Source organism: Phoca vitulina, unplaced genomic scaffold (assembly GCF_004348235.1).
Source record: "Phoca vitulina isolate PV1807 unplaced genomic scaffold, GSC_HSeal_1.0 scaffold17, whole genome shotgun sequence".
In the NCBI taxonomy this organism is placed as follows: Eukaryota; Metazoa; Chordata; class Mammalia; order Carnivora; family Phocidae; genus Phoca; species Phoca vitulina.
In genome coordinates, this window is record NW_022589720.1 from 13,893,465 (window position 1) to 13,965,553 (window position 72,089).

The 72,089-nt window shown below is 38.9% G+C and overlaps 1 protein-coding gene across 1 annotated transcript; it reads left to right on the forward strand.

The window, feature by feature from the left end:
* The first annotated feature begins 24,032 nt into the window (after positions 1-24,032).
* On the forward strand, positions 24,033-25,094 carry LOC116639053 (E3 ubiquitin-protein ligase RNF167-like). Its single transcript, XM_032415181.1, has one exon. The coding sequence runs from the start codon at positions 24,033-24,035 to the stop codon at positions 25,092-25,094; it is 1,062 nt and encodes a 353-aa protein (XP_032271072.1).
* The last annotated feature ends 46,995 nt before the right edge of the window (positions 25,095-72,089 follow it).

Here is a 72,089-nt window from a genome sequence, read left to right on the forward strand (position 1 = left end):
CAATCTAATAACTGTTCACACGAATAGCATTTTTCAAAACACTTGAAAATCACATCTTATTTTTCTTTCATAAAAGCCTTGTATGTTATCTTAGTTGTGGCTTATATTATTTCCATCTCACAGGTGAAGGAACTAAGTTACAACTGAAGTCACATAGCTAATTCATCCAAGTGTAGCTTTAGAGCTTGAGTCTCCACAGTGGCAAAGCTCCTGTCTGAGAGTCCGTGATGGCCAATGGGTGTGTATGGGTGGGGACTGCTTGAGTTCAGATCTTGGTTTTACCAATTCCTAGCATGGTAAATTGGGCCAGTCATTTAATCTTATTATTTTTCAGTTTTCTTATGTGTAAAATAAGGATTATACATGATAAGATTAGAAGGGACTTTATAAGGTATACAAGATTGTGAAGAATAAATCATCAGCACTTATACATAGTAAGTGCATAATAAATATCAGGTATTAATAATAATGATTATATTATTATTATTATTGAGAATGAATAATATAAAGACAGGTTGCCTAGATTTGGAGCCAAGCTCCATCCTTATGAGCCATGTGACCCTACACCACTGATTTATCCTTTCTCTGTCTTCATTTTCTTACCCACAGAAGATGATAATGAGGGAACTGCCTCATCTCAAAGGGCTTCTGTGAGGCTTTAATGCACATAGTGAAGGGTTACTATGTACAAACTACAACAATAATAATAAACTATAATAATAAAATGAAATGAAATAATAAATAATTACTACTAAAATTATTATTATTTGCTAAATACACTGACATTTTTCCAAACTCAGCTCAATTTAAGCTTAGCTTGCATAGTCTTATGTGGTACCACCTTTATCAGTCAAGACTTTTGTTTGTGAGCCAGAGAAAGCAACACTTGCCATCTTAGGAATTTTTTGGATGAAGATTGCTAGAGAGTCAGAGCAAGGCTGCAAGGCCAGATCTCGGAATGGCCAGGAACCAAGAGAAAGTACAATTCTGGGATCAGAAGTTGCACCTGGAGTCACTTAGCAGAAGCAGCCTGGACACTATCACCGTGGCCAATAGTGTCCATCCATCCTCAAATCCTGTGCTTCTCCCTGGAGAGTCAAGGGTCCAGGAGAGGGGTCTGCCCAGTTTCGGCTGGTTGCAGGGCTGGGGACGGACGATCTGGCCTGTGTGGTGGATGGCACAGCCTCTCCCCAGACACACAACACACGAGAGGGCGGGAGTTCCTAACCAGCCCTGGGTGGTATATGAAAGGGTTGTGGATGTCTCAGGCTTTCCTACCAATGTACAATGTATTTACCGGGGGAAGGGATTTAGGAGGTGGGGGAGAGAGAAAGAACACTCTGATTTCCCCTCTAACGGTTAATCACTATGATACTGTAAGTAGTATTTTAATCTTTTAATGATAAATTACTTCGATGAAATACATCAGTTTTTTTTTTTCCATTTTATAGCTAAGTATTTGCTTTGAGTAGGGTTGTAATCAGTATCTCACTAGTGGGAATGATAATGAGGAATGACTGTCTATTGAAAGAAATATTTAAAATTGTAAAAGAGAAAAAAGTTAAATCACTTCACTTACTTTTTACTGTGTACTTACTATGCACCTGACACTGGGCTGGTGTTGAGAACAAAAGATGCAAAGAATATGGGTCCTCCTCTGAAAAGCGAATCATCCAACTGAGGATACAGACAAATTAAAAATGCAACACAGCAAGAAGTAGCTGTAGTATCATGTGACAAGTGTTTCCATAAAGACACATGCAATATGCTTTGATATAACAGAGAAAAGACATCGTTATGGCAGTGATGTAAGCTCTGACTTGAAGTAGCACTTGGCTGGGAGGGAAAGAGAAGAGGATATTCAAAGGGGAGATAAAAACTATAAAGAGAAAAGACACAAACCCCATGCCTGTTCTATATGTTTCATCACATCTAGTTTGTTTTGTTGCCATTTTTTATCCCTTGTTTTTTTTTTTTTTTTTTTAAGGAGATTGAGTTGCTGTGTGACAGTCCGCTGTCCCATTAGATCATGTGCAATGTGAGGAGCCATGTTTCTGGCATAATTTCACGCTAGTAGTATTTCTGAAAGTGCCCTCAGTCTAGGACTGCCTAGCTCTTGAGTGGATACTGTTTTGGAAAGGGGAGACATGCCAGTGTTTAGAGGGGAACAAAGTATCTCCTCTGCCAATCTAATTCCATTTGAACATGTCCTTAAGCTCATTTTGATAAGATCATTTGATAAGATCAGCAGGTCTGGCTCAGGTATCAGGATGTATCAGATAAAGGGATGCAGAGGGTGGTACAATTGTGGGATCAATTAGCATCTTAATTACCCACTAAAATTAATTAAGGTAAAGGCAGGCATTAGAACAAATGACCCATGTGGGCAATTAGAATAGTTCTAGATACGTAAGATAAATCTGCCTTTCTTTTCTTACCTAATCACAGTAAAGCCGTTCAGAATTTATCTCCTTTGAAAAATTGTTAAAAGACTCAAATAGACTTTAAAAAGGCAAGTGTAGCCTGACTTAAAATGAGAGGTGAAAAATCATGATGTCAGATTTTAGCCTGTTTAGATTGGGAGTCAGCATGCTTTTTCAGTAAGAAGCCACGAAGAAATATTTTAGGCTTGGGGGCCATCAGTCTGTGTTACAACAGTTCCCCTCTGCCATGATAGTGTGAAAACATTCATAGACATCGTGTAAAGTAATGGGCATGGCTGTGCTCAAGACAACTTTATTAATGGACGCTGGTAAATTTGAATTTTATATACTTTTTACATATCATGACGTATTTTCTTTTCATTTTTTTCCCCAAACCATTAAAAAATGTGAAAACCATTCTTAGTTTGCAGGTCATATAAACACAGGTGGCAGAAGAGCATTGGCCTGCAGGCTGGTTTGTCAAATCCTGGCTTAAATCGCGAGGAACTGAGGAAGTGAGATGACAAAGCTCTGTGGTTCCAAAGTAAATAACACATACACTCGCCTAGCATCGCAGAGTAGAGAATGACATGGTAGAGCAAAACATATTTTTATTTTTTTTTAAAGATTTTATTTATTTATTTATTTGAGAGAGAGAGAGAGAGAGAAACAGCATGAGAGGGGAGAGGGTCAGAGGGAGAAGCAGGCTCCCCGCTGAGCCGGGAGCCCGATGTGGGACTCGATCCCAGGACTCCGGGATCATGACCTGAGCTGAAGGCAGTCGCTTAACCAACTGAGCCACCCAGGCGCCCACAAAACATATTTTTAAAATCTTTCATCAAGTTATGTGACCATTCTCCAAGATGTGACTCAATCACATGTTAATGAACCTCTTTCAGAAATTCACCAAAAAGTGCCACTTATCTATACAAGAATGTGACTTCCAATATCACTGGGAGCCAACAGGTTCAAATATCTTTTAATTGCACTTGAAATATCTTTTAAATCTGACCAATTTTTTTGATAAGAACTGATATTCACTGGAAAATGAGACACAGGTGATGGACATTGACTTTGGCCCATACGAATGCTTCCAGGAACTATGGCGTGATATTCTGATTGAAATATTCTTAGGTTAGTGTTAAATACCTCTGAGTAGAATGTCTAGGATAAGATATGTGTGCAGATTTTTGACCGAGCTGTTTTTTGTTGTTGTTTTGCTTGTTTCAATCATCTGCTGATACACTTTGACTAGGTGTGTGTCCCACATTAATCTGGTAGATTCCTGGTACTACTGATACCAGGTTGAGAGCAACCTATTTTTTTCTTGGGTTCCACTGACACAGAGGTTGAGTCTTCTCTCCCACCTACTTCCATCATCCCTCCCTTTGATACAATTGTTCACTAACCCTTTTTATACTGCTCCATTTCTGTTTTTATTTGCCAATTCAAAATCCTGTGGAACACTGGGAGTGTCATTCTTCTCGAATGTGACATATTCTCCCCTGAGAACTGCTCTCAAAAAAACCCACAACAATTAGGGCAGAATGCTTCTCCCAAATGTGTGTAAGTGTTCTGAAATATTGTGGTGGTGAGGGGTTTGCAAATGTCTTGAATTTTGATGGGAGAAGAGTTTCGGGTTGAAGTGTGCTGGGAAAACTTGTATTCTTGTATAGAACTCTTGTCCCAGGGGCATGGGCCCCCAAACCTTATCATCATACCTACTCATAGTCTCACATGTATATATATATATATATGCACATATATACTTATTGTATCTATAAAATCATAAATTATATGCATGCATTAATCTGTACATTCCAAACACACAGGTAACAGAATTTTAAAAAGGTCAAGATAAAAAATAAAAATTATTCTAGTGTTTTTCTCTTCCAGTCCCATAAATGGCTTTGTGCACTCTGGGATGCACCCCCCACTCTGGAGATCAAACATCCTATTGGCTCTGAGAGCTGAGATTAAAGGCCATCTGTTTTCTGCTTCACTAAGGTTTTATTGTTTAATGGCTTCACACTTACAGTGGTGCATGGAACACTGGATCATATTGTTGTCCATTTGGGCATGAGGATACAGAATTAAGCATATAGAATATTCTTTTCATTGGTGGCCTATGGTGAGCTTGATGAGTCTGGCGATTTCCATGAGGAAGCAGGTTATTCTGAGCACAGTCAAGCTGATGCAGCTTGTCCACGAGCAGGGGGCCTTGGGGTTGGGTATTATAGTGGCAAATGCTGTAAGACCATGTCCATTTACCTTGGTTCAATTTGAATGTTATATTCATTCTGAGGGCCGACTTTAGTCAAAACCAGTCAGTTTCGAAGGAGTTCACAATTTTTCAAATTGCTACCTGAAAGCAGCACCCAGCCCCTTTGTGATGGGTGCATTTTATTTTATAGCACAGTAATGGACCCTAGCACCATGTGTATATGGACACATATAATAATCTCTCTCCTATGAGTTTCAGACACTACGCTATTCCTTTCCAGCAGAGTGAAATGTGAGCTCTTATCTAAATGTTGAATAAAGGCCTTTTCCCTTATTATGTAATTACAAACATTAGTGATTAGAAAGTGACAGAAGTAGAAAGCTCCCTTCCCCCGCACTGAACTCTCCATGTTTGTTGACATACTTACCTATTCTTAGCTTCTAAATATTTTCTCAGTTATTTGAAACAAGACATAGGGCTACTAAACCAAATTTCATTTCTGAGAGAGTACTGTCACAAGAGGTGATGTTGCCAAGAAAACCAGAGTACTGTCTGATTTCTGTTTAGAAGTGCTGAGGATGCTACGGCCAGCAAAAGGGGAAGGGTAATATCAGAGAAGGATCAATGTCTCTCTTGCACTGATAGACAAAGGAAATTGTAATTTGCAGGAAAATTATCTGCCAAATTGCATTCTCTAATCCTGATCTTGAACTTCATATCTACATTCATTTTAATGATGAAATGGAGAAGTAAATAGCATTAATAAGGACATTTTGAAATGGTACCAAAGTAGAGAATATTTTAAAATCAAATTAATAACAGAATGAACAGAAATGGGCATAAGTAGGTGAGTAAAGCAGTAATGTTCATTACAAGTATGCGAATAATAATATAGTACACAGATGGGCTGATATTTAGTACTGGATTCATGGCCTGGAATAAGCAGAGTTTCTTTTTTGGTTTTTTTTGTGAGGTTTTTTTTGTTGTTGTTTTGTTTTGTTGTTTTTAAATTGGAAATGGCATTTCACTGGCAAGCAGAAAACATTATAATTGGTGACTGGGGACATTTCCTAATCGAGGGCTTAATAGACTCTGGGTGTTCTTGCATTTTTGAGGTTTGACTTGATTGTATGAAACTAATAACTTTCATTAAAAAAATTACATTAGTGATAGATTGAAATGTTTGAAGTAAAACTTAGTGCTGGTTTCTAAAACAGTAATGGAGCCTGCTAAGTAGATTGGAAATATCGACAACATATTAGTAGTTGTGAATGTGTATTTTGAGACGAACAAAATATGGGGATACAGGATTTGATTAAACAGCCAGGCTAGGAACCATATGCTTACATTTGGATTTCGGCTGTCAACAGTATATTTAACATGGCCAGAAAACTTCATCTGGACCAACAGAATCAGGGCAGGCACAAACGTTGATATTGAGCATGTTTTAATAGGGCATATGGCTCCAATACCACAGACCAAATTCAATTATCTACTCTACAGTAAATTTTTGCCCAATACATATTAATATTTATTATCCCCTTTGAGGCATTTTGGACGTTAATACTCAAGGCAGAGATGGACACTTTGCCAACTTCAAGGCCATTTTGAGATGGAAAGACCTGGTGCTAAGTTTAGACTGTAGGTCTGTGGTGTTTATAGATTTGGCATCACACTGCACCATGGGTTCTAACAATAAATATTCTTTAAAGAGCCTCACAAATCTTCTTAGGCATCAAATATCTCTTCACAAATAACATTTCAGCGAGTTGAATGTAAATAAGCCCAAACCACAAATAATAGATCGTTCTGGACTTATAAATGAAGGGAGAAAGAAAGCATGTGGTTAACTGTGACCAGAAATTGTAACTATAGCTTTTGTTAAATGTTTGAAGATGAAAACATTTGGTTCAAGAAACAGTTTATTGAGTGCCTCTTTTCTGCTGGACACTTTCCTTGGGTTGGGTCAACGCTCATTAGGTGGGACTTGACCTGGTCCCGAAGCTTTGTTTATTTTCTTGTGGCAAATTTGGTTTCTTTCCTCTTTCTGCGGGCCTCAGCTCCTTATTTCTCAAATTCTATATATTTTAAAATGACTATACACTCATATGTACATATTATATATATGTGTGTGTGTGTGTATGTACATATATATTTTTTGCAATATCTTCCATAGTTATGTTTTTCAGAGACTATACTCAAATGTTATTAGAAAAGTCCCCAGTGAGGCTGGAGGTCATCCTAGCTGCCTGTGAGGAAATCAAACCTCAGAAAGTTGACTTGTGTTGTGGTGAGAAATTTGCTTCTAGAGGCCATGTCTCCTGATACTCAGTTCTCTGCCTTGACCACTACTCCACACGACCTCTCCTTGGTCAGGCCACATTGCCTTCTAATGGGACATCTGCAAAAGACCTCTGGAATCTGATAGCCTCCCTTTTCAATTTCCTGTGCACAATTTATTGAGAAAATACCTGTTCTTTCATTTAACAGATCTGTAACTATGTACCAGCTGTTTTGCTAGGGGCTGGGCACCAGCCTGTCTCCGGCAGAAAGAGCTACATATTTGAGGGATCCAGTGTGAAATGAAAATGCAGGGCCCCAAGTTCAAAAATAATTAAGAATTTCAACCCGGCAAGAACAGGGCATTAGAGCATGTGTGGGGCTCTCTGAGCCCAGGGCCTGGGAGGCTGCCTGCACAGGGGGCATACCCATGATATACTGATGACAGACCCTGGAGTAATTTCCATAAAACACTTTTCTTCGTGTGACTCTGCTTATACATTTCTAAATGGTCCTTAGTAGTGTTTGAGTTCCAAGAACCCTCTACCTTTTGGCCAAAATCTGACTTTCCATCCTTGTTTTTCATGCTTCCACTAAGTGAATGCTCTTTCTGTCTAATCAATGGGGTTGGGGGGAGTCCATTTTCTTAGCATTGGAAAGCAGAATGACAGACTGTTTGAAGAAGAGGTGTTGGTGAGTCCCCCTAAAAGGGAGAAGTGATCCTTAGGAAGGCACTCAGATAGGGAGAGAAATAGGGAAGTTCTTCCACAGAACAAAGAAAAGATAAAGGAGGAGGTGCCACTGGGCAGAACCCCAGGGGTACAGTCTCAGGAAGAAAGACTCTTGGCTTTTCCAGCAGTAAAATTTCCCAGAGAAGAAACCATTTGAATGGAGGTCTATATTTGTGTAATGGTGATTGTATCGTGGGAACCATTACTCTCTACCCCCTATCTCCCCTGCAAAACCTCCTGCTAACTGTACCTTGCTCAGTAATGCGTTTGGGAAGAATGGAGTCTTTTCGGCAATGCATGGAAATTCTGAGTCTGTGATTTTTGCAAATGCACTGATTTGCAAAAATCAGTGAATTCATGGGGAGACGACCAACAAATGGATTCTGCCAGTTACTTTACCACATCCCATATGTGTCTGACATAGACCATTTCCCTGCCAACCCTCTTAACCTCCTTTTTGCCCCAGCTGGTCTTTCCTCTTTATCCTTTATTTATCTAAAACCTACACATCCTTTGAGGTGCAAATGACCTTGCTTTTTTCTAAGAAATCTTAAGGGCCATTATTCCTCAAAATGATCTCTTCCGTTACAGATGCATTTTATTTATTACTAATCCCTTGTCACTGACTTAGCTCCTCTTTCTAGATAGAATTGTTTTATATGCCTCTGCCTGATATCCCTATAGAGTGGAAGCCCGCTGAGGGCAACCTTTTACTTCTTACCATCGTACCTAGCCCAGTACTGTCTATAGAGCAGAAGGGATGCTAATCCCAAAGGGGAAACTTGATTGGGTTGGAGAAAACCTTAATCTCAAAGAGAATGAAAAGAGGAGCAGGAAATACTTGGGTTTTAGAGACAAAGCTAACACTGGGTGCTCATGTTTGAGAGAAGCAAAGCGTTTCGTTCAAGTTTGTTGGTAAACATTCCCTTCTAAAAAGTAGTGTTTTGATCAGGTACATTAGTAAGTCTAAGATTTTTTAATAAGCTTCCTGAAGCAAGTAGCAGGTAGTCCAATGCAGGAGTCACAGGACAAGTGTAATAAGGGACACACTGAAAACATCTAAGCTGTTCCAGAACACTTTTGTTATCTATAACAGGCTGAGAATAATCACCAGTCGTTTGGGAGGAACTTGAATCTGAAATACATACTCAGTGTACATTCCATCGCCATACTCATCGTGCTTAATGAACTCTTGATTGTTTTCATGGTAGTGTATGGGATCAACTTTTCCCATTTTATTGTCACGTTTATAATGTTCTATAGGTACTGTTTGTACAGACACCTGATGGGGTACAGACTATGGTTAGTCGAGTCAATATTTTCCACCTAGAATGGGCTACTCGTAGGTAGGCAGCACATCTAAGAGCATTTTGTCTTAAAACTACTTATTGCTGTATGGACACCCTAGGTACAGTTTTGCCAAAAGAAGAGGGTTGGGAATCAGGCAAAGAAACAAGAATTGACTCTGTTGCAGGCGACAACCTCAAGTAGGAATACATTTTTGTAATATCAATGAATATGGTAAGTTTATATTTGATTTCAGAAGATACTGGTGACCAAGAAGCCAAACATGGTGATAGTGGTAGTGATAGTGAGTAGATGTCTATACAGCAGAATATTCAAATGGCCCTTCCTGTATGAAGCCAGGGGAGTAGGTTGCAATATGGATCCAACAAATGAGCTGGTTGGAATTTAGAAATCTCAGTAGGAAATGACTCACTCCTTCAAAAACGTTTATGTCTGCACCCTTCTCCCCTAGATACCTGCCAGGGAGTTATTAAGCTATTTAGGCGTATAGACTTGGAAGCTTGGTTTTGTCAGGCAGTTGAGAGTCATCTATCTCTAAGGCTCAGGTTCATAGTAATTGACCTTGAGGCTGATATATGGACATAGAAAGTAAATTTATCCATTTGCCATGAAGGATGTAATTGTCATAGGAACCAGAGCACTTAAGATCTCAGCATTTTTTCCCTGTACGTCAGCATGTAAGGAAAGCTAAATTCTGATCAGGATACTTGCATCAGAACATAGAACATTGGTTTTATGTACTGCTGTGTTTCCTGTCAATAGGCTAAATTAGTCTTGTTTTCATCACTGTAAGAAAGATCTTGACCACGGACTATAGTATTCTGGTTCTACTGGCTAAGCCTGTTGCTTGTTCAAAATGCTTTGATGAGTAGTTTATATATACCTTTCTGTCTCTTCTTTGCAGCTTCCGTATTTCACCAAGCCCACCTTGGAGCATTATATTATTTCTTTGGATCTATGAATGAATTCCATCTGATCCTTATCCGATCCTTTAGGGTTAAGCCTTTAATGTGATTTTGAAAAATGTGATGACTTCTTAGAAATAGTCTTATTTTCTTCTTTTTCTACTTCATTGATGACTACTTAATTTTTGCTTGTGGACAATAAGGAGACAAATCTTGGTCATTGTTGGTGGGGCAGTGTATGGTGGCAATTACTGAGTACTTTGGTTGGAAGTGATAAGGTCTTCAAAAAAGAAATTGGAAATCAAGAGAAGTTTCTAGTCACAGGAAAAGCCAGCCCGAGCTTGGATTGGGAACACTTAGGGAGAAGATCAGAATTCAGCTGGGGTGGCTGTAGTATACTGAATTTTGGTATAAAGAATTTACCTTTATACACATTATGTGCAAATCTACGGCGGTGGGCAAATACAAATGCAGGTGACTGATAGTTCTGTTCTGGTGAGAACAAGATGGTGTGAGTTAGACCTGATATAAACTAAAGACACGGATGCCTGAGGCTTGGTGAAAAGGCCTGACACATGAGTGTGGTTAATTCTTTATGGAAAACCCAGTCCTGTCCTGGTTGATGGAACCAGCAGAGAAAGTGAAATTTTCACTTTGCTTCTTATTGTCTAGTCTACCCTTCTTTCTAATGGGAAGGGAGCAAATTGGAGCACAGAAACGTTTTTCTTATAAAGGTTTAATGACAATCTTAATTGACAGACATGCCCCTATTTTTCTTTTTCTGTCATATTCTACTGAATTAAAACAAAATTTTATTTTTAAAAGTACTACACCCCTCCCTGAAGAAAAATAAAAATGTAAATAGCTTTCAGAGTGGTTATATCACTGGTTTCAGGTAGATTTTGTTAACAAATCCAACTTTTGTCCTTAGAGTAATATTAAACCATTGCCTTATAAATTCAAACCAAGACATTATTACATTCTTAGTAAGACAAGAAATAGACCAGTCGTTTAATTGCCAGTTTTTTTCTCTCGTACCCAAGATAAAGAAGCAGAAAACCAAAACCAAAACCAAAACCCCCCCTAAAACATTACAGTGAAATAAGCTGCTTGAGGGCATAAGCCCTTGGATGGTGCTGTGTTGCATAAACTGTGACTTTAGGAACTAAATTCTGTAAATACAGGAGAATGGGCTGTTTGCAAATGGCTCTGTTCTGGTCAGTAATCAAAAGTGAATCAAAGTGTTTAATTTCATTTTTGTGGCACTAAATCGATTTTAAGCCTTTGTTTTCACCAATCTACACATCTGCTCCTATCCTGATGTTTAGAGTACAAATTATTTCTCAAGGAGGTTCTTCAGAAAAGTAGAATTATCTGAATCATGAAAAACACAGTGACGTTTAGGGTTACATTTGAGTCCTGCTCTAATATGTGTCTGGGCTCAGGCTGTGGATCTAACTTACGTATGATCATTGTAGAACAAGATCTCTCAGTGAAATAAGTGAGTGGTCCCCGACCCGCTTCAAGAAGAGACGTTATGCTACCCAGCACCTTAGAGCACGTCGTTGGGTTGTTCGATGTTTTTTATTTTGATAAACTCTCCTTAAATATGAAAAGTACAAGTACAGTCAGTTCTGCTACAACATGACATACATGTTCCTGAAAGTCACCCTCCTATGCAAAGTCACACAAAATAAAAGGCAAAGAGTTTGTGGGGAAAATGAGGTTTAGGTGTATAACCCTCAAAATCTTCATCACTGACACATAAAAAGATAAAAAGTGGATAAAACAGGCAGTATGATCCCATACATAATAAAGAGTTCAGAATTACACAAATACATATACGAAGCATAAATACAATAAATATGGCACTTTAATCTTAAGTTTGCTTGTAGACTTGTTACAGCTTGTGTACCTGTGAAATGGTAGAAGGACAGTTATTCTGAAGTCATGGGAAGGTTAACTCCACACGTGGATGGGCCTGGCTCCGAACCCGTGCCTAGACTGAGGTAGCTGGTAGATACTCTTGTTTGTGACTTTTCTGTATTTCTACTCAGCTCAGTTCAGTTCAGATTTTCTGCTTTCACCTAGTGTTTCTTGCAGATGAAACTACAAACAACTGAGAAATTCAAGACCCTTGTTATGCTCAAATTTTGCCCTAACATATCAATTGTGGCAGAACAAAATTTGCATTTCAAAACAAGCATTCAAAAAAGGAATTGACTGTATCTTTTTCTAAGTTGCTGTCTTACCATCATTGTCATTGTTGTTGCTTTAACATTTTCATGAGTTGATTTTGTAATAACTTCTTGGGTAAAATTTTTCTTTTTCAGAGTAATGTTTTATTAAAACAGAATTTTTTAAAAGATTTTATTTATTTATTTGAGAGAGAGAGAGAGAGCACAAGACGGGGGAGGGTCAGAGGGAGAAGCAGACTCCCCGCTGAGGGGGGAGCCTGATGCAGGACTCATTCCTGGGGCTGTGAGATCATGACCTGAGCCGAAGGCAGACCTTTAACGGACTGAGCCACCCAGGCACCCTATTAAACAGAATTTAATGGCAAATCTGGGAAACAATTTTTGTCTTTCAGAAGAATTTTAAAATGTATTCTATTAGAGAGAGAATCTACACAATGATCTTTTGGTCCCTAGGAAGGCTTTGTTTTTAGCTTGCAGAGTCTCCTCAAAGTGGGGCTCCTTTTGCTCTCTCCACACAGATGCTTAACACATGTGTGAGTTTGATTTGACTCAGACTAAGTGGTGAGTACTAGCCAAGTAAGGTTGATTGGCCAGAGCTCTTACCCATTAGTATTTTCAGAAAAATAGCTGAAGGTGAGGTGATGGGTGTGCTAATGAGATGGGAGAAATCCTTTCACAATATATAAATGTGTCAAATCACCACGATGTACACTTGAAATATTTTACAATTTTGTCAGTCATACCTCAGTCTCGCTGAAACTTAAAACAAGAAAAACAAAATGAAAACACTGAAAGTTACTGTTTTTGATAACCTTTTAAAAATTGTTCATAAAAAAATTGTTGCATTATTTCAGTGACTTCCTATGAAGTGTGTGTATGTTCCTTCCCATAAGGATGATGGCGCCGCATTCAGGGATGAGGGAGGTAGATAGAATTTGAGGAGAAAACACATGGAAGTGTTACAAAAAGATGCATGTGCTTGAATCTATCTGTTTGGCCTGCAGGTTTCTTTTTTCTTCAGCAGTAGAACCACCCCACTGTCTGAGGCAAGGAGCACTGAGGAGATGCCCACCCCGTTTATGGTCTCCACGTGCTCTTTGGCCCTTTGGGAGTCTGGTAGATATTTAGTTTCTCATATGATTTGAGAGTATTCAACTCTCAAAGCATAATTTATTGAGGTGTCTGTGACACTGATTGGATTACTCTCCTATAAATATATATAACATGAATGAATCGTTTAGAACCTTGATACCAAAAAAGCTTGGATATTTTAGTCTATTTTCTTTCCTTCCTTCTCTAAGTTCTTACTTCAGAAAAGCTAGTAGAGAAACTAATAAAGTGATTTCCCCTAAGAATAGTAAAAGATCTGCATTATTTTTCCCTAGAAATTAAAATTCCAGGGGTGGGCATATAGTGATTGGTAGGCTTCTTGATGGTTTTCTGCAAAGTTAGATCACTGAGAAGTGAGTAGGAAGTTTGGGGTGGTGGAGGCCATGAAGAGTAAGCTTGAGGGGTGTATTTGTTAACTTAAATCACATGAGTATAACTCTTCCTGATGGGGTTTTGGAATGTAGGTGAGGTTCAGTGGGGTAGAGTGGGGAGCTGACAACCAAGAAAGAATTCTTGAGGTGTCTTTGGTGCAAAATGGTGGTGTATTAAAGCCCAGGCACAGTACCCATGGGCAGAAAGAGCTGCTGCACCAGGGTTGTAAAGGGTGGCTGATTATATACTATGGGGCTGGGGGAGGTAAGGGAAAAGGGAGGGTTCAAAAGAACTTTCATGTGCTAAAGAGGACCTATAAGATGGAGGCCTTGCCATTGTCAAGTTAAGGTTGTTTTTCCTTCTAGTAAGGCATTAACAGTAGGATAGTTGGGAGCTTCCTGGAGGAACATTACACTTTGCCCACTTCAAGTATCTGTCAATGGCCTGCAGATTGTAAGTATATTTAATTGTATCTACATTCCCTTCTAGAAGCTAGGCCATTGATAGAAATGCTTTGTTCTTGTAAATTGCTAAGACTTTTGTAGACTGAGGGAGACTCATATCTTGCAGGATAGTAATCTCTATAAATTAACTATTTGTTTTTCCTTTAGGGCAGCCAGGAGTGCCTGAGGAATGTCACATATATCCCATGGTGGGGGGGATTGTGGGGTATCAACTTCTGCCTGTCCTCAGCTAGCCTTCTGCTCCCTCATCATTCTTGTGATCATGATTGCCAGTATAGTTTTATTAGAATACAGAAGCTCGAGAATACAACTAATTCAACACCAATACCAAGTCAACACTAATTTCAACACAAATCTCCAAAGGTCCTATTGACTTAAATTTAACTCGAGACTCATCAACAAAAAAAGAAACCAGATTATGGGTATAATACAAAGTCTATTTTACTACTGAAAATATGAACTGAAAAAAAATGATCTTATCTTTATTTTTAATGATTTCTTGGTTTGTAATGATAGAAAAAAGAATCATTATGTCATGCTGAAATCTCACATTCTCTAAATAAGCTTTTCAGTTAAAAAGTAAATCCATATTATATTATTATGTAAAAATAAAAAATACAATATTATAGAAAAATAAATATTATTTACTTATCTATATGCAAAGTTAACAAGATTTAAAGTGTTCAACTTATCCTTTTTTAAAGATTTATTTATTTATTTATTTATTTGAGAGTGAGAGAGTGAGCGAGCTCGTGCACATGAGTAGGGGGAGAGGTAGGGGGAGAGGGAGAGAGAGTCCTCAAACAGACTCCCTGCTGAGTGGGGCTTGATCTCATAACCCTGAGATTGTGACCTTAGCCAAAATCAAAAGCCAGCTGCTTAACTGACTGAGCCACCCAGGTGCCCCTAAAGCATTCAGCTTATAATCAAATCTTTGATCCCAAGAAATTTCATGCTCTTATCAAAAGGGCAAAAGGGCATAAAACATGAGTAGAATCCAGTGTATAAGAATAGGTCTTGTTTTAATTTAATGCATAATTTAGTGCATAATATCAAGCAAGGGCAATGACATAAAATGTATTGCATACATCACCAGAAGTCTGAAGTGAGGTACCCGGCAAATACTCTGAGTCATCCCAGCCAAACTTGATAAAGCAATCCCTAGTATTCAGAGTTGGCATCGGAGGTTTGTTACTTAAACCTGTATTGGGGAGTAAGCAGAAAGAAGCTGAACTCAGGAGCTGTCAGGGGCTATGTCTCTTGCTGTGTGAAGGCAGCCAGTCTGCAGTGAAGAAGAACGAGGCTAATGAACACAGAGATGCAGAAATCAGGAGCAGGCATAACCCTGCACTGTACGAGCCCATGGAACTACCACCCGCACCCCCAATTCCACTCCAAGGTTGCTGTTTTATCTGTTCCATCAATTCCGTGAATCGATACATTTCTGTCTTTGTTTGAGCTATTTAAGTTCCTGCCAATGTCAACCATACCACTGTAGGCACCAATTTGTTTACCCCACACTTAGGGCGTTGTGTGGCTCTAGCCTGATATTCCTCCCCAAACACTAAAATGTTCTCTTAGCACGACCCTGAGTGATTCATCCTATGCTTCTCCTGGTTAGATCTCCATAGAAAGTAGAATCACTAAGTCATAGAAGACACTGCTTACTTGAGTGGCAGAAAATAAAATTGCTCTCTCAAGGACAAAAATGGATACTGACTAGCTCCTCCTGAGTCCAGGGAGAGACAAACTCCTTCCCGAGGCAAAAGCAGGGTGCCCTGAAACTATTCATTGTTGGGGCTTTTTGCTGACTAAAGAGAGCGTTGAGAATATGCCAAGGCCAGTCTACTTAGGCAAGGTTGAGCAAGGGGAAGCTAAATTGCTCTGCTGGAAAAGAGATGAAAGGAGTATTAAAATGGACAAAAGTCAGAGTAAGGCCACACGGTTTAACAGTATGTCTATCTGTAACAGAGTCTCTACCCTGAAAGTGTGAATGTGCATACACAGCTACCTTCTTCCCACACAGAGGTTCTTGTTTTCTGAGTGACAAATCTGTGGTTAACAGAAATTTTGTGTCATGTTCAGGGTTGGGAAGTTAAACTTCTTTGTACTGGTTTTGACACTTTCATGATATTCATGGGTTAAGCTTTTTGGGGTCAGGCTTATTAATTTTGGCTCAGGACTTTCTTGGACACATAGGCTCCACTTTGTAGACCATCCCTCCTTTTGGGATCGATCTTGTTACTTCCTGAAAAACTATTTCTGCTCATATTCATTATCCATTTTATTGAATGAGGGCTCTTAAATTAAAATTAAAAGTCACATTCATTATATAAATGTTGTAGTTCTAGGTTGAGATATAGCAAAGTGAGGGTATGGGGACACATTTTAGCTTATGGGCTTTGAATCCTGTGATTCCCTCAAGGAAGTTTTTGACATCTGGCCTGAATACATGAATTTTGTTGAATGTGTATTCATTTTTTTTCCAATTACTTTAAGATTTAAGATCCTTAAGGGAATAGACACATTATCTCTAAATTATAGTAATAAACTACTATTATTTTAGAAATCATACATGAAATATATCATAGAAGACCCCAGAGCAGACTAAGAGTCTTGAGTACCAGGCTGACAACTCCTGAGTCAAAGAAAGAACTAGAAGGATTTTTTTGTAGTTTTAAAGTGGGGTGACTGAGTTGGGAATAAGGTTAATATAGAGCAAATTAGATCATATCATTAATTAAAAAATGATCTGTAACGTTCTATATTTCCATTTCTTTCTTTCTTTTTTTTTTTTTTTTTAAAGATTTTATTTATTTATTTGAGACAGAATGAGAGAGAGCACATGAGAGGGGGGGAGCGTCAGAGGGAGAAGCAGGCTCCTCGCTGAGCAGGGAGCCCGATGCGGGACTCGATCCAGGGACTCCAGGATCATGACCTGAGCCGAAGGCAGTCACCCAACCAACTGAGCCACCCAGGCGCCCCTTCCATTTCTTTCTTTACTGAAAAACAATTACTTGGAGTTGCAACCTGTTAGTTTGGTTATTATTAATAAACATTAGCTAATTTTGCTTCTATGGTATTACAATATCAAGTTTGTAACTTTCATGATTTTAAGGAGCTTAAATTTTAAACTAAAGAAACATTGCATATTCCCAGGGATGGTTCCTTGTAACAGTAAGTGATATTTACTTAATTTTGGCACATTAGATTACGTTTTTGGCTGAAGACCAATATTTTTTTTTCCAATGATGGGTTATTCCTAAAAATAAATCTGTGTTTTAATTTAATCCTTCAATGCACTCTCATCCTGTGAATAATGTCATTTTAATGAATTTTACATTAGTTCCAAAAATCCTGAGCAACCTAGTACATTCCTATATATTCCAAACTTTGGGGGTTTCAGTGCCAAGCTTTTAAATCCATTTAGTAATAGAAAAAAATATGTTAGTCTAAGTGTTTTTGTGATGGTTTCTGAAACTTATATAGTTTACAAATATAGTTTACAAACAGTTAAAGTCACTATTGATTTTAGGGCAAGTCGATGTCTCTCTCTCTCTCTTTTTTAATCAATAATCTTTCCGATTTGCTTGTTTCATTCTTAGTGTACAAACATGGAGCAAATATATTTTTAACAGTTCTTAAAGATAGTCATTGTAGGGGGAGATCAACTTTGCTGCAAGGATACTTTCCAAGTCCAGGTTTCAGGGGAATAAGAGGGCTCATTGCCATAATAAAGGAGGGGGAGGGTGCAGGAAGGGGTGCAGTGGGGCAGGGGCATGAGGGAGGGGCAGCAAATGACTGGGAATGGAAAGCATGCACTTAAGACGAGACAGTCCAATGAAGATTTCTTTTTAGTGGCATCCTAAGGATCCTGTTGAAGCAAATTTTCAACAATCCTACCCTGATTTTACCATATTCTAGGTGCAGTTGGATTTCCTACAGAAGCTGGTGAAGGAGCTGAAATCTGAGTTAAGGGTACACAGAGGTCAAACAGAATTAAGCTTTGCAACAAGGGTAAATTTATATTTCTTTTAATGATATACACAAAAGTAAACATTTAGAATTAGATTTTATTTAATTAAAAAACCTGGTCTTAAGTGGTATGCTGTCTGCATAGATCACATTAACAGAAATGCAGTCCAGTCATAAAAATTAATTAAAAAAATTCATATTAAAAATGGTGGAGGGGAACTAATGTGCAAACTTACAGTAACACATCTTAAAATCCTCTCCTCCACTCTTTTCTCTACCAATATCTCCCATATCCTGTAGCTGCTTCTCCGTATCCCTCACTCTCCAACCCCCAAACTGGTCTCCTTTTCCATCTCAATCTCCACCCAAATCTTCTCTAAACTCAATAAATATCAACAGATATTTGTTGAACATAAACAACCTCTGAAGCAACTTGATGAATGATAAAGATATACTGGTGGATAAACCTGAAAAGCAGTCTTGTTCTCATGATCCTCTGCTATTCATTCTAGTGGGGGAAAGAGACAATAAAAAAGATGCATAAGTAAAATACATACAGTTGTATAGTTATAAATAATAGATAGTAATAAACAATAAGAACCAAAAACAGTGATAGTGAGTCTACAATGTCTGTTGGTGGCCAGTGCAGTTCTTGCTGAGAAAGGGACTGCCAAGAAAAAGCAAGCCATGCAAATATACTAGAAGAAAGCATTTCAAGTTGAGGGAACAATATTACAAAAAATCTGTGTAGAGTAACTCTGATATGTCCAAGGATGGGAAAGGAGGCCTTTGTGGCTGAAGGAGAGAGTAGAAGAGGAAGGTTAGTAAGAAAAGGGATCAGAGAATGCATGTGACTTTACATGTAATAGACAGACTTTTCTCTTTATTCTGCATGAGATGGAGGCCATTGGGAATTTCTGAGTAAAGGAGTGACACTATCCTCTTATGTTTTAATAGGCTCTGAGTTGATAAAAGAAGCACTAGAGTGAAGGGAGGCAAGGGTAGACACAAGAAACTCAATCAGGAGACTTTTACAATAATTTAGGAAATAATGGTGTTTTGGACCAGGGTGATGATAAGGGGGGTCATATGAAGCAGCAGGATCTTGAATATATTTTGAAGGCATCACCAATGGGATTATTTTTGATAGACAATTTGGGAGTTGAGAGAGAGATAATAGAGTTGTTTTTATTTATGATAGCAAGGATTGAGGATGAGTTGGTTTGGGGAAAAACACCAAGAGCTCAGTTTGGGATATAATTAAGTTTGAGATGCTTACTATATACTCAGATGGATAGGTAGGCAGCTGGATACACGGGTTTGGGTCTGGATTGTGAAGAGAAGTCTGAGCAGGAGATATGGATCTGGGAGAACAGAAGTGGTATTTCATGCCATGGAACTGGGTCAGATCCCTAGGGGAGTGAATACAGATAGCCCAGGGAAGAGGTACAAAGACTGAACTTCGGGCACTGCAACATTTAGACATGGCGGGGGAAGAAAAGGAATACAGAAGAGACAAGAAAGAAGAGCCAGAGACATAGGGAGAAAACAGGTGCAGGCACTGATCTGGAGGCCAAGGGAGGAAAGCATTTCCAGAGAGCATTTCCAGAGCGAGGGTATGATCAAATGGGTTAATGCTTCTGATAGGTCAGTTCTGATGAGAACTGAAAAATGATCATTGGATTTAGTGATATGGAGATCATTTGTGGCCTTGAGAAGAGCAGTTTCAGTGGAGTGAGGGAGACAAATCATGATCCAAGAATGTTCAACAGAAAGGGAAAAATTGGAGAAAGTAAGTTATAGAATGCCCTTTTCGAGGAGTTTTGCTAAAAGGGAAGAAGAGAAAGGAGAACAACAGTTGGGGAAAGTGAGGTCAAAAGGGAGTTTTTATTTTATCTATCTACCTTTCAATTATCTATCTATTTATTTATTCATTCATTCATTCATATTTAATCCTGGGAGAAATGTTTATAGGCCAATGGATTGATTCATTAAGGAGGGAGAAAATGGTGACTCTGAAGAGGGAGAATGGCTACAGTAATGGATGACCTTGCAGGAGCATGAAAGGAGGGGGATCTAACACACAGGTGCAGGGTCTGTCTTGGCTGGGAGCATTGGAACGACAAAGTCAGGAGTCTGGACCCTGCTTTAGCTCCTTCTACTTTTCCTTTTTCTCCTTCTTTCCAATGGCTCCATAATCTAAATGTAAATTACCCCTTACAAGCTGGAAAATAAAGAATCTTACCCAAAAGGATCCAGTGGGGAAGAATGGTGAAGAGACCATGGAAATCTATAAAGAGAGGTGGTCGAGCATAGAGCAGTAGCCCTGTTGGCATACTTCACATTTAGTATCTTTTTTTAATCTCTTAGAAATCATTTATATTTGCAAGCTGGAGTGATTAATGATTACATTTCAATAACATGATTTTGTCTCTGCTGTATGGACAATGAGTTGAAAATTGAGAAAAATCTATATATTCACTAATTGTTTAGATAATGCAATGCCCATTAACAACTTCACTCTTTTTCCACGGCTGAATTGACTGACTGTTTTCTCCCACTGGAAGGACACAATATGGATTGGAAGGCTTGTACAGGACCCCAGATAGTCGGATACCATATCAAGGGGCCCTATTGTTCTACATTAAACATTTCCTTTTGTTTAAAGTTTTCTCAGAAGGCCATTACTAAGAGGAGGGGGAGGAAAACTTTGGATTTTTTTGGAAAATTAAAGATAGATCAGGAAGCTGCTGAATGTGGAGATCCTTCAAATATGTCAATTCATCTGAAGAAGAGTGAACAAAGGCAGATAGCTTTGATCACCATTACCAGCTAAACATTCTGGATTGAGATAATTACCAGTCATCTGTGACAACAGATGAGGATTTGATCCGGAATATCTAACCACAAAATGAAGACAGCTTAACAGGTTAAGCTAATGAACTTGTATTTAACTTAAGAGACTGTTATTTTAAAAATTATATATTCATATATATAATTATACATGTATATATTTTATATCTAATATGTATTATCTCTAATACATACTTTATATCTATATTAGAGATATACATATTAGATATAAAATACATGTGTATATAAAATATATTTAATATATGTATGTATAAAATATATATTTAACAGTATATATTGATACATATATAATTATACAGATGTATATATTATATGTATTATCTCTAGAAATCTCTAGACATAATATATATTATACATATAAAATATATGTGTGTATAAAATACATATTTAACACAAATTTTATGGTAAAAAGATGTCCTACAAAGTGACTTCATTTCTGGGACAGGATCCTTGTACTAGAAGCAATAGAGAAGATTCTTGCTCCCCTGAACTGGGAGAATGTTTCATGGTCTTCTACTTGCATAAGCCTCCCTAAGGCTCTGTTTCTGATTTTGAAATCACATTTTTTTTTTAAGATTGATTTATTTATTTACTTGTCAGAGAGCAAGAGCACGAATAGGGGGAGCGGCAGGCAGAGGGAGAAGCAGGCTCTCTGCTAAGCAGGGAGCCCGATGTGGGGCTCGATCCCAGGACCCTGGAATCATGACCTCAGCCGAAGGCAGACGCTTAGCTGACTAAGCCACCCACACGTCCCAAGTTTTTTGTTTTTTGACTGAAGAAGGTTTCCAAACTCCAGGACTAAAAACACCTGAATCCATCCTTGCCTTTGATTAGTTTAAGTGTTCAGTCCAGAATGACACTTGCATAATGCTAGTGTAGCCTGATATAATATAAAATCCCAGACTCGTTACATAGTCTCTCCTCCCCCAGCTCGGTTCCAGTTCAGATTTCAAAGTTTCAGAGTGTTTGGTGTGGGCGGGGGGAAGGTCCTACGGCTTCTCTTGTCTTTGCTTCCCTTCTGCTCTGGCTCGCTTCTGCTCTTGACCTCTCTAGGATTGGCCTCAGGGGGAATAATCACTAGTGGCTGGTGCAGTAGCAAGGAGTGTCTGCTGACAAAGCAAATCATCCCAATCTGACCCCTTTACTCTTACACACTGAGTATTTTTGTGTATTTCTCGGCAATATTTTCTTCTGAAGCTTCTCTGATGCTCCCCTGACGAAGACAATATTTTCCCTGGGCTGGCCACCTGTGACTACCCCTTTGCCCCTAGGTTCGTTCTAGTACCCACCCTCTGTTTTGGTGTCCCTTTGCCCGATCAGATAGAACCCTTCAAGGGATCTCTTTGTAAGGGCTTCCCACGGCAAGGTCCATGTTTGGATTTTGAGAAACTTCTCTGGGTGTGGAAATGCAGCTTGACCTAATACACTCCCTTCTCCTTTTGTCTAGGCCTTGAATTTCTCAAGTCCCTTTCATTTGGCTTGAGGTTAAGGGGAAACATCACCTCTGCTTCCCCATGGGTGTGTGTGGGTCGACACAGCTCACTGATAACTCGCTCTGAAGAGATCGTCTCAGTCCTTCAGTCTTTTTAGACTGAGGTCAGTAACCAGCTCACGCAGCAGGACCGGTGTGGGACTGCTGTCCCCTCTCCTCCACCCCATTTAAAACATCCTGAAGGAATGATTTAGCATCTGTCTTCAAATGTAGGTGTATTTAGAGCTTATTGTTCTGTGCTTTACCTTAGCGAGATTATGATGAAGCAGGAAGAATGGCATATAATAACCTGTTACACTTCCAAATTGGAAGACACAGGAAAATGGAGATGACACAAGTCTGAAAGAACATTTTGGCAAATGGAACCAATGTACAAAAATGGCAGGATAATCCTGTAATGTGAGAAGGTGGCCACCCAAATCTGGAGGGCAGTGTGCTCAGAATAAAACCTTTCCATTTCTGACTTGGCCAATCAGACACATCTTTATTTAAAGTGGTCTATAATTTCCTTTTCTAATCTAGGTTTTGACTTCTAGGTATTACACTTAAAGACAGAAAGGGTAGCTGTAAGAAATGTAAAGTTAAAGAACCAGTGGATATTTTTTCATGTTGTAAATGGGCCCACAAGAAAGAATCTATCTTGGTTTCCCATGATTTGATAAGCTAGTGATTTCCTTGGTCATAGGGATTCAATTCCATAGCATAATCTCCAGGCCTCTACAATAGGTTAGAAAAATTTACCATCCAAACACCCAGCAGGTTAACTTCTAGCCTAAACTGGTCCTCATCAAGAAGTAAGATTTTATGGAGACAAGAATCTCCATTCATAATGTGTCTGGAATGGCAATAGAAGCTTATTAGTTTAAAAGATTGTATTGAGTTACTGGGATAAAATCATTAAAATGTTAAATTCTTTTAAACACAGATGATCCTTGGTTATCCGTATCATATTGGGCCATTTGCTTGTGAATTATCTCAGATTTCACACGCTCGTTTGGCAGGTAGGCCAACAAAGGACTCACACTTGTAGATACTGATGTGCATTCTTAAACTGGATTCATCTGCCATAAAACCTACATTGAAAGTAATAATCTGCTAGTAATTTTTTACCATGGCCTGCCTCGTAGTGAGTTTGAGTGTGCCAGGCAAGCCAGTTAAAACGTCTCGCGATAGACGTGCTAAGCTGTCAGCGGGTATGATGTAAGTGTGGTGAACACTCTCGCGAGACCTGAAGATACCACAGCCCCAGGGACCAGAGGGAGGAGAGGAGGACCGGAAGTCCGTCATCTTGAGATCAGGCCCGGTGCTGACAGAGCGCTGACTTTCATGGTGGGAAACCGTTTTCCAGGAAACAGGAAGCCAGCCGCTTGGCTGGAAGTCCCGCCTCCTTGAACTCTCCCACTCTTCCAGAAGTTTTCCTGTCGTTTGTGTTTGCCTTTGCTTCCTTTCCTTGTTTTATCCTTATAGTAGAAAAGAATAATTTTAGTGTCTCCCCCCACTACCTCCGCTGAACCGGTTGGATATCTCATTCCCCGAGTTGGGGTTCCCGCCTCACGCCCCTATGTAGCTGGGATGTTTGGAGTCCTGGGACGCTGAAGGAAGGGCGGAGAGAAGCACAGAATCCCGCTTCTGCACCTGCTACCAGACGCGGCCTCCCCGCCTCCCCTCCCGCTGCCATGCACCCTGCAGCCTTCCTGCTTTGCATGCCTGTGGCCACTGTGCTGTGGGGAGCGGCCCCCATCCGGGGGCTCATTCGAGCGACTTCTGACCACAATAACAACATGGACTTTGCAGACCTTCCAGCTCTCTTTGGGTCTTCCTTGAGCCATGAGGGGCTTCACGGATTCCTTGTGCAGGCTCAGCCAGCCAACGCCTGTAGCCCCGTTGCCCCGCCACCCCCGGCCTCGGCCAACGGGTCCGTCTTTATTGCGCTTCTTCGGAGATTCGACTGCAACTTTGACCTCAAGGTCCTAAACGTTCAGAAGGCTGGGTACCATGCAGCTGTGGTACACAATGTAAATTCCAATGAACTTCTGAAGATGGTGTGGAACAGTGAGGAAATCCAGCAGCAGATCTGGATCCCGTCTGTGTTTACTGGGGAAAGGAGCTCCAAGTACCTGCGTGCTCTCTTTGTCTATGAGAAGGGAGCTCATGTGCTTCTGGTCCCAGACAATAACTTCCTCCTGGGCTATCGCCTCATCCCTTTCACAGGGGTTGTGGGACTGCTGATTTTGGTCACGGGAATGGAGCTGATAATTCGTTTTATCCAGCACCAGAAACAGCTCCAGCGGAATCGACTGACCGAAGAGCAACTGAAGCGGATTCCTATACATGATTATCAGAAGGGAGACCAGTACGACGTCTGTGCCATCTGCCTGGATGAATATGAGGATGGAGACAAGCTGAGGGTCCTTCCCTGTGCTCATGCTTATCACAGCCGCTGTGTGGACCCCTGGCTCACTCAGACCCGGAAGACCTGCCCCATCTGCAAGCAGCCTGTTCATAGGGGTCCTGGAGAAGGGGAACAGGAGGAAGAAACTCAGGGGCAAGAGGGTGATGAGGAAGGGGAGCCAAGGGACCACCCCGCCACAGAACGGACCCCCTTTCTGGGCTCCAGCCTCACACTTCCCACATCCTTTGGCTCCCTAGCTCCAGCCCCACTTGTTTTTCCTGGGTCTTCAATAGTTCCATCACCCTCCCCATCCTCTTCTTCCTCTTCTACTGTCGTCCTGGTCTGATACTCCCCTCCAGCTCCCCTCCCCTCTGGAGACCTAATTGCACAGTCCCTCTTCCTCCTTTCAGTCTTCCTCTTTGAGGGATAGGGGACATTTCCACCCCAGGTTTCTTTCTTTCTTACCCAACCTTATCCTTTTGAAGGGGATGGGAGTGGAAAGGGACAGGGTCTTCACTTACTGGGTTAATAAAATTGTATTTGTGGAATAAAAAAAAAGTATTCAGATAAGTATTCAGAAAGCTGTCAAAAGCAATTTGAAAGAGCATATTTTTATAGTTTGTGTCAAGAATAAAAAAATGAGAGACATTATTTTAAATCATTCAGAATGTCTTAAATTTACTTTGGTATGTTAACATTTTACATTTGGCCTCAGTGCAATTTCTCCTATCTGTAAAAATTTCAGTGCATTTCTTTTAACCATTTTTGAGAGGGGTGAATATAAATTGAGTAATCTACACTTATCTAAATGTTTAATTGTCATCAGTTAATGACTAGAGAGTGCAAAACTGTTGAAATGTCTATGTGGTCATGACAAAAAATAACTAGGTTGTAGGTCACCTATCCTGTGCTCTTCTTCTGTGTTAAGTGGCTATGTAAATATAACAGATTTAATTGCTTTATAACATGCAGTCATTTAGCTTTCAAATATGGCTAATTGGGGTGGAATTTTAAGAGAATGCCTTTTAGCTTTGTGTTTTCACATCTGGAACTAAAAACCTCTTTAAATGAAGGAACCATGCTATCTGAAATGCTTTTCACCTGAGAGTGGTGATTATTCAGCCATATTTTCTGTCTGGAGCTGCCTATGTGTAATTGTATAAGACAGGAGTTTGATAATAAGGGATCATTAACTATACCCTTTCTTTTTAGAAATTAAGGTCATTTTTGCTTTTTTAATGATGGTTAATGTTAGCTAAGCAAATTCTTATTTGTATGCCCAATTTCAACTCACCTCAATCTTCCCAACACTGCATTGGTAATGCAAATGATTAAATACTGTCAGTATAACTCTGTTATTTGAATTAGAGTGTTCTCTTTCATGCAAGCCTTGAAATAACTCTTATAACACACTGAAAGAATTCTATATTGGAAAACAGAATCTAGAGTTAGAAGAAGATGTAGTATTTAAGCTAATACGTAGTTTTATTTCTATAAAGATGCATTTAAAATCACAATTTTAGAACTGAGATGGTTCTATTAAATCAGTTGTAAATTCTACTGCAATTATTTGTTTTTTTTTAATTTTATTTTATTATGTTATGTTAATCACCACACATTACATCATTAGTTTTTGATGTAGTGTTCCATGATTCATTGTTTGTGTATAACACCCAGTGCTCCATTCAATATGTGCCCTCTTTAATACCCATCACCAGGCTAACCCATCCCCGAACCCCTCTCCCCTCTAGAACCCTCAGTTTGTTTCTCAGAGTCCATAGTCTGTCATGGTCCGTCTCCCCCTCCAATGCCCCCCCCTTCATTTTCCCTTCCTACTATCTTTTTTTTAAATTTAACATATAGTGTATTATTTGTTTCAGAGGTACAGGTCTGTGATTCATCAGTCTTACACAATTCACAGCACTCACCATAGCACATACCCTACCCCATGTCTATCACCCAACCACCCCATCCCTCCCACCCCCCACCACTCCAGCAACCCTCAGTTTGTATCCTGAGATTAAGAATTCCTCATATCAGTGAGATCATATGATACATGTCTTTCTCTGATTGACTTATTTCGCTTAGCATAATAACCTCTAGTTCTATCCACGTCATTGCAAATGGCAAGATTTCGTGTTTTTTGATGGCTGCATAATATTCCATTATATATATATACCACAACTTCTTTATCCATTCATACCTCTTGATGGACATCTTGGCTCTTTCCATAGTTTGGCTATTGTGGACATTGCTGCTATAAACATTGGGGTGGCACATACCCCTTCGGATCACTACATTTGTATCTTTGGGGTAAATACCCAGTAGTGCAATTGCTGGGTCATACAGCAGCTCTATTTTCAACTTTTTGAGGAACCTCCATACTGTTTGCCGGAGTGGCTGCACCAGCTTGCATTCCCACCAAAAGTGTAGGAGGGTTCCCCTTTCTCTGCATCCTCGCCAACGTCTGTCATTTCCTGACTTGTTAATTTTAGTCATTCTGACTGGTGTGAGGTGGTATCTCATTGTAGTTTTGATTTGGATTTCCCTGATGCCGAGTGATGTTGAGCACTTTTTCATGTGTCTGTTGGCCATTTGGATGTCTTCTTTGGAAAAATGTTTGTTCATGTCTTCTGCCCATTTCTTGATTGGATTATTCTTTGGGTGTTGAGTTTGGTAAGTTCTTTATAGATTTTGGATACTAGCCCTTTATCCAATATGTCATTTGCAAATACCTTCTCCCATTCTGTCAGTTGTCCTTTGGTTTTGTTGACTGTTTCCTTTGCTGTGCAAAAGCTTTTTATCTTGATGAGGTCCCAATAGTTCATTTTTGCCCTTGCTTCCCTTGCCTTTGATGATGTTTCTAGGAAGAATTTGCTATGGCTGAGGTCGAAGAGGTTGCTGCCTGTGTTCTCCTCTAGGATTTTGATGGACTCCTGTCTCACATTTAGGTCTTTCAACCATTTTGAGTCTATTCTTGTGTGTGGTGTAAGGAAATGGTCCAGTTTCATTCTTCTGCTTGTGGCTGTCCAAGTTTCCCAACACCATTTGTTGAAGAGACTGTCTTTTTTCCATTGGACATTCTTTCCTGCTTGTCGAAGATTAGTTGACCATAGAGTTGAGGGTCCATTTCTGGGCTCTCTATTCTGTTCCATTGATCTATGTGTCTGTTTTTGTGCCAGTACCATACTGTCTTGATGATTACAGCTTTGTAATAGAGCTTGAAGTCCGGAATTGTGATGCCGCCAGCTTTGCTTTTCTTCTTCAACATTCTTCTGGCTATTCAGGGTCTTTTCTGGTTCCACAAAAATTTTAGGATTATTTGTTCCATTTCTTTGAAAAAAGTTGATGGTATTTTGGTAGGGATTGCATTAAATGTGTAGATTGCTCTAGGTAGCATTGACATCTTCACAATATTTGTTCTTCCAATCCATGAGCATGGAACGTTTTTCCATTTTTTTGTGTCTTCCTCAATTTCTTTCATGAGGATTTTATAGTTTTCTGAGTACATATTCTTTGCCTCTTTGGTTAGATTTATTCCTAGGTATCTTATGGTTTTGGATGCAATTGTAAATGGGATTGACTCCTTAAAATTTCTCCTTCTTCTGTCTTGTTGTTGGTGTATATAAATGTAACTGATTTTTGTGCATTGATTTTATATCCTGCCACTTTACTGAATTCCCATATGAGTTCTAGGTAGGAATAGAGTGTACATACCTCAATATCATAAAAGCCATCTATGAAAAACCCACAGCGAATATCATTCTCAATGGAGAAGAACTGAGAGCTTTCCCCCTAAGGTCAGGAACATGGCAGGGATGTCCACTATCACCACTGCTATTCAACATAGTACTAGAAGTCCTGGCCACAGCAATCAACAACAAAAAGAAATAAAAGGCATCCGAATCGGCAAAGAAGAAGTCAAACTCTCACTCTTTGCAGATGATATGATACTTTATGTGGAAAACCCAAAAGACTCGGCCCCAAAACTGCAATTATTTGTTCTATTCATTAATGTTATGCTCCAGGTTTTTATTTCAATATTTTTCACAACATGCATCCTTTGGCATGAGATTGTATTAAAATGTATGCTTTGATAAGCATTATGCAGTATTGAGGGCCGCAGAACATGGGGTCCTCCAGGAACAGATCCTGAGGTAAAGTTTTGTGTTTATAAGTTGATCGAGGAGTTAAGGAAGCAGAACTGGGCAGAGGGAAAAGACTGGTTCACCAGAGAGCACTGTAGCTGGGATGGCCCTGTAGAGGTGTCCCAAATCACAGCAAGAGGGCAGGTACTCATGCCCTTGAAGTGACCAGACATTTCTTACAGACTGACACAGGGGGAGAGGAGTGATCTTGGTCTGGGTAGCTTTGTTCAGACAAGGAGAGTTTCTGGAGAGAAACTCACCTGAGAACCTTTGGTTACTAATGCCCTCAGTAGCTAGAGGAATGAGAGCTTCAGTCTTGAAGAGGGGGAGGTATGGCCAGTTTCTATAAAGATTTACTAAGGGTGGGTGGATCTGAAGAATAACCAGTGTGAGAAACTTCACTAGCTTACTTTGTGCAGGGGTCCTTTCTGTTATAATACAATACTCTGAGGTTAGTACCAGATGTGAGCAACATACAGAAAGTGCCTAATTAATATTTGTATGAGCTTCCTCTAATGGGAAGCAATATGGAGAGAGTGACCTTTGTTAACCTGAGTTGATGATGAGAGAGAAATAAGAAACAAAGTCTGGGAAGTGTTTGCAATAGCATTTCCCCAGCTTCTGGGCCAGCAGAACTGTTGAGAGTTCCAGGTATTCATTTTGTGTCTACTGAGCATCTGCCAAGGCTCGATGACATTCCAGGCTCTGCAAGGACCTGTGACACAGAGAAAGAAGATCTCATTCCTAATTCTCTGATATTCAGGAGAAAACAAACAAGTAAACAGTCATTACATAGCATGATGCTTGTGACAAGTCATAAGAGAGGGCACGGTTATCCAGGAAGGATTATCCAGGAAGATCACTCCTCTCCCCCTGTGCTGGAGTGGCTCATACTGGCTCAATAGAGTCAGTCTTTTTGGAAGCCTTGCCACATTGTTGCTAAACACAAGTGTTATTAAAAATTAAATCATATAAATCATCAGGATTAGATTTATTGTTTTGTTGATTATCTAGACTTAAAGAAGTAATAGAGAAAATGTTAATAATGCAGATTAAACTTAAATATATGATGTCATGTCTCCAGCCATTACATTATAAATAGCACCAAAAAATTGAGGAACTATCCTTCCAGGGTTTGAAAACTAGTATCTGGCAAATAAGTCCTCATGTCATTCATGAATGAGTGAAGTTGTCAATACATCCACACTTTCCCCCCTTTTGTTTTACTCATTAAGATAAATGGAAATATCAACTAATATTTATATCAGAACTATATTAGTTTGTCAATGGCATGAACAACTTCTGAATTGGGAAGTAATCAAGCATTTATTCATAGTCTAATTTTGTGAAATCATGGTTGAATTGCAATCATAATTTAGCTACGAATGCAAGAGTTCAGCAAAAACCAGGCTCAGTATTCTGGGAGGATAAATGAGCTATGTCATATTTACAATAAAGAGTATTGTGTACTTTATTATTTTCCTAAGCTATGTACTAACATCCTTTTGCATCAGTGGAGATTATAATAGAATTATGTACACATATGCATCCCTGCATTTTTCCCTGCAAGAGCAGGTTGTTAAACCTTTTCCAGCAAACCACTGGATAAAGCAGAGCCAGTACAGAAGCTTGCATGGTTACTGTAGGAACACATGTAAGGGAATGTAACTCAATCAGAAAGCATGGCATGAGGGCAGAAAGAAGAGGAAAACAAAGGTTTAGCCAAGATCGCTAGTTGAATTCAGATTCCTCCCCTTTCTCTCAGACTGTGTTCTGCTTTGTAGCAGATTATGATGAAGGTAAAATTCACAGACTCTCTTTCATTCTGTGGTCAGCACTGCTGATCACAAATGCACTGACTGTTGTTTGGACTGGATGAAGGTACTCAAGTGCAGCACTTCTTATAGTCCTTCCTGTTTTTGCTACAGCCACATTTTTGTGACAACCTAGTAAGCACTGTTGAAATCACCCGCTTTCCCTTGTGAGATGCTTCTAGGCAGTCTGGCTCTGTGTGGATTCTCTGTGCAGTGCTCACTGTTCCTTTAGTTATTCTGGGAAACCTAAGGCTCCCCCACATCACTGGAAAGCACCATCTATCCATCACCCAAAATGGCAGGGCTACTTTGTCTAGGTCCTGGTTTCCATACTGGATGAGATAGGGTTCATCACATTCAAGAGACTGTGAGGGAATATTTTACTTAGCACACCACAGGAGAGCATTTCTTTAGGTAAAATTCGGCTCTCAACCCTTCCAGATCATTTTTTCTAGGTCCCAGTTCTCATATCTTCCCCCTCCACGTTTATTTTGCTCTTTTCCTCACCATAGATATGCTTTAGTTGATTTTCATAGAATTCATAAGATTGAATATTTGACAAATCAGAAATATCTTTGAGTTTAAATTTAAAATTCGTGTTTTTTCCAGTCAAAACCATTTTTAGTATTCTTTAAGACTTTAAAAAAGTGATTAATAATACTGTTTTTTTGATGAATGTAGAATTATTATGGCTTAATTTTTTTTTTCTTTAAAAAGACTTTCTTTTTCTTTAAAAAGTTCATTGTATAGCACATCCCTAGGCTGTAAGTTTCTTAGGGAAAGAAACAATGAATTTTATCTAATTATCATGTGGTACTAGCTCAATCACTATCATATACCTAAAATGAATACATAAATATTTTTAAATCACTTCTTTAAAACTTGATTATATAAATGAGGTTGTAAACATTTTTTTTTTTTAATATGTCTTATATCAAAGCAATGTGTGGTGGAATGTTTTTAAAGATGCAACTACAAGTTCTGCTGTCTCTGATTTTTCTCAGATAATCATCCTAACTCCATATATTAAAAAATATCTATTCATCCATCCATCCATCCTTTCAACCAGCTGATGAACCAGTCATTCACTCAGTAAATACTAGCCTGTGTTCTAGTTATATAGCAGTGTGCAAGATAGATAAGGCCCTGCTCTCATGGGAAGAGAGAACATGAAGCCCTTCAAATAAAATGCGACAGAAAAAATATGTCTCTAGTACTTCTCAGAGTAGAGGCCTTTAGGCCTTTCAGTGGGGAAGAAAGATCTAGAAAAGCATGGGGGAGGAAATGCAAATCATGCTGAGATTTCAAAGGTCTAAAAGGGCTGGGCCCAGGAATGTGGAGGGGTGGTAGTGTTTAGGCAGACTGAAGCACAATGCCTTCAAAACTACAGGGAAGAGAATGTGACATGTTCTAGGAACAAAAAGAATGGCAGTATTTCTAGGGCTTGGATTATGAAGCAGGGAGGAAGGTTTGATGAGGCTGCCAGTGTGAGAAGAGGCTAGAATGTGAAAGGCTCAATGAACTGGTTAGAGCGTTTGGAGTTCTCATCATGACTGAAGTGCAAAGAATGGGTTACAATGGAAAAGGGGACAAGACTAGGGCTTGGGAAGCCAGTCAGAAGGTGGTACAACAATCCAGGTGAGAGGAAGGTCACCGGACCTTATGTGGTGGCTCAGGGATTGGGAAAATAAAATGGTGTCATTCAGGTAAACTCTGTTACACGGGTCTGGGAGAACAAGAAAAGATCCAAATGAATATGTCTTTACAGTCAAAAGACAACAGATAAAAATCCGCAGGTCAGTTGTATCATCCTTGTAAAGGTAATAATTTTCGGTAATTTCTTTTTTAGAGTTATTGTTTAGTTTTTCCTTTTAGCAAAATTGATTAACCTTTGTTACAACTGAGGAGGCAGAAATAATAAGGAAATGTAAATAGAAGGGATACTTTTCTGGTAACTTGTAAGTTTGCTATTTCACTTGGGAACAAAATCAAAAAAGGTGCCAGACTGTGCTTAATATACGTGCCCTCTGAGCCCGTGAATATAGCGTTGTTGGACAGACCACAGGCAGGGGTGGGGTCTTTTGTGCTCTCCTTTGAAGGGGATGAAGACCATGGATAAGGACCAAAAGGCTGAGAGGGCACTTCAGGTCTGGAGCTTCTGTCCACTTGATTGAAAAAGTCATTAAACCATTTGGAACACAAATACAGTAAATAATAATTGTTGCATAAAGACACGGCACCATTGGTTTACAAAAGCCCATTCAAAGTTTTAAAGATCATAGATAGGTTTCTATAAGATTTCTTTCAGTACCACATAAATATGATGCTTACAGGATCTTCATTAGTTACATGTGATCTTTATTCAACATTTGACCATAATAAGTGATTATTTGTGGCTGATTTGTTCCTTTTATCACTGTAGGTTATTGTTTTTGTGAATTCCAAATTGCTTATTAAAAAAAAATGTTATTTACTTAAAAATGAAGAGGAACTTTGGCTATCTGAGATTTCTTACAGTGGCCTGAATAGTCAAAGAGATGGTTTACTTTGCCTGAAAAAGGAAATGTGACCCTAGGATTACACCCTTGAGAGATGATACTTCAATTCAAATTGGAATTCACAGAGTAATTGCAGCCTGTGGTAATGCATCTTCAACATCTTAAAATAGCTATTAGATGGGTAGAGCTTTCCCCTAGAGGAATGGCAGTGTTCACTAGGGGATGTCTTTTGTCTCTTTCAAACCACCAGAGCAGCCTTTGAACAATGCACAAAGAAATACAATATTGGACATTTTCTGGAGTGATCAGAAAACTAACTGAGAACAAATATATTCTCATCTCTTTAGGATCATGTTACAAATAAAAAACAGATAAAAAATAAAATCAGCAATTGCTCCCATTTGAGTTAATTTTTGTGCTTCCAGTAAGTGGGCATAAAATTTGGACTTCTTAGAGCTGTTCCTTAATGTACTAGCAAGTACCTGAGCAACATCTTCATTTAATGGGCCGTTAAACCCATTTTATCCATACTCCTTACAGAAAAAAATGTAAACAATAAAAATACGTCATCACTTTTTTTCCTGCCCTTTTATAGGCAAATACTGACTGACAGCAAACAGTGAGGTATTTCTTTATTTTTAATTGCATACATCGAGCCACTGGTTTTCTTAAATATTTGGTGAAACTGACTAGTTTTTTTCTTGGTTAGAATTTGGACAGGGAATAACAAGATCTGGATAGTAAAAAACAAAGCCCTTGAAGAGTCCTCCACTCATATAGAGGATTGTAAAGCACAGCAAATGGTGCAGATGGCATGGAACATGGCAGGTGGGAGATTAAACCACACCTACAAGATAAAAGGTTGCAGAAGGTCAATGCAGGTTCTGTTCTCCTGTCCATAACTGACGAACGACAATGGCAAATGCCTCCAGGGAATCCCGTAGGAAGGGGACGAACTGGGTTGAGATGAGAAAGCATGGCTGTCAGAATGGTTATAAAAATATCAAGCTCAGAAGAAAAGACAAAAACCAAATCAGGAAAGCAAGGAAAAAGGCCGAGAGAGTCCAGAGAGGATGGATTTCTGTCAAACTGGACGAGCAGGGAAGTGAATGAGAGACAGGTGGCAAGGGTGGGGGATCCAGAAGATTGGGACAATGTGAGGAGGCCTGCTGCGGGGGGGATCCAATAGGTTCAGGAGTTCAATTTGCAAAGGCAGAGAGGCAACCAGGCAGTTCCTTCAGAAATCCTTGAGGACAGTGGTCATGCTTAAAGGAAACCGAATGGGTTTGACAAAGAACAGGCAGGGGCTTGACATCAAGAATACAATGTCAGCGGTTGCCGCTCCCCAGAGTCTGTGAGGGTTGAACCGACAGAGGTGCGAGCCAGGCCATGTCAATGGACAGCACAGGTCTAGAAGCTGGGCAGCAGGGCAGTCTCCTCAAACACTGGACATTTGTAACTATTTTCTCTTCTACTGATAAAGAATGTCTCTTACTTTTCTATGATGGACCCAGAGCGTCCATTTTTAGTACTCAAGTACTTGAATGTGCTCTCTAGAACTTTTAAGTCCACAATATTGGAATACATAGGGCAGAGTCTACAGTAAAGGTCAGGAAACTGCATGCCTTGAGCTACATCAGGCCATTGACCATTTTTATAAATAAAGTTTTATTGGAACACAGCTACACTCATTCATTTACATATTGTCTCCAGCCATTTTCCTGTTATAGCAACAAAGTTGAATAGTTGTATTTGTCCCACAAGACCAGAACTATTTATTATGTGGTCCTTGAAGAAAAAGTTTGCTGATGCCTAATCTATAGGCAGCAAATTGTGCAGTGGTTAGAAGTGCCTAGGTTTAAATCCCACCATTTTCATTTGCTAGCCTTGTGGCTTTGGGCAATTTAACTTCGCTCTTCAGTTTCTTTATCTGTAAAATGGGGATAATAATGGCTCCTACTTCATGAGCTTGATATGAGGATTAGATTAAATAAGTTACAAAAAGCTCTTATAGTGGTACCCACAATGCTGTTGGTTCTCAATAAATATTAGCTATTGTTATCATTAACTATCATAGTGCATTATTTCATTTAGAAAAATGTATTGGCTATCGACAAAGGGCTAAGCAGTTAGTCTATGCATTGGGGATGAATTAAGGTCCATTCTTTTCTGTGAAAGATTTATAATATAGTGGGAAAGATAGACATATAAATCACTGATTATAATATCATGTGATAAATAGACATATGTCCAATGTCAGTGCAGGCATGAAAAAAGGTCAGTTTGAGGGATGAGATGTGGCCTGCATCTTGAAGTATGAGTGGACTTTCATAAGGAAGATCCTGTGTAGAATGGCCTATGGGGTTAGGTAAGGAAACCTAAGAAGGTTTTAGGTCCATGTGGAAAAGTAGCAGAAGAGCAAATAGAAACGTAGGAAATAGAAAGAAAAGGGTTTTAAGGCAGGGCAGAGAAAAATTGTATATTTGATCTGACTTGGTGCGAAGGGTGGATCTGAGAACAATGAGATTGAAGCCAGTGTAGAGAGTCAGGTCTCTTGGCATGTCTGTCGATGGGGCATGGAAAACAGGATTGAATCACAGAAGAGGCTTGAAATAGAGGACTTCAAGGGGTCTTATTCATCTCTGTGCTCTCCAGACCTGACATTGTATGTGTTACCTAAAGGAAACATCAACTTGCTCACCATCAATATTGACAGTTAAATTAAAGGCATAAGATGAATTTTTTGAAGGAATTGGTTTAAAAAGAAGGGTGTGTGTATTTGAGGAACCTTAGGTTCATTGACATTGAAGTAGTCTTCTATAAAAGTTCTAGCTCTCTGTGAGTGCCTTAGAAATTCAAATCTGGGAATCAGGAAGCCTGTGTTATTCCAGGGTTTTTTTCCCCCCTTCACTATATGGCTTTAGGCAAGTCACCTAATCTCTCTGTGTTTGAGCAGCTTGTCCATAGCTATATGCTGGGATGAAACATACATGCATATAGTTCCAGAGCTGGCATATTTTCAGGGGAATAGGCAGCTCACCATGGGCCCTTCAAGACTAAATCTGGAGTCACTGTTCCCTTTTCTCCTTCAGTGTTCCAGCCTTGTTCTTTCATATTCTCCATCTCCCTCTCTTCATCTTCCTCCTTTTTCTTCCTTGTCTTCCCCCTCCCCCCTCCTCCTCTACTCCCTCCTCCTCCTCCTCCTTCTTCTCTCTTGCTCTGTCTCCCTCCCTTCCTCCCTCTCTCTCCCTCTCCCTCTCTCTTTGTCTCTCTACCCTGGAAAAAATGAAACCATTGGGCATGATTATAAGAAGCAGTCTAATTTTTTTTTTTTTTCTGAAGGGATATAATGTGAAAGTCAGGAAAAATGTGTTCCCTTGTTATTGGGTTAAAGTTCACTTTTACTAGAATACACAAAGGAATTGTCACAGAGATTGGATGAGTGCACATATTCCGTATAAAATGGAGGATGTCCAATGCTTTTAGTTATCTGCCAAGGTTACCTGTCTGGTGACATTAAGTTTGAGTGATGGGAGAAGCTCAGGGTCTATGGGATATTTCTTCCTGCAGGTCTTAACTGTCTTTGGGTATTCTATTCCCAATGAGGAAAACAAACCCAAGATAGGACCTGGTGTATAGGGAGTAGGTGGGACAGATAAGAGAAAGAAGCATGAAGGGAAAGTGGGCCAATTTCCAAGTGAAATCGTATTCTGCTGAGGGCAAAGATGGTATCAGTTGCATTAGTTGTGAAGTAATCTGGGTTAATTATTACACTTGGGGAAGAAAAAATGTATTGTTTAGGAGTAACTATGACCTGTTTAAGTTTTGTTTATTTGATATTTGGCTACACAGTGTTAGCCCAAGACAATACATTGAGTGAATCAGGGAGGCTCATGAAATATGTCCATTACCCTGTTTAACCTGTTGGGTTCTTCTTAGTGGGTATAGGGAGGCTGGGTGCTGTAAGTCAAATTATTCATAAGTCAACGAATTTAAAGAGTATAGCAATTTATTATTGGAGTCAAAATATTAAAAATGTATAATCAGCTTCCTAGTATCCTTGAGAAAGCAATTCATTTTCTCTCTTTATTAGCTTTTTTTCTCAAGACAATGAAAGTATTTCCAGTTTTTAAAGAAATCAGGAATGATAAGGGCATGTTAAATCTACTGGTGAATATGAGAAACTGGGGCACAAACTTAGAAAGATAGTATCACATTTTTAGTAATTAATAATGGCAACTACAGAGCTTCCTTTCTATGATGGGGTAGTCTTCCTAAGCCTGTTATAAGTTGACTATATTGTAAGTCAAAAATGCAACCTACCAAACATCACAACTTAGCCCAGCCTACCTTAAACATGTTCAGAACACTTCCATGAGCCTACAGTTGGGCAAAATCATCTAACACCAATAAATGACATTATCTCATGTCATTTATTGACTACTATGCTGAAAGTGAGAAACAGCGTGGTTGATGGGGACAGATGGTTGTCAGCGTATCGGTGGCTGACCCTTGTGATCACGAGGTTGACTGCGAGCTGCCCCACTACAGCATCATGAGAGAGCATCAGACCACATTCCGCTGGCCTGGAAAAAGATCTAAATGCAAACTTCAAATTGTGGTTTCTACTGCGTGTGCATTACTTTCTCACAATCTTAAGTCAAAAATTCATGAACTGAACCATCATTGTAATGCGGGGACCATCTATATTTTTGATGACTCCCCCCTTCTCTACAGCCCTTAATCTGTGACTTCTATTTTAACATATTAAAAGTGTGGAAGTTCTAGATTTTTCTAAGCATCAACACTATGAAATGACTTTGATAATTAGATAAGTGTTAAAGGAGATGTATGGAGAAGGAAAAGAGAAAGTGTAAGGAAACATGAGGTATACTTCTTGGAAGATTTTCTAGGGAAATCTTTCTGTGGGGACCTGTCCATCACCAATTCCAGCTTTCTTGTGAGAGTTTTTGTCTCTTTCTCTCCCTCTCCATGTCCAACCCATCAGCAAATACCGTAGGCTCTATCTTTAAAACAGATCTCCAATTTGGTGGTGTCTCACTATCTTCTTAACTCAGTCACTTGAGCAGTTGTAATAGTTTCTTACCTTGTTGCTATTTCCACCGATGGCCTGCTACATCTCTTCTCCATATGACAGCCAGTCCTGAACTGAAGATCAGATTGTATCAGTGTCCCTGTTGAAGCTCCCCAGTGCCTCCAATCACTCCTAACAAAAAATTCCAAGTCCTTATCCTGGTTCATGAAACCTGTTTTGGGCAAACTTCGAAAATGTGCCTCAATGATGCCCGCCTCCTGCTCTTATGTAATTTCTTCCCGTCCTGTGTTGGCTAGACCTGATTTGCTCTGGCAAATAGAATAAGGCAAAAGAAATGGGACCTGACTTCTTTTTTTTTTTTTTTTTAAAGATTTTATTTATTTATTTGACAGAGAGAGAGATAGCGAGAGCAGGAACACAAGCAGGGGGAGTGGGAGAGGGAGAAGCAGGCTTCCTGCCGAGCAGGGAGCCCGATGTGGGACTCGATCCCAGGACCCTGGGATCATGACCTGAGCCGAAGGCAGACGCTTAACAACTGAGCCACCCAGGTGCCCCGGGACCTGACTTCTATAATTAGATTATAAAAGCCTGTGACTTCCATCAGGGTAGCCTGATGACCAAGAACTTCTGAGAAACTGAAGACCACAGAAAACTGAATGTTGGCAAAAACTGTGTAAATGAGCTTGACATGGATCCTTCTTGAGACTTCAGATGACCCCTGCTTTTGTCAACATCTGAATTGCAGCCTGTGAGAGATTCTGAAGCAGAGTATCCAGCCCAGTTTTACCCAGATTTCTGACCTAAAGCAACTGTGGAATAATAATAAATGCTGTTTCAATCTACTACGTCTTGGGTTAATTGTTACACAGCAATAGATAATGAAGACACGGCCCTAGAGGATCGTCCTTGACTGCTTTTCAGACCTCAGCTCCCTTCACTTTCCCCTTGCTTACTTTTCTCCAGAAACTCTGCCCTTATTTATTCTTCTTGGACATATCAAGCTTATTCCAATCCTTGGACTTGGTGCTTGCTATTTCCTGTGTTTGGAATGCTCTTACCCTAGACCTTCACATGGCTTGTCCTTTCACATTTTCAGGTCTTGTTTCTCTTGCAGAGACGTTCTCTCCGGCCTCCTTCCATGGAGGAGCTACAACTACTCTCTCCACTCCTCTTCTTTTTGCCCCCATACCCTCCCTCTGTCCTTTTGTCCTGCATTAACTTCCTTCCTAGCCTTATACTTCTTTTTGTTTGTTTTCTTTTTATTGTCTGTCCTCTGCATTCAATTTTAAGCTCCATGAGGGTCAGGATTTGGTCTGTCCTAAGTGTTTGGAATATATAGACACTAATTAAATATTTATTGAATTAATGGATATATTTTACTACAACAGGCAAGCATTTCCTCATGTATAAGATAATGGTATTGGAACAAATGCAATTAAATTCACAACTATATCTAAATTTTTTATGCTATGACTAATATGGCAAAGAGATTTAAGATAACACATCAAAATTAGACCAGAATGAGATGTGGGGCAAGGAGATATTTGGAGTGAAAAACATGTGGCATGTGAGAGACTGGATAGAGAGGATGTGAGATTTATGTCATTGCACAAATGCCATCTGGTCCAGTCATGTCCCACAGAACTTTCTGGGCTGTGGAAATATTCTATTATATGCTGCACAATGCAAGAGCAATGAACTACCTGTGGGTACTGAGCTCTTGCAATACAGCTAGTATGACTGGGGAACTAAATTTTCATTTTTATTTTATTAATTTAAATTTAAAATCAAACAGGCCTTTAGATTCTAAAGTATGTGATTCCTCTTTGGCACTATGATTTTACCATCACAATCTGCTCCCACATGAAAGATAGGGGTATATTAGAGCTACAAAGTCATATGGGTAGGTTGACTTCAGAGATGGCTAGTTGACAGGAGAAGGTGTATCTTCTATGTATGTGCCTTAGATTTATGTCTAAAAATCAGATTAGAAAAAAAAAAAAAAGCTGCATACCACCAAAATGATACCATGGAATAGTACTACCTTGCTGTACTAATGACAATTCTCTATGTCTTTGAATTCTTTTCTTTCTCCTCATTTTATTTTTTTCTGTTTTCTCAGTCTCATCTCTATGGTTTTGAGCCCTGGTGAAAGTAAACAAAAAGTCAGTGCTCAGTAATTCTGCCACATTGAATACAAATGTCGATTACCACTGACACTGAAGTATGTCTTTGTGGACGATTCTGAACTTGAAATGATCCAAATGGTTCCCATGTTCTTTGGATCTATGATGTCCTCTTGTCATCTGAAATTTAAATTTCTGCACTCCTGTATTTCTGCCCTTTTCTTCTTAATTATTATCTCTTTTGCCTCCACAGAGAGCATCCAAACTGTCTTTTCACAAGTGACAAATGCAATGAAATGTCAACTGCCTGAGCTACTCTATACTCCAGGGGAGTCCTCCTTAGGCAGGGTGCTCAGCTGTAACACCTGTTTTCTTAAAGAAACCACGACCTTATTTTTTCTTTCTTTGATAACGATATCCAAGATATGTCAAAGGACATATTTATTATCTTGGATAATAATAATGACTCAGAGAAGTCTTACAAATGTTCCAGTTTGTTCTTAACCCACTAGAGCCTTGACATCTATGAAAGATGATGTGTTACATAGGATTTGAGATTAGGAGACTGAGTTTACATTCAGGCAGTGCTGCAGATGCATATGTGACCTTGAGAAAGTTGTTAAACATCACTGTTTAGCAAAATAGGGATGATAGTATGCATGTCTCAGGGTTGCCGTGAGAACTAGCTAAATTCCTATACATGGAAGCACTTCATACCCGGGGGGGTCAACATGAGATTCAATTAACAATGACAAAAAAATTTGGAAGGTCATTCCAGTTTCAGAAATTGTCTTTGAACTTGTTCTCTCTTGGGATATTTACCAGCCCCTCCACCATCATGAATGTCCCTTCTTAACATAGCTGTCACCCTTCAGAAAATACCTTTCTGACTACTCCACGTTGGTAGAATATTATCTTTAACCATAGTTCTTCGTAGTGTCTGAGTTAGTTTCTGTGTATATTAGCTGCCACTCTCCTCACACCCCTGAGGATATAAATTTCTAAAGGAGAGATATACTCACTATTTTGTTTACTTCTGTATCCCCTGTCCCAGGAACATTGTACACAGTAAGTGCTCAATAAATAAATGTTGACTGACAAACCCCCAGGACACTCTTAAATTTGTCAGAAGCCAGCTGCTTTTTCCATAATAGGTCATTTTTACTGAATTTATGAACTTTCCCACTTATTATTCACTTTAACAGCTTGGCTGCTATGGAAGCTGTATTTCCTTCTAGGCTCGTTATGGGTGGCTGTGGGAAATACAGATAATTTGTCACCCTGAATCCAGGTTAAATATTTTGGAAAAGAGTTCCAGAGCTCACCACAAAGCTCTATTAAATTCTTCACTGGCTGTCATTACAGTCTATAGTTTGTTAAGATAGTTCTAGATATGTGGTTATACCATAGCTTAGATTTTATTTCGTTTGTCAGTATACCACAGTTTTATCACACAACCCTCAGTGGTGTTATTTCCCTGCACTCTGCATAAAATTCATAAAGGAATTAGGATTGTATTTAGTTAATAATCTGATATTTTTATTAGGCTATTCTTGCTGCCATGAGTTGAAATTGTCGTCCGTTAGCAAACATGTCAGTAAATTTCCCTTGCCCTTTGCTAGTGGCCCAGCAAGGAGACTTTTTGCAGTGATGGGTCCCCAACTTTTCAAGGCTCTGGGGAACAAGAAGGAATATCTGGTGCCCCTAATGGCACAGGATTGTAGAAAATGTCTGTAATTTGCTGCTTACAATGTCAAGCCAACAAAGAGAAAGATGTTCAAAGGAACAGGGATTCAATAGCAAAATTGCTCGAGTTCATCTTTCCATTTGGGGCCAGACTACTGACATCATGGCACTAACTGATAAATTCATTCATATACAAGAACATTACATCTTGTGGCAGAATTTATTATTCTTTTATTTTTAGTGGACCTTGAAGCTCGGCCAACTCCTCCAGTTGAGTTTTAGAGCAATTCCCAAGCATCTCCTGGTACTCCAAGGATGGACTCTAAGGGAGAAGTCATAAACTTTCCCTTACATAAATTAGCTGAGAGTGTCAGTTATATTGCCTTCACAAGTTCATATTTTGGGAACCTCCGACAGTTAATTCATGAACCACCATGTTAAATAAGACCCAGAAACCATGTTTCTCTTCAGCCACGTGTCTACATGTGACAGCGACTTCCTCACAGCAGGCACATCTATTTCTGAATTACCTGCATTTAAGAAGATATAAAATAGAGGGGTTATATTTTAAAGATATTTTTTATAACATACTGTAACAATTTTGAATTAAAATTGTCTTGGTGAATGATAATATCAGTTAATTACAAATCTTAGGTGTAGGGGCGCCTAGGGTGGCTCAGTGGGTTAAGTGTCTGACTTCACCCCAGGTCATGATCTCAGGGTCCTGGGATCGAGCCCTACATCGGGCTCCTCGCTCAGCGGGGAGCCTGCTTCTCCCTCTCCCTCTGCCCCTCCCCCTGCTCATGCTTTTTCTCTCTCTCTCAAATAAATAAATAAAATCTTAAAAAAAAAATCTTAGATGTTTGGTGAAGATAATCCCGAGTTGAAAGTTAGACTAGCTGGTTATGAATCTAAAACTTACTAATTATATAATAGTAGGTAAGTCATAATTTCTCTAAGGCTTAGTTTCTTCTTTTGTCAATAAGACTGGGGAAGGGGGAAGGCAGGGGATGGCACATGACTTTTCATGTACGGGAGCCTATTTGCTGCAGAATGAGAAGCTGATACTGTGAGCAGAACACATGCATGGGCTAGACCAAGGCTGGGGGCCAGGCTTCCTCACCTTCTCAGAAGTACCACAGGCTAATGGAGGCCTCGTTCTGCAACATGAGATGTTTTTGGCACTTTATTTTCTAAGCTTATTTGTAGGGAGTCTGTGTGATAAAAATCTGCTCGGTAGGCAAAAGTTATTAAAAATATACTCTTATGGGAAGAAATCACAGAGGGAGACAAAGACAAACCATGAGAGACTCTTGACCCTGGGAAACAAACTGAGGGTTGCTGGAGGGGAGGTTGGTGGGGGGATGGGGTCACTGGGTGATGGGCATTAAGGAGGGCGCGTGATGTGACGAGCACTGGGTGTTATAGGCAACTAATGCATCATTGAACATTACATCAAAAACTAATGTTTTGGTTAATTGAATTTAAATAAAAGAAAAACTATATCTATATCTATCTATCTATCTATCTATCTATCTATCTATCTATCTATCTATCATCTATCTATCATCTATCTATACTTTTAAGTGAAGGGAGAAAAGCAAATGATGGAACTTTGGTTTTGTCATCTTTGTGCCCACTGCTGCCCTTCCTATTTGGGTTGAAATTCTCACCCTCAGAGATATCCCATATCATAGGTTGGGGATTTTAATTACAGGAAAAACTATTGATTTGCACAAGTTACCTGAAAAAGAAGAGGATGAACTCAAGATAGACTTTATTAACTTGGCCTCATCCATTAGCAGGAGGATAGGACTTGATTGATAGTTCATTGACAGAAGTCAATAGTATGGTTTCTGGGAAACTGGGAGGGATTTACTGCAGAAGAGCACCATGATGGGACTTAATTTTTAATCTAATAAAGAAATTTCTGCCTCTGCCTTAACAATTGGTTTTGAAAATCCAGCTACAGCCAATGAGCAGAAGGCATTCTCTTGCATAGGGATTGCTTTGGAAATGGGCCATATAACCAAATTTGGCTAAATGAAACCCAACAGAAGGTTTACTGGTAGCTTTTGGGAAAAAGTATTCTCAATCCTAAAACAGAGCCATCAAGAGAGAGGTTGGAGACCCAGAAGGGTTGAGTCCATCTTTCTAAGAGCCTGAGGATACAGGAGAACCAAAGAACACTGGTAGAAAGATGCAGTTGGACCAGAGATTGTACTAGGTTTGACCACTGCTCTGCCTCTGTATTTGTCTTTAATTTTTAGAAGTTTGATTATGATGTTTCTTGGCATGGATTTCTTTGGGTGTACCTTATGGTTCATTCAGCTTTTTGAATTTATGCATTATGTCTTTTGCCAGATTGGGAAATTTAAGCTGTGTTTCCTTCTTCAAGGACTCAGATGGCGTGAATGCTAGATCTTTTGTTTTATAGGCCCATAGGTCCCTGAGACTTGGTTATTTTTTTCAATCTATTTTCTCTCTCTTTTTATACAGATTTTGAAAATTATGTAGATTTATCTTCAAGTTCATTGATTCTTTCCTCTGCCCCCTTCATTCTGCTGTTGAGCCCACCCATTGAGATTTTATTTCAGTTATTGTACTTTTCTGTTCTGAAATTCTTATTTGGATCAAGAGGATTAAGAGCACACTTATCATGATGAGCACTGAGTAATGTATAGAATTGTTGAATCACTATATTGTACACCTGAAACTAATATAACACTGTATGTTGACTACACTGCAATTAAAATTTAAAAAAAACTCCCATTTGGTTCTTCTCTATAGATTTTATTTCTTTGCTGATACTATTTTTCATTTGTTCCAAGTGAATTTATAATTGCTCACTGAAGAATATTTATGATGTCTGAGTTAAAGTTTTCCTCAGATAATCCCAACATCTCTGTCATGTTGGTGTTGGGGCTCTTTGTTATAGCTAAGTTCCCCAGTAGGTCTTTGTTGGTGGCTCCCTGGCTGGGAGGGTTAGGAAGAACTCATTACTACTGCCCACATGGTCACTACTGATCCCACAGAGGAGTGGGGTGGCCTCGTGACTGCTGGCTAGTGGCGAAAGTCCTGACCCCATCAGGCCTCCCCTGACACCACAGTCTCACGGAGGTATGGGGTGGTTTTTACTGCCAGCTGTGGGTGGAAGACTGGCTTCCCCATGTTACTCCCTAAACCAGTCATGGGTGAGGTCCCTTGTTACAGCCTAGAAAGGGTGGAAGTCTATATTTTTCATATCAGTCCCCACTGAAGCAAGTGGTGTGGGGACAAAGATTTTTTTGGTGTGGTATTTGGCTGGCATAGAGTGTTTCTTATCTAAAAGTTTCTGTCTCACTGGGGCGCCTGGGTGACTCAGTCAGTTAGGCATCTGACTCTTGGTTTCTGCTCAGGTCACGATCTCAGGTTCATGAGATCTAGCCCCACGTCAGGCTCCCCACTTAGTGGAGAGTCTGCTTCTCTCCCTCTCCCTCTGCCCCTCCCCCTGCTTGTGTGCTCTCTGTCTCTCTCCCTCTCTCTCTCTCTCAAATAAATAAATAAATCCTTAAATAAAAAATAATAAAAGTTTCTGTCTTACTAGGTGTCCCTTTCTTGTTTTTTTTTGGCTAGAGAGCAGGTTTTTTTTTTTGGTCTGGATCCATTAGTATTTCCAGATTGTCAGCTTTGGCTTCTTCAGCTCCAAGTCTGTAATATATTAGGCAAAAAGAAATCCAAGGAACTCACCACTGAGTGATTTCACATGTCCTGTGGTTCATAGGCATCAGCCTTCTACTCCACATTTCAAAGTTTTCTAATCTTTGTTTTATAGATAATGTCCAGGGTTTTAAACTGTACTTAGTGGAAGTATTTGGAAAGTATGTTTACTCAATCTTCCTACAAATAAATCCTTCCACAATTTTATTTTTACTTTTTTTTTTTTTAATTTGGAGATATTTCTGAATTCTCTACTCTATACCTTGATCTGTCTATTTGTTCTTCAGTATTGAAATGTTTTGATTGTTATTTTACTACCTGGCAGGTTTATCTTTATTACCACTTTTCATGGAAATACCAAATTTTATGGGTATTCCTACACATTGTTTTCTAATATAAGCTTTAGAATTAGGTTGTTGATTTTTTTAAACCTTCTTTTATAGCATTGTATTGAAAATATTAAATAGATAATAAATTTCGGGATAATTGGGTTATTTAAAATATTTACTCTTCCTCTATGAGAACATAATATTTATTTTCATGTATTGGTGTCTTCTGTTATGTATCTCAGGAGAGTTTTTATATTTTCTTCACAGAAAGACCTATTACATAGGCCTTATTAGGTTTATTCTTTTTTAGGTATCTTATGCTTTCTTTGTGTTGCTGTTGTAAATGAGATATTTTCTTCTATTATTTTCTATCCTAAATTCCCTCCTTGCTTTTTCTTTAGAATTAACTAACTTGTCAGCTTTTGGTCATTCAATTTTGAATTTTTTTTTTTGATAATTTAGAACTATTTCAATTAGTTTTTAGAATATAATGAAATCCTAGTTTGGATTTTTTTTTTTTTTTCATTTAGAAAATAACTATTGCCCTTCTCTATAAAGATGAGAAAATTGACACAATTTCACTATCTCTTACGTCCTCTCTGCAACTCAGATTTGGCTGGTATACTTATTATCTGCTTTTCTTTATCACCTTTAGATAATCTCTTTAGGTGGATTCTGGATTGTTCACTCTTAATTCTTTTAAACCAGTCTACTTCCCTGAGCCAAGAAGTTCTGACCTATTGCTTCCTCTGAAGGGGAATGAGGCTTCTTTCCTTTGATGTGGGTGAGAGTTTGCGTGCTAATATAGGAGAACCTTGGGGGAAAGACCATGCATGTGTCAGATTCTTGATTCTTCAGGAGGAAGGTCAACTTTGGCCCATATGTATCTTTCTCCTACCCCCTTCTTACCCTTGGGGCCTTGAGAAGAAATTAAAGTCACAAGCAGAGTCCTCTACATTCTCAAGGCTGTAGATAAAAAGGAAGGCTTCTTTCTGTACCTTGATAGGAAAGTCCTAGAATTTTGCTGCCCTTCAGAGGAAAGAGTGCTACATTCCCATCACTCTCTCCAGGATTGCCAGTAAAGGCCCCCTGCTGGTGGACGTCTGACTTAAGGGGGCCCACAGCCAGAGAGGGAAGGAACCAACAGATGAAGCCCTTAAAAAAACAGAGACTCTGGAGAAGACTATTAATAACCTGAACAAAAATTATCACACCTCCTAAGGAGAGCCAGACAGAGGCCAAAAAATAAATTTTAAACTGAAACATTATCTAGAATATAATTCAGTAGATGACTCAAAGTTTGGTCATGGCTGCTCATTTTGTCAAGCCTGACTTCCACGTCCCTGACTGCATATTTTCTCTACTGTCTAATCTCTTTTTGTTGCTCCTTATGTGATTTTTACGTCTAGTAAATTTCATTTTCTTGCCTGAGAATTTTCAGCTGTTTTTTTTTTTTTTTTTTCTTTCTTCCATTGCTTTATCTTTTTAAAACTGTCTTTTCAGGGAGGTGATATTTTTTTGAATGTTTTGGTTTTATGCTGAATTTTTGTTTGTTGCTAATTATCACTTGTCGCAATTTTAAAAAATGCCAGCAGTCCAGACATTAACTAGGGACTTCCCACTTTTTGCTTACGATATTGTAGAACTGGTAGGTTTGTGTATTCCTTTTGCTGTGGATCCACATATAGTTGTGGCTATGGTCACTGGAAATGCTTGGCAAAGAAGGGGGAAGAAAACAGTTCAGAAAGGTCGGCTGTGTTCCAGCACCGTGCAGGGCACTTTACGTACTCTTTCTTTTAATCCTTGACAGCAAGTCAAAACATTAAACAGGAATCCCTCTTTATTTATTTATTTAAAAAAAATTTTTTTTTTTCTCTTCAATTCAAGCTTTTTCCATTGTTATGATGGTGGCCACTTCCTTCCCTAATACAGACAAACTACTTCGCCCTCTCCTAATGGATGAAATATTTAGATAGAATATCTTTTTATCAAGACTTTGATCCTTAAAAAACAAACTGTAGATCAGACATTCTCCAATACTCTAAAGGTATTACCAGTTCCTTGCATGGGAGCGTGGATAACATGTGAGCAGAGAATTTGGTCAATAACATGACATCCAGACACTTCAAGAAGAGTGTCAGAGACTTCGAGTAGGAAAATAGCAAAGAATAAGGAAGACAGGGGGACTGAATATGAAACATTCCATAATTTTGTCCTGAACTAAACTGGATGTTGAGCATGTGTAAATGGTGGGATGGAGGTTTCTACCAATGGGTAAATTTTCTTCCAATTACCAGTTCTGCTTGACGGAGGGAAATAGGTTATAGACACTGTGAGAATAGGGAAGGCTAGGTGAGAAACAGACAGGTGAGGAGGATGCTGGCTGCATGAATGTACCCAGAACGGGCCTGTGTGTCACCAGACGGTGGTCACAGGTGACGGAGTGGGCGGGTCCTGGGAGGCATTCCCTGGAACTCTATCCCCTCCTTATCCCTGTGCTGTCCTATCACCAGTTTGTCTTTTTCCTGCTCCTGTTCCCTTCAGCTCGACTGACTCACCCTGGGTCCAGATAATCATTAAATGTGATCTTTGGGGATCATAGACTGGATTGTTTCTTGCAAATTAGATAATACTATTTTCCCCATTAAAATTAAAAAAAATAATTTTCACAAATGATTTAAAGATTCCTTTTGAAGGGTATCCTTGATCAATCTAGCTAGAAGTGCTGTCTTGTAGCCCTTGGGCGCCTTGCTGACCATGATTACATGCTGTCTAGTGCTTTGTTGGAGTTTTCCTACAACCACCAGACTAAACTTTTTGATTGCAGGGCCATGCCATAAATAAGCAAAGGGCACAATATATCATCAGTTGTGATAATGACTGAATGCTGCTTGACAAAAGGATTAAATACAAAAAAAAAAAAGACAATTTTTTCAACTTTGTTCTTCCCCCGCGCCAGTAAACTTATCTGTCTGTACCCTTCCTTATCCACTTTTCTTTTGCTCAGAGATAGAAATGTCCCTCCTCTGAAGTTCATTGTTGGCCTCTGTTACAGATTCCCACTTTTCCCACTCTCTGTTTTCCCCTTTTCTAGAATGTTTAGTCTTTCCATTCTTCATAGTTCTTGGACTTTTTTTTTCTCTTGACCCTTCACCTTCTCAACAGTCTCTCATCTTTAAAAAACATAACTAGAAAAGGAAACCCAAACAGACCTCCCTCTACAGCCCATTTAATGGACAAGAGGGGAATGGGGACTCATTATCATCATCCTGGCCCCAAACAAAGAAAGCAGATGTAAGACTGTGTCACTGTGGATGGGGAAAATGGAATGGTTGTAAGATAAGTTAAGCGATTTCCCTTTTCACTGGCAAGCAAATCTGATTACTCCGCTCTTTCCCTATTTCTTCATCCATTCTCATTGCTCCTCCACCTGCCCACTTTGTCTCTTTTGGCTTCACATCCAAGTTTATGAGAAAGTTTATTGCTGTCTCCCTTCCTACTGCCAATTTCCTCCTGTCCCCTTATTTATCCTGGGAGCCCCTCAGCACTGGCTTCTGTCACATCACTCTGGTAAGTTTCCTGTGGCTGCTTCCATGTTTTCTTCATTACAAGGCCAACAGACATTTTACAATGTCTTCTCTGTTTCATTTGACTCTGTTCTTCACCCCTAAATTTTGAGACTCTATCTTTAATTGATAAATAGATAAAGCTCCCTCTCCAGCTTCTCCTTCTACTTCTCTGGTTGTTCCTTCCCGGTCTCCTCTGGACTTTTCTCCCTCCCTCCACCCTGACTTTAAATTCTAGAGTTCCTCCAGGATTTCCCAATGTCCTTCTCAGCACAACCAAACGTCCTTGAGAGATCTTATCCTCTATGTCTTCAAATATATGTCCCATATGCTAATGACCCTCACATTTTTATTCCTAGTCTTGATCTTTTCCTGCCCTCTAGATCATCTATCCAACCTCTGTCATGGTCACTGACCTATAACAAACCCTAGCAGAACTCACCTCCACTCTATCCTGCATCTTCCTGTACTTCCCACCTTGAGGCATCAAGTTGACTGAAGTGTCCATCCACATAGGGATCATTCTGGATTTACTTCTCTCCCCTGCCCCAAAGTTTGGTCTCTTCTCAAGCTCCACTTATGCACCGTGTTAGTGCCTTGGGCTCTTTGTCTCCATCCTCACTGCCACTGGCTTCATTCAGGCTCTTATGTAGTTCCTTTTGAACTATTGAAGAATCAAAAACCACTTCCCATAGTATATCAGAATGCCTGTTGTAGAATTTATTTCTGCCTTGGGTGAGGCCCTATGTCCCTAGAAGAACGACAAGCTCCAGGAGCTCTTTGTGGTCAGGTGCCCTGTCAGCTTCTCCTCACACTTACCACCTCTTCTGCCCTCTCCCCCTTTGAGCTCCAAGTGTGCCGAACACCTGCAATTGTCAGTCAGGCATCCTGACTTCTGTGAAATCTTCACCCTATCTTCACTACCCATCTCGCTCCAGATTATGTTAGGTGTCTCTTCTGGATTCCCTTAGCTCCTCGGGGGCGGGGGGGCTCTGTTTCTATTATTCTTACCAAACTGAACTGTAAATGCCTGCTTTTATTCACTTTTTTTCTTTACTTACAAAGACCTTTCAGTGCTCTGAGAAAAGTGATTGTATCTCAGTATATCTCAAACCTAGCACAATGACTTTTAAATGAATGGAGGAAACTCAGCAGAGGTTTGGTAGTAGGACATGACTAACATATTTAATCTAATTTAATTAAAATGTCAACTATTTTAATGTAATTATTTTAATCTAAATTCCCTTCTAATAATTTTTCATATGCAAACATCATTTTACTACGTGTGCCTTCATTTTACATAGTATGCCATTAATCTTAACATTATAGAATATTGATTCATGGTCTTCATAACTACTTTAAACGTGGAATGATGTTCCATTAAATTGATGTATTAATATTTATTTGCATGTTCCTCTGTTTCTGGCCACTTTAGATGTAAGCACTTCTTTTTATTTGTAAAGATAGTGATTCTGCAAATCTGACATGGCATTTCCTCCATTCACTATCAATTCGGTGCTTAGAGGAAAACTAGGATCTTACACGAGACAGGGACACTATAGTCTGGCCTTGATATACAGGACAATAACATACTCAAACATAATTTTCTCTTTTATGATTTCAATGTTCCTGTAATATCTGCTTTTCAGAATTATTAAAATGAAAGTCATGTCAGAAACAAGGAATGAGTGCTGGCACATCATCTTAGCACTACTGAAGCATATATATTAAGATTGAACTCTGATAATCCTGTTTTGGTTGAAATCTGTGCTAAGTTTCAGCTTGGAACAAACTGGCAGGTTAGATTCTTAATTCATAACCTGAGCACATGCCTGTGATGGGTTGTTCTGTCCTCAGCTGCTCTGGGTTCGCTCCCACCGAAGCAGGTGCTAATGGATAAATGCTGGTTGAGTGAGGGAGCTGCTGCTTTGCCCCAGAAAGGAGGTATAAGGCCATGTTATGGACAGAATGTTTGTGTGTCCTGAAAATTCATATGTTGAAACCCTCCCCCTAATGGAGGGTTAGGAGGTAAGGCCTTCGGAAGGCAATTAGGCTTAGATGAGGTCATGAGAATGGATCCACCATGATGGGATCGGTGCCGTTATGGAAAAGAGACTAACACCCTCTCAGACATGTGAACACACAGGGAAAGGGTGGCTGTCTGCAAATCTTTCACCAGAATCCTAATTAATCAGTACCTTGCACTGCTCAGTCTCCAGAACTATAAAAAACAAATATCTGTCATTTAAGCCAACTAGTCTAACTTAATTTTTTATAGCAGCCAGACTGACTAAGACAGACCATATGACCTGGAAGAAGATGGTTCCAGGCATTTGGGGCATAAAAGATGCACAAGACTTCAAGGCTTCCTTTATATTTTTTATAATATAGATTCCCCACTTTTCATCTTTCAATAAACTTCAATATATTGGCAACTTTCTTAAATGCAGAGTTCCCCAAGCATGTTATTCCAGATAAGGCCTGGTTAGCATTGAGAAGTGGGTCTGTTCCCTTCTGCATTCTGATACTCAATGTCTATTAATAGAGCCAAACCTTGCATTTTTGTTTCTTTTCAGTAACTTCATCATTATTCAAAAATTCAGTTCAACAGTCATTTGTGATAAGTAACGTTAACTCTGTCCTTTTCAAGGCAATGTCCTTAGCTTTTAAAATTTGGAGAAAAAGGCGCAAATCTGCTGGTTAGGAATGGGTATTTTAGGTGCCATAGGAAAGGGAAAGGTATCCTGACACAGCAATGGCAGAGTTTCTCTTGGATAGACAGGATTCCACCCCTCAACTCACTCCAGATGCTTCGTTTACTCAGCCTAGGCATGCAGCCAACCTTGATTAGCACCACTTGACCTCATGTTGCTCCTGTCATTCTTTGTTAGAGAAAACCTCATCCACCTGTAGCAATCGCATGCCCAGATGACAATGAAATGTTCATTGCTTGTTTGTTCAGTAATTAATTAATTAATTCTTTCTGGTAATTTTGAGTTTCCAATGAATGTCCAACACTTTGGGAAATATACAGGAGTACATGACATGCCTTCTTCCAATTAAATTGCATATTATAAAGTTATAGGTGGAACATCATCAAATGTCAAAGTATCTTTTGGGGGGGTAGCTAAATTTGAGTTTCACGACAAACATTATTCTTGCTTACCAATATCCCTAGTTCCCCTTACTTCCTGACCCCCTAGAGGATCACATGCCCCTGACCTTTAAAGTCAGACATGGCCAAGTGTCTTCTTTTGGCAACAAAGTGTGAGCACAGTGATATGTGTCATTTCTAGAAAAAAGATCATATAAGAGTAGTGTGATGTCAACCCTGTGGCAGAAAACAGTTAAAGGTTCTTGTTGAGAGGATGGCATCATGAGTTGGTCAAGTCCACAGCATCCTGGTTCACTGAATATTACAGTGAGCAGAACCCCAGTATGACTACTATTGAACAAATAGCCTGCATAAGATTCATCATAGTAGGTGCTCACTAAATATTTTTGGGCAAAGCCATGTAAGCATGCATGAATATCTCTTAAGGTAATTTTCTTAGCTTGAGGTGTTATAACAACAATACCATAGACTGGGTGGCTTATAAACAACAGAAATTTACTTCTCACAGTTCTGGAGACTGAGAGTCCATGATCAGGTCACCAACATGATCAGGTTCTAGTGAGGGCCCTCTTCAAAGTTGCAGATAGATGATTTCCCATTGTATTTTCACATGACAGAGAGCAGAGCAGTGAAAAAAAAAAAACCTCTCTTGTGACTCTTATAAGGGCACGAATCCCATTCATGGGGTTTCCAATATCATGAACTTACTGAATCCTAATCAATCCCTGAAGGTCACTCCTCCTAATACCATCACATTTGGGGATAGTGTTCAACATAGGAATTTTTGGAAAACACAAGTATTCAGTCAGTAATAGTAATGATGTGTGTGTGTGTGTGTGTGTGTGTGTGTGTGTGTGTGTGCGTGTGTGTGTGTGTATAAAGAGAATACCAAAGTCTTGGCCCCAATATTGGCAGAAGCTATGTTTCTATTATGTAGGGATAACATTCTAACATTTATCTCAGGATCTTTCTCTAGGAAAATTAAGTACAGGTTTGAGAAAATACTAATGTTTTAACCCAAAGTATACATTCTTTTTTTTTTTTTTTTTTTTTTTTTTAAAGATTTTATTTATTTATTTGAGAGAGAGAGAATGAGACAGAGAGAGCACATGAGAGGGGGGAGGGTCAGAGGGAGAAGCAGACTCCCTGCCGAGCAGGGAGCCCGATGCGGGACTCGATCCCGGGACTCCAGGATCATGACCTGAGCCGAAGGCAGTCGCTTAACCAACTGAGCCACCCAGGCGCCCCCCCAAAGTATACATTCTTAAAGTCAATTATCTTCTTGCATATGTAGATTACTCCTACATGAGATAGATATGAATTTATCTTATTTTGCTTCAATTTTCTTAGATCAAAATGTTTATCCTTTAAAATTACTTTAGAGACTAAAATGGATCTTTTTATTCTTTAATATGTATTGTCCTACTAAGAATTTTATATGATGTGTTGATTAAAGCTATGCCTAAAATGTATATTTTTAGACATTTTGAATAAATAAGGATGTATTTCACATGAAAGAAGTCACAGAATCCCAAAGGTAGAAGAGAACCCAGACACTGTGTATTTTGTTTCCTCTTTGCATAGGGATAGAGAAGCCAAAGTCAGAGAAGGTGGCAGAAGGATTTTATCTTCCAGAAACATGCTGCTTTGGACCACAGAAATATTTAATGAGGTATATTTTCTATTAAAATGAAAGGCTTTACAATCATCCTAGGAGAAATATTTTAGTAGGTTAGAGTGATGCTGTCCATTTTGGATTTTAGATAATAGTGATCAGAAACACTTTAATTGCCATTTTGAAATACACTACCTCCAGTGATAGAGAGAAAGTGGGGGATGTTTCTGCTGCTTCTTTAGTGATGGGTTGATCAAAGGTATAACTTTTATCAGGTGGATAAATGGTTTGTAAGTGACTAATGTGGGCTTGCCTATCTAACAAAAAGAAAAAAAAAAAGCAGACATCATTTCTCCTTTTAATTTGTTACCATTTTAGCAAATGACCATGAGTGTGATGCATCTGTATTGGTTTTAATAATGCCAGCTAATTCTCACCACATCACTAACTTCAGGTCACCCTGGGACTGTCCTTGTCAGAAAAGTGGAAAGTTCCTGGCCAGAAATATCAGAATTCGTGTCTCCAACAATGCCAAGCATGGAACAGGTTCTAAGAAAGTACTTGTTGGAATGATCATAGGAGTTTGTCTTTAAAGCTTGTCATATGGGAAAATAATGGTGTGTTGAATGCAAACTTATTTGCAAAGTTCTAGGCTATGGAGGGATAAACACTGTAGTGCACGAGCATGTAGAATATTAAGGGAAGCAGACTCTTGTACTTGGAAGGCAGGATGCAGTGGAATAGAAGCAAGAGTGACAGTTGGAGGAATTTATTGTTGTATTGTATAAATTACCTTAATTCTGCAATTAGCAGGTGAGTGGGTGATCCTCTTTTTTCCTCTTAATTTGATTGACAGGTTTTTCCTTGAGTGTAGCTGAGTAAGCATTATTTCTAAATGTACTAGAAGAAAGTAAAACTCTTTCCCCTTTTCATGGGTGTCAATAAAAAACTATTTTGCGAATCCCGAGAACTAGACTGTTGGAATAAAATAAAGATTGTATAAAGAGCACGTTGATAAAGTCATCAACACTTTTGTTCTCTTCCACGTTTGCACTGAATATCAATTATTTTCATCAATTTCTCATACACACTGAAATGAAATATGAATAGAAAGGCCAGGTCCATTTTGTTTGCCATTGTTTAAATAGGACCCTACTTAGTGCTTGTGTATCATCTCTTCATTTGAGTATTAACTTAAAGTCTTTTACTGTCTTTGATAAAGCATTGTCAAGAGTCTGACATTAAGTATACTTGATATATAAGTATTTCTGCAGTTAATTTGTGTGCATAGGAGAAAACAAAGCATAAAGGCTTATTAAAACATTTCTCTGAAATAAAAGACATTCATAAGAAAATCGTTCTATTTTTTTTGCCGAAATCACAGAATTCCATAGCTATACCTGTTCCACACAAAGAGCTGTGCCTAACCATACTCTACCATGTATATGTCACTATGCAAATTTACTTATGACACATAGAAGTCATGTATAATAGTTGCTAGTTTTGTGTTAGGCAAAATGGCACGTTCCGAAAGACACAGACATTGACACTGACACAAGCCATTGAGCTTATTGAAGGACTGTGGACGCTTTATTGATCTCTTCTTCCACATTTAGAAACACAACAAATACTGCTTTAGGAAACATCTCTACAAAATCTTTCAAACAGAGAATCACAGGAGTACTGAAAATCGCTTCAATTATGTTTAAGCAAATAATTTTGCTGACCCATGCTGTATCTCTATACTGTCCATTTTTTAGTAAGTAAAAATGATTTTATTAAGCCAAAGTGAATCGTTACATCAAAAATCATTATGCACAATCTTTTAATAAATTCTCACAAGTATATAGCAGACATCATTAATAGCTCCAAAATTGTAAGGCAAATCTATTAGCATGGAAACACTTCAGTACTTATAAGTCTAATAAAATATACTAGATAGCTTTTCTAATTTTTTAATAATCACATGGGTGAGAGAAATTGGAGTAAGAAGTAACATTTATATAGTAAGTTTAAAAGACCCTTTAAATAATGGATATCCATCTTTTTATGTTATCTCTGAAGCTTTGGGTTATTGTAGATTGTTCACTATGATATAACAAATACATACATATGTATATAAAATATTCAGGGTTGGCTTTTTTTCATCCTATAGACTGAACATTCTCTCTCAGTAAGAACTGTCAACACTACAACTTCTTTGTACCCTTGGCATCTTATGCATTCCTTACACATAACATTCATTGTTTTTGCCTTGAAAATTTCCCATTACTCACATCTTTCATATCCAATCAGCAGAGAATATTTTCAGCCCAAGTGGTGCTGACAACCCAAGTTGCATGGCCATTAGGCAAAGTGGGCTGGTTTTTACATTTTGTGAGCTAAATGTTAATGCCTTAATATCAAGCATCTCCTGGGTTCAAAATCTATCGCCACTCTGCCCCCACCTCGCCTCCACACCCCTACAGCGTTTTCTATTCTTGCTACTAAATTGCTCCAGATTTCTTCTGGTTTTCCTTCATAAACAAGAGAGGTGAGGGATGTATTTTTGTTTTAGCGGCTGCCCTAGGGAGAACCTCGATTCTGCCGCTCATAAATGACACAACTCTGCTTGATAAACACGATCCCTTCCAGGTGCAGGAGGGTGCTTTCTAATAAAACAAAGCAACCAACTTTCTCCTTTTATATCTTCTTCAAAAAGCCAGTTATGCCTTTCAGTGCATTCCCTGTAACCTGGTGGCCAGTAAGCTCTAGGAAGACAATGTCACCAAGCTGGTGAGAGAGACTGTGGCTGTAATAACACAAATTCTCTCCTGAAGCAGACTGAGTTCCCTACCTGAATGCATTTATCCAAAGGGCTCACAGGACAGGCATCTTATCCTGTGGTTTAAATCAGCATAATCATCTTATCTGACATGCTTTCTCTTTCTCTTTTTTTGTAGGGTGTTGAAAATTGTAAGGATGTAAGAGTATGTTTATGTAGCTTTAACTAAGGCTCATGAAGCAAGGAGTGGAGCAATTAATCATGACTGTAATGTGGTATGAAAGATTCTGTCTCGTATCTGCAGCCAGGGCGCCTGGGTTCCAGTGCTGGCTTTGTGTGACTTCGCTTATGCCAACTCACCTCAAGACACCAGGATGCTCTCTCTCCCTCACATGAACCACGGAATTTGTCCCCCTTGACTACTCTATAATCTGGTCCAAGAGATCTCAAAGGTGGTATATGGATCCCTGTGGGATTCTCAACACTCTTTTGGGAGGACTGAAAGGTCAAAAACTACTTTCATAATAATAGCAAAATAGATTTAATATGTCTTTTTCACTGAAGGTGTAAAAGCAATGGACTGGGAAACTGGTGGGACCTTAGCCTGATTCAAGGTGGTGGCACAAAACTCGACTGCAGTCATTCCCTTCTTCACCACCATACGCTTGCAGGATTAAAAAGAAAAAATTAATTTCACTTGAGAATGTCTTGGACAAAGCTGGAAAATTATTAAGTTTATTAAATCTACTCTCGAGTACATGTCTTTTTAATATGCCGGTGATGATGTGTGATGGTTTCCGAAGGAAAAACACTTATGCAGTTGTTCGAGTTACGAGCTGAACTGGTTGCTTTTTCATGGAATACTCATTCTACCTTAAAGAACAGCCAACAGACAAACTCTGATTTTCAGACTTGGATATTCGGCAGACATTTTTGTGAAAAAAGAATTAGGTGAGCCTGCCACTTCAAGGTAAACAAAAGACAATATTTGTAGCTGAGATAAAATTGGAGATTTCAAATGAAGAAAAGTATTTCAAAAAACCAGTTTTCACCCCTGTTTAACAGCTTTGCAATATGTAAAGACTAATCTGATAAAATTGATGATTGTTATGGATGAATGTTTGTGGACTCCAAGAGTCATATGTTGAAGACTTAACCCTCCCAGTGTGATGGTACTTAGAGGTGGGGCTTTTGTGAAGTGATTTGGTTTAGATGAAGCTTGGATGAGGTATGGGGATGGGGCTTCTATGATGGGGTTAGAGCCTTTGGAAGAAGAGAAAGAGAGATCAGACTGTGCTCTGGATGGTGAAAAAGTGAGGAGAATCACAGGTGATGGGGGATGGAGAAGAGGCTGCTGACCTGACTAGAGAACTCAGGGTAACCTATATTGTTAGTGAAGTATTTTCACATGAGAACCATGAGGCTCTGCCTCTGATGAAAGATCAGCCTTGATTGGTACCTGAATTATCTGGGCAAAATAGAAGGTCAGTTGAGTCTGATGCTTTTGATCCAAGCCAAAAGCAAAGTGAGTGATAAAGACAGAGACACTGAGGCTATTATTTGAAGGACTGTAGACCTCTCTGTCTCTCTCCCCCTCTCTTTCCCTTTCTCTCTGTCATTTTGGTGAGGACACAGTGAGAAGGATGCTGTTGGCAAGCCAGCAAGAACGTTCTCATCTGGAACCAAATTAATTGGCACTTTGATCTTGGACTTCCCAGCCTCCATAACTGTGAGAAGTAAATGTCTGTGGTTTAAGCCACTCAGCCTTTTATATGTTGTTACAGCAGCCTGCGCTGACTGAGAGAGTGGTGATATTAATGAATGTGGTTTTTGGTAGTGTATCGTAAAATAAGAGTGTAGAGGGTTCCCTGGGCCTACAGCTGTAGTAACTGGTGATGTAGCCAATCCTGTGGGTTCACCTTTTCTTTGTTCTGTCACCTTGGCTCCTTCAGAGTCACCTGGGCAACACCTCATAGTGACTTTTGCTGCCAAGGCCTGACAGGACTGGCCTGAGTCCAGGACATAAATTCATCTCCTATACTCCCCAAAGTATGAGGTCTAGAGTTCTGATGTGATGTTAATCTCTTAGAATCTTCACTCTACCAGAGCACATTACAGTGTATATATCAAGGAAGGACAACCACCCTTCATGCTCCAAAGCAGATACCCTGCTTCTCAGGTGGACTTTGGTGAAAACAACTTCTCTTGCTTCTGCCTGAAGTGTTCTCCTAAAGCCTCAGTCAGGAGCTCTTGCAACTGATCGTGGAGCAGTTCGGGTTTTCTATACTTTTTTTTTTCCTCTGGTGCTGACCCCAAACAAAACCCAAACCGACCAAATATAACACAACAAAGCATCATGTCAAACGAATGGCCCTGACTCCTCCTACCGGTTGGTCAGACAAGCCCAGCCCTGTCTGAATGGTAGTTGAAGTTCAGACTGGATACCTTGCTATTGTAATCTTTTTACCGAGTGGATGTTGAGATGCAAATAGAAAATAAACTTCATTTTTCCTGCCACTAACCTTTTTATTCGGACTGTGGGATAGTCCTCTCTTTGCCCCTAGATGACTCTCAGATGTGCCTCAGAGTTTTATTCAATTACACTTCTTAATAAAAAGCTCAAATAAAACTCCAGAGAACAGTCTCACTTCAGTCATTAAAACATCTAGACCAGAGTAATAATCAAATTCAAAGATTGAAAATTAATGCTTCCTTCTGCTCGGCTCCAGTGTGAAAGTATTTCTCATTTTAGATTCACCAGTCTCTCTCTCTTTGTCTAACTCTGTCTCTGTCTCTCTCTTTGCTCTCAGCTCAGGTCAATAGCATCAGATTCTCTTGAACGTCTATTATGCCCAGATAAATCAGATATTAATCAAAGCTGATCCTTTGTCAGTAGCAGAGCCTGAGGATGGTTCATATGTGAAAATATTTCTCTAAGTTTGGTACGTAGGTTACCATGAATTCTCTAATCAAGTCAAGAGCCCCTGCCCCATTCCCCTTCTTCTATGATTCTGCTCAATTTTCCAGCAGCTGGTAACCAAAAGGTATTTTCTGGCACCACAGGGCTCTAGGATCCTGCTCCAATATCTGTCAGCACCAGTGAATGACAGTTCTAAATATTTCAAATGTCACCACCTCATCAAGCCATATGTGCGAACTTCCAGAGACATGGGTCAAGCTCCTTGGCGGTCCCTTGAAGCTCCCTGTGGTTGGCTGCCCTCATACTTCACTCTTCACTGGCAACCCTATCCAAACTGATGTCCTCAGTCTCCCCTATAGGATCCATGGTGGTGGCAGAACTCTGTCAGGCCCCATCTTGTCAAGTGATCCATGGATGATCCAGCAGCTCACTTTTAAAGGGCAATACTTGGTGGCTACTTTTTGTTTTAGGTTTTTGGGTTCAGCTGAGTCAATAAATGTCTCATTTTTAACAATCAATCACCTTCTGCTTGGTACAAGCACAAATCCTTCAAGAAAATTTGTGTCGTTAGTAACTGCATTTTTTTTTTTTTTTAAGAGAGACAGAACATGCAGGGAGGGGCAAAGGAGAGTGAGAGAGAGAATCTTAAGCAGACTCCACGCTCAATGTGGAGCCTGATGGGAGGCTCGATCTCACGACCCTGAGATTCATGACCTGAGCTGAACTCAAGAGTTAGTTGTTTAACTAATTGAGCCACCCAGGTACCCCAAGAACTGCATTTCTGACTGGAAGTAATACAAGCTGCTAATATGTAGGACTGGTTTGAAGGTATAGAGGGGTTTTTGAGGGTCCAGGAAAATTATCACATGACTAAGGAACAACTTGGCAATAATTTAGAATAATTTTGGAGTCTCCATGAATGTCTGTTTTCATGACTAATTATATATATATAATCACATTTATACATAATATATGTAATACTGATTATATATGTGTGTATATATGTTTGTGCACACGTAGAATTTTGGCACTCTATTTCGATCATTAAAATACATAGAGAAGTGATGGCTTATATTATTGAGAACACAAAACATCAAAGAGAAGAATCTGTGGATGGTGACAGAAAATAGAAAGCTTATTTACTGGAAAAGCAGCCAAAGGAAAAAAATAGTGAAAATAAAGCAAACTGTAGACTTCAAATGTAAGACTTCAAATTAATTTTTCTGATGTAAAATAAGATGGTTAAAAATCGTTCTATTTAATAGGTTTAAAATGGCATTATTTTGAATCATCAATATTCTCCCAATTCAATATTTTCCTCCCCCTGCTCCTTTTATTCCATCTCCACTCCCGGAGTCTTTTCACTGAAGTTGTTGGGCATACAGCATGGATCATGCTGTAATTTATATTCACTTATTTAAAATAAAAGCCTTATCACACGAAGCAGGAGAAGAAAAATGAGCTGTATTATGCTTTTGAGAGTGCCAAATGCCCAATCAGCATAAAGAGAAGGAACTAATTGTTGCCTTAATGCATTTTGAGACATTAGTAAGGAGTAAGGTCAAGGAGTAAGACAGGGAGATAATTCAGAACAGAGAACCTAATAAGGTTGCTAATGTATCTCAAAGGAGCTCAAGAAGAATGTGATGTGTTTTGAAAATATTGATGAGTTTTTACTGAGGGTCCTTGCAAGTCTGCGGTCCTGTCTTATATGATCTAGTGCATCTACCTAATGAAAGAAGAATCCTACATTGCTAATGCAGTGAATGGTGCCTGCTTAATGTCCCACTGATTTTCACTGTTCAGTGAAATGGAGAACTACCTTTAGACTCAGCTTAGCTCTTCTGCATTTTGGTTATTTAAAATATAGAGGCCTTTATGTCTCTCCTATCAGTGGTAACTCTGTAAGCCTTTTGAATATGAAGCTAATTAGAGTAGAAATCAAGAAATGATGACAGATTAATACAAATATATCAGGGCTATATCATAAGACAGCCATTACAAAAGGACTCAATTTTAATTTTCCCTCCACATTTTGTATGTAGATAATCCTAGAGTAGAAATGGTGGAGGAGGAGAAAGAGTTAAAAAAGAATAAACTAACATGTACTTAAAAAGGTTATTGCTATTTAATTAGAAGATTATAAATGAAGTTAAGTGGCTCAGTGTATTTTTTCAATGCTACCTCAATTATGCATATATTTTGCAGTTGATAATTTTGGTTCTTTGTATTGCAGAGTTCTGAAGAAATACTGGTGACAATTGAGACTTAGGATCATGTTTAAGTGAGACTAGCTCGAAAGAGAAACCAAGCTTCATGAGAATATTCTAGAAGTTTATAAGGGAAATGTGTACTTTAGAAACAAACAAACAAACAAAAAACATGCTTAGTCACACATCCATTATGAGCATCTTAGTTTGGGATCTGGACTATCAGAACACTTTAAGAAACAAATAGTTCCACCATCATTTCAGAGATCAAAAGGGACAAGCCAAGAGCTTCCCTTGTAGAAGTGCAGAAAACGAGACCTGGGAAAGCATGATTTTTCCTGTGTGAGATGGTTATAGCAATGTTACCGCATCTGTTGATGAAGCATTTCTGTGCCCTCTTTCCTTATATGATCATTTGATTATTTAAGTGCCTGCAGATTCATTCACCATTCATTCACATGCTCCTAGAAGGAACATTTCAGAAGCCACAATAAATTACATTTTAAACATCACATTTCTGCATAAAGATTGGATTATAGAGCAACTTTTTGGATCCTTTTCATTTTTTATTACATTTATGACTTTTATAATCTGTCCCCACATATACGAGAAGTGGATGTGGGTGGAGTGTGAGGAGATTCAGTGAACACTTGTTAAACATTCCTATAAAAGACATTGGCATAAAAAGGGGTGAAGGCACAGGGAGGAACAGCTTTTAAAAATATTCATTGAAGTCTCTTGTCAATCAAAGAAATTGAGATTGCTATTAGGCTTGCTATCAAGAAGGTATATCACACCAAAATCCTTATCCCCCTATGATTCCAGAGCTCACCTCCCCAGCTATCATGATGGACTTCCAGCTTCTACTCTCATGGTTTCCTCATTCTGCTCTTTATCTCCCTAGTTACTTACTTTGTGTCTGTCTTTTCTCATATGTCTTTCTTTTCCCAGGACTGATTTTTTTTTTTTTTTATAGACTCTGCTATTCCTTTCCAGTCTGCATTTTAAAACCCAAATTCAGATATGAAACACATCCTGCCATTCCTGATAGCTACTTCCTCAAACACTCTTTTCATCTCTACAACTTAACTGACATTTTCTGTCTCCATTTAAATCTTTCTCTTCCACTGGCCCCCTCCCCAGTAGAATTCAGTCTAAGAAATGCTACCTTATAGTAACCGTTGACCTTGTTCTCTCCCAACCTTCTTATGGTTTACTAGAAAGCATTTTTTTTGGAGGGGGCAGTGAGAAAAAAATGCACAAAGCATATAATGCTGAAAATTTATGTAATTTAGTGTACATACACATCATTGATTCAAAAGTTGATACAAAGCCAAACCTCAACTTACCTTATAACCCTTCATTTTATACTTCTAGGCATTGACCCAATTGACCTGAGAACTTATGCCCACCCAAAAGCCTGTACACCCGAATGTCCATGGGAGTTCTATTCATAACTGCCCAAACCTGAAAGTAATCAGTATGTCTTTCAAATGGCGAATGGAGAAACAATTGTGGTATATCCCTACAGTGGAATATTATTCACCAATAAAAAGAATGCACTATCAAGCCATGTGAAGACATAGATGAATCTTCAATGACTAAAGTAAGAGAAAGAAGCCAGTATTAGAATGCTATGTACTTTATGATTCCAGTTATATGAGATTGTGGAAGAGGAAACACTGTAGAAATAGAAGCCAAATCAGTTATTGCCAAGGAAGCATATCTTTTGTCAGTCGAGTCTTGACATGATTACAGCCTTGTGAGAGACCATGAGCCCAGGGATCCAGCCAAACTGCACCAGGGTGTCTGACTGACAGAAACTGAGATAATAAATGTTTGCTGTTTTAAAACACTAAATTTGGGGATAATTTGTTATGCAGCATTATATAGTCCTGTAGTATATATTTTGTGTAATATTAGAACCAAGTCACCAGAAGACAAAACAAAACAAAACAAAACAAAAAACCAAGTTGCCAGATGAGGTTCTGCTTTTTTTTTTTTTTTTTTTTAAAAGAGAGAGAGAGAGAGAAAGCATGTGGGGAGGGGCAGAGGGAGAGGGAGAGAGAATCCACTGGGTGTGGAGCCCGACATGGGACTCAATCTCACGACCCTGAGATCATGACCTGAACTGAAATCAAGAGCCAGACTCTTCACCAACTGTGCCACCCACATGCCCTGAACTTCTGCTTTTAAATAAGAGGGATGATATGTTGTGAAAATACTTTTGTCCTGCATCAATACATGTTAACAGAGTTATCTCTGTAAATAGGAATTTTGAAACTAGACACAAAGAATGTTATGCCTTCTGCTTTTTCAGAATAATAATACTTTTCTATATATACTATATTTCAAAGAAAATTCCTTAACACATGAGTCATTCTATTGCATTTTGATGTGATTTTCCCCCGAATTGGTGCTGACTCCCAATCATTAAAGGAAAAAAAAAGATGTGCCCTTAAAATGAAATGGGACAAAATAAATGTTTGGTTCTGTCTTCTGATTATTCCTAGATGTGTCTGTATTTTAACTCTACAAGAGGAACAGGTTTGTTTTACATGATGCTAATGAAATGGAAAAGAGGAAACGTGGTTCTAGATAAAGAAGTAAAGAACAGACTGTTGATGGAGGGAGGTGGGTGGGGAAGGGGCTAGATGGGGGATGGGTATTAAGGAGGGCACTTGTGTTGAGCACTGAGTGTTATATGTAGGTGATGAATCACTGAATTCAACTCCTGAAAACAATAGTACACTATATGTTAACTAACTAGAATTTAAATACAAAATCTGAAGAAAAATAAAGAAGTAAAAGAGTGTTATTTAAACCAGAGGGGGAAATAAAAATCACATAAAGTTGAAGTTAAAATCGTCAAGCTGTAATTTGTCTGGTTCCTCACTCAAATAATGTTCAAAACTTCTCCCTCTATTGGGCTCTTTTCTGTACAAATGTGGCCCATTTCCTATACAGATATTTTCTCTTGCTAATGTTCCCTCACATGCACAGATCAATCTTCACACCTTCTCACACTCATTTTGCCTTTTTTGGCATGTGTTCTGTTTGCCTCCATATGTAACCATCCCTGCAACATTTCCAGACCCAATTTGAAGTTTGAAAAATATCCTTCTCTGTATTTTGCATTTCTATGCCTTTGAAACTTGGCATAAGTTTTCTCTATCAAAATCTGACTGATCTCCTTTTTCCTTTTTTTTTAAAGCTAGTTAATTTCAAAGAAGTATTTCCTCCTACTTTTATCATTTTTGGCCCAACTCTGAGTTCAGAGAACACAAAAATGCAGCAGTGTATCAGAAATCTCTTTGTAGTGGTGTGAAGACAATCCTGTTAGATAGATGGTGTCTTCATGGGACAACTGGATTAGATCAGAAAGTTCTCATCTAATCAGCTCTTTGTGTGTGAACCTCCTTTAGCTCAAGAAAGATACTATAACGAGTAACCCTTTACTACTACAAGAATGAATTTCGGTCATGGGGGAGATCTGATTTAATTTGTAATTAATAGAATGGTCCTTGGAGTGATTGCCTCAAAACTGAAAGTTTGCTTCCTAATTTATCTGATGACTCTCTGTGGACACAAGCAAACTATCCTGTCCCAATTTATATCATCACAGACTAGGGCAATGGCTTATGTGGTGACTGCAGTTGAATCTTCTTTGTCCACCTCTATACCTTCTTCATTTTCTAAGATTTAGGTCAAGTATTGCTTTTACAGCTCCCACTGTTTACACCCACGTGAATCCCCTTTTCTAATCTCTTGAAGCAGTAATTGTTTTTCTCATTGTAGCTCTTTTTTTTTTTAAAGATTTTATTTATTTGACAGAGAGAGAGACAGCGAGAGAGGGAACACAAGCAGCGGGAGTGGGAGAGGGAGAAGCAGGCTTCCTGCTGAGTAGGGAGCCTGATGCGGGGCTCGATCCCAGGACCCTGCGATCATGACCTGAGCTGAAGGCAAACGCTTAATGACTGAGCCACCCAGGTGCTCCTCATTGTAGCTCTTAATTATAGACTCTTACACAGCCTGGAATACCGTTCCTTCTCTCCTTTGCCTGACAAACACATTCTTGTTATGAAAGACTCATGGTAAGCAGCACCTCTTCCTTGAAGTCATCCCTGAGCACTCCCACCTTCTACCACACAAGGAAGTAAGTGTCCCCTTGACATTGCTCCCATAGCATCATCTGTTTAAGAATAGAGCATGTATCCCTCTGTTTGATAATATATTTGCCCTCTCTGCCTCTCTAGTACAGAGTGAGCTCCTGTCTAGCAGGCAGTTAATCATGTTCAACTCTGCCTCACCACACCCAGCCCTGGATCTGGACAAGTAAAGAAGTTCAATATATACTTGATGAAATAATAATTGAATGAACACACAAAATAAATTAATGAACATGTAAGGGAAGGAATTATTGCCTTGTTGTGTATATCAAATAATTACCAATGCATATAAATTAACTCATTATATGTATCAATTAATCAGCTAATTATGTACATGAACTAATCAATCATTATCAACTTAGGACCATCAAATTAATTAATAATATGTATCAATTAATGGTTATGTGCACACTTATTTCTTGCTGAATACATAAAGGAGAAAAAAAAACAGTGTGTAAGATGAACATATAAACTATCCTATTTAACTGAGGGGATTTTGTTTTATTCCCTGGTAGAGACTGGATGGATGTTTGTGTCCCTTAAAAATTCACATTTTGAAACCTAATCCCCAATATGATGGCATTTGGACGGAGGCCTTTGGCAGCACCCTCCTGAATGGTATTAGTGCCCTTATAAAAGGCACCCCACAGAGCTCTCTTGTTCCTTTCAATCACATGAGGACACAGTGAAAAATCAGCTGTCTCTGAACCAAGAAGTGGGATCTCATCAGACACCAAATCTGCCAGTCCTTTGATCTTGGATTTCCCAACCCCTAAAACTGTGAGAAATAAATTTCTGTTGTTTATAAGCAGTGGTATTTTTGTTACAGTAACCCAAATGGATTAAGGCATTCATATTTTACATATTTTTAACAAAATAATTTTTATTAGAAATTTAGTTTACTCAACTTTAAGAAAGTTAGGAAATAAAATAAGCAAGAAATTATTGGGAGGAAAAGTACTGATAAACTCAGTACTTTACCTGATATATTTTCTTCACCCATTTTTCATGTAGTTATAATCATGCTTTACCATGTTGTGTTCCATCATTAGAATGGCCACATTATTCTCAATATAACAGGCTGTCACAGTTTAACTTACTGAAATCCACCAGCCAAAGATCATAACATGTCTCAGTGAAACAAAATAAGGATAACCTTAGGCCGCTGAAGCAAGGGAGAGTTCTCTCCAGAGGAACTGTAGAGGTCTCAAGAGGAGGATTTTGGCAAAGGTCTACTAAAGGATGTGGGCTTATTTTGGGTGTTTCTAAGCAGGGCTTAAAGAAGAGGAGGCCATTTCTGAACTGGATACTGTCGGAATTCAGGGGCAATTCAGCAATTGGCTATCTTGGTAATTATTATTATTTTTTAAAAGATTTTATTTATTTATTTGTGAGAGAAAGTGTGTGCTCGAGAGAGAGCATGAGTAGGGGGAGGAGCAGAGGGAGAAGCAGACTCCTTTTTTTTTTTTTTTTTTAAAGATTTTTTATTTTTTTTATTTATTTGAGAGAGAGAGAATGAGAGAGAGCAAGCACATGAGAGGGGGGAGGATCAGAGGGAGAAGCAGACTCCCTGCCGAGCAGGGAGCCCGATGCGGGACTCGATCCCGGGACTCCAGGATCATGACCTGAGCCGAAGGCAGTCGCTTAACCAACTGAGCCACCCAGGCGCCCCGAGAAGCAGACTCCTTGATGAGCAGGGAGCCTGACACAGGGCTTGATCTCAGGACCCTAAGATCATGACCTGAGCTGAAGGCAGATGCTTAACTGACTGAGCCCCCCAGGTACCCCTAAATTGGCAATTTTTTCTAGGAGGTAAGAAGATTAAAACAGTGTTGGATGTCATAGGTAAATAAGTAGTAGTCACTTGGGTTAGTACAAAGAGAGCGTTGTTTAGTTGTTTTATGTGGTTGCTGAGTGTCCTTGCCTCCGTTTTGTTAGACTTGATTACAGCTACACCTCCCTGAGGGGTGTTGCTGTTTTACATGTGCTGTTTATGATAGCCTAGTTCTTATTCATTTTTTTTTAAGTTTTATTTATTTAGAGTGCAAGCATTGGCGGGGGACGAAGGGGCAGAGGGAAAGTATCTCAAGCAGATTCTTCCACTGAGTGTGGAGCTGGAATTGGGGCTCAATCTCACAACCCTGAGATCATGACCTGAGCTGCAACCAAGAGTCGGTCGCTTATTCAACTGAGCCACCCAGGCGTCCCTAGGATAGTCTAGTTCTAACTGCCTGCTGCCAGGGCTGATTTTCACTTTTTGAAAACATTTACTTATTGTTGGACACTTAGTTTTTCCACTTTTTCAATTCTATGATGTAATATGCTGAACACCATTATATATATAGCAATTTTTCTTTTTTTTGAACAGGCTCCCAGAGATATCTGTTAGTATCAATTTGTAGTATTTTTCTTATGATCTCTCTCTATTACCACTATTTTCCTGCCAAATTGCCATATACCAGTATGAATGATCAACAATAATCTATGATACTGTACCTCCCTCATTATTGTGAGTTGCACACTTTATTTATTTTTTTAAGATTTTATTTAAGACAGAGAGAAATAGCACAAGGGGGGGGTGGGGCAGAGGGAGAGGGAGAAGCAGGCTCCCCAGTGAGCAGGGAGCCTGTCATGGAGCTCAATCCCAGGACCCTGAGATCATGGCAGGAGCCGAAGGCAGATGCTTAAACCACTGAGCCACCCAGGCGCCTCATGAGTTGCACACTTTAAACATGACTTCTTTAATAGGCAAAAATGGAATATAATTTTTAACTTATTTGAGTTTCTATAATTATTTGTGAGATTGGATTTATTTTACATGTGTCTTTATGGGTTGCATTTACTTTTTTTCAAATTATCTGTTCACATGCTTTGTCAATTAGTCCATTGATACCTTATATTTCTTACTGAATCTATATTATCTCTTCAAGTAATCAGCTGAAAATGATTTTTATAGGCTAGTGTAAAAACAATTTTTTAGCATATCAAAAATTATATATCATTCAATTAGTCAATATTCTTTCTTTGAACTTTTGACCATGTCCTTCTTATTCCATACATCTTTTCATCCTTCCAAATTTGATTCTACTATCAAATTGAACTCTTCGATCTACCCAAAATTATTTTGAAAGATGTTGAAACATGCATCCCTAAAATATTATCTACTTAATTTCCCATCATGCGTCATGTTCACTTTCCCATACAGAAAAGCATCTTTGGGCAGACTTTCATATATGTGTTGAGACTAAAACTAAATATTTGATATTTTTAGAAACAATGCATTAGTAAGCAAAATACTTAAATAATTTCTTCAGGGCAAAAATTTCAACTATTGGCAGAAACCACAACAATAGATACTGTAAACGGATGGATGAATGAATGAATACCAAAAAAAGGGATATAAACATTGAACGAGATGCTAAGGCAACATATTTGAGTTGCATGCTTCTTTATAAAATTAGTGCATTTCAATTCCCAAAATAAGACAACTGTGTTTTGCTTTAAGTTGCTAAATTTGTGGTCATTTGGTTTGCAGCAATAAAGAATGTATTAGTTCTCCGTCTTCCCAAGTATTTTTCATTGGAACCCCATTTGAAAAACAAAAGACACTTCCTAAAAAGGAGGACATGTTTCAGTGATGTATGTATTTGAATTTTTGTTTTATGCAATCTCGGTTTAAGGCAGCATGGTGAAATTCCAGACACCAAGAGTATTTTCATAAATACTTACTGAATGACATAATCCACAGGTAAATAAGACTTTTTAAATGTTAGTATTTCAGCTCTTTGTCCTTCCCAAAATGGACGTACAAAATTAACTGAATATAAGAAAAAACTCCTAAAACGACTTAGACTCTATTCCCCTTTATTGGTTATTTTGTGCTGACTTTTGTATCTAATTGTAACTTCAGGTAAAAAGCAAATGTACCCAATACAGTATATATTTTAAACTGCAGTTCAGATTTTATTTTAAATATTTTAATAATTATTTTAAGTACTGATGCACTTATAGTAGCTATTATTTTAAATATTGAGACCTAGTGTCCTTGACTGTACATACCAAAACAGATGCATATTTTATACATATAAATGTAATTTTATACCTGAAGCATATTTATTCTTACAGATATGTTTAACATTTATGCCTTCAGAACATGTTCTGTAAAATACATATTTAACATTTATACCTTCAGAAACATAAACAATTGATATATCCTCTGATTTTGAAGGCTAACCCTCACCAGAATTCCTAGCTCTGCATAGGATGTGGTTTATTCATTTATGACAACATCAATCATGTCCTGCAGTAACAACTGCAGCCATTATGTTGCCCAGTACTTTCCCTGTAATTATTTTTCAAGTCATTTCCAGAGTACTTCATAAAATATTTTTAATGCCACTATCTGGAAACAGAAATAAATTAATTCCATTTTTAAGGGCTTTAAGAAATGTCTCTTGATTTTAGGTGGAAGTTAATTTTATATCGCTACCTTTGCCAGAGGCACACAATGTAGCATTTTTTTTTGTGGTTGGAAGAGAAGGATTTCATTGTTGCAATCTAGGAAAAAAACGCTATATAACAGTGAAGTCATTTTTTTTTTTTTGGCTTGGGAGGGGGCAACAAGCAACCTTCCCGTTCCCTCTCCATATGCTGTAACTTTTATGTCTGCTTTGCCATCTATTCCATTAACATTATGATTAATGAAAAACTCCAGAATTTTAAATAGCTTGAAAAGGAGCCAACGCCTTCCCTTTAGAGGCTACATTGAAAATAAACAACAATAAAAACAGGGTGATCCAGGCTTTGAAGTCTTTAAAGACACTATCACTGTGATCTTTGTAGCACTGCTGTAGAAAAGAGGACAGCATTTCCCATTTCTGGCATTACGAATGACAACACAGCAACTGAAAGCAAGCATGAATTTCTGGGAGTAGCATTAGGATACAGGGCTCCTGCTGAGCTCACCAGATCCTTGCTCTGCACAGCTGCCTTCTCAGCTGGGGGTTTTAAATCAGCACAGTGAGAAAAGATAGAAATGACCATGATGCATCCACCTCACTATGAGAAAAAGGTAACGTTCAATTAACGCTTCGGTTTTCTGTTTTCCGACAGATTTATTTCTGTCTTTTTTTGGAGTATGTTTTGCTTTGGATCTTTTTTTATTGGTGGTGTTCCTTTTCATTTCACAGAATAAAATGCTTAAACTAAAAATATCTTTGTGCTTGCAGTTGTGGGAGAAGGATTCTGAACTTCTCATGGCTTCGCTGAAATCAATAAGAGTTGGAGAAATTACAGTGCTTTTAAGAAATGTGTACATGCACACCCACAGGATATTAATGTGTGATCATGCTCACTTAGCTATGCGTGCTTGTGGCAGTAAAACTATCACAATGCAAAGAGTAGAGCCTGTTTTAAAATTGTTTCAATAAATGCAACATCTCATTTGTTGAGAACACCTACATTTTCTGTTGTGTCGTAGAATGGTGTTTACCATGGTGTTTGTTAATGGGAGTCCGCTTTAAGGCTGGTTTGAGTACTAACAAGAACAACCATAAAAAGAGTCAACAAAGCAATGCTTTTCATCTTCTAGCCATAAAGAAATGTATTATCTTCATTTATACTTGTT

What these genes read in the sequence shown, in the direction of transcription:
- LOC116639053 (XM_032415181.1), top strand. Translation starts at nt 24,033, where the DNA reads ATGCACCCTGCAGCCTTCCTGCTTTGCATGCCTGTGGCCACTGTGCTG.